We start from the raw sequence: 72,089 nt of genomic DNA on the forward strand, positions 1-72,089 counted from the left end.
CAGAAATATTTATATATATGTTTTTAGTTTATTTAGTTTTTTTTTTTTTTTTGTTAAATTAAATTTTGAATTTTGTGGGGGATTGTTAGAAATTTATTTTAAAACTCAAAATTTAAATAATATTTATTTTAATATTAATGGTTTTTAACTTTATGAATTATGGAGCTATTTGTGAATTAGTTGTATGATTCAATTTTCATACGAAAGCTCTCTATTCCATTGCCACAGAAAATCAAATCATATAAATATGGTAGAGAGCAAGCTGTGGATGCAATTTCTAAATCTTAGCATTTACCCATAATCAATTGAATTAATTGAGAATAACTTGCACCAGAGCTTGCGCAGGAAATAAAATCCATTTGAGTTTCTGTATGTGCATGATTACCATTTATTCAATGAGACCGTTTCATTTCCATTCATATTTTCATATTCAATTTCTTTTAATAACGAATGAAACGGTAATATATTGAATATAATTTTTAATAGTCATGAATGCACAAATTGATTGATATCTATGGTTTTGCCTATAAATAACACATACCATTTGGAGAGCAATCATCTAATAATGGACATACTCTCTTCTTCCTGTTAGCTCCATATTTCATAAATTCAATTTCTATTCTCCCACAAACACATATTTTCTTTATAGAAAACATATTATTCTGCTATCATTGTTGAAAGAAGCTACATCAACCTCTACCACGGTTGCGCCCGAAGGTAGAGGAATACCGGCGTAACTTGGGGCAAGCTTAATCGATTATTCCTGCGCTTAGGACGGGAAGTTGCCTTAGGTCCGCATTTTGCAGCTCCGGGTAATAAAGTTTTAATTATATTCTTTATTATATTTTTAATATAATTGTTATTTATTTTATTGATCAAAATTCAGATTTAAAATTAGTTGGTTAGTTCATATTTTTCCAACAATAGGAATGCAACACAGGGACTTCCCAGGAGGTCACCCATCCTAGTACTACTCCTGCCCAACAATTCTATGGGTTGCCTGAGTTTTTTTCTGCCCTTCTAAGTTCTAACGAGGTCAGAAGATGGTTCATATAAGAAAAATGCTTCTTTGAAATTAGGGCCGACTTTTATAAGCTGGTATGTTACTGGTAGACGGAATGTAGTGTAACTGGCTTCTTTTATCTTCAAAATATTTCAACTTCTTTTCTGACATTCACATCTAAACAAATAACAAATTTAAATAACATTTACATCTAATCAAATAACAATTTTATATAATATTGCACAGTGAAGTAAAAAAATACAGAGATCATTCAATCCTATTTGATAAAAAACAACATCAATTAACATTCATGCCTACACAATTAACACCACTCAACAAAAACCATATCGGTCTATGGTACACAAAACCACAAAAGATATTGACTTCCCAAAGAACCATCTTCTAACATCCTGTAAAATTTTAGACTTCGTAATCTTCGTAATCTTCATATCTGTCTGTATCTAGCTCACCTACACAATATGTTTCAAGAATTCATCTCTTGATGTGATTTCATTTCACGTGTTAGAACCGGAGAAAAGTACCAATTGTGTTGATTTATTGTCTAAACAAAAAGGCCAAAAATTCAAGTATGAATCAATATACTAATGAGACATTCACCTCTAAAGTCATGATGACTTCTATATAAAAATTTAGAGTTAATTTCAACAATTAATTATAAAACTAAATTGGTCAGACAATACTAGATAAGAACTAACAATAATGATATGCAAAACTAGTTGAGACATTACTACAAACACCTTAGCTACATGATGTGAATTCTTTTCATAATTACTAAAAATTGAAGAATTTACTTCGTGGATGGAGAATGGTGATTTTATTTCCATGTTAGAGTCGAAGAAAAGTGCCAACTGTATTTTTTTTTTTTAAGGTTGTCAATTGTAGTTTCTTAGGGTATGTTTGGTTGCAAAACAAAAATAGCTAGAATAGTCAAATTAAGAATAATTGTCGTTTGTCTTATTATAATAGTTAAATCTCAAAAACCCTTAGAAATAGTCTTATTCTAATAAGACAAAATATTTGGATTCTCTATTTTAGCTATTCTAATAACCACACCGAATAGCCTAATTCCAATAATAGTATATTCTCAACCTAACGAAACATGAGCAATGTTAATATCATCTGTTTGAGAGGAGGATCTCTTTGTGAGATTGACGAACAAGAAAAGACAAAAAATTAGAGAAATGAAGATGAAATCGACAATACAAAGGAGGAGAAATTTCCTCCATCACTACTCCATGCGCTGGTAATTTGATGTCAAATTAGAATAGAGAGAAAGAAGAGAGAAATGTCATTTTTTTTTTTTTTGTTTACTGGAGGAAGGCTAACGTCAAATAAACTTCTGTTACCATTAATTTAATCAATTTTGATGAAATTTGATCGTGCAGTTTAGAAATTCTTTGGAGAAGACTCTTGAAACAGGGGCGGAACTAAAAAATCTTGATAAAGGAGCTAAAACTTAAAATGCACAAATTCTAGTTAGTGGAAATTGAGCCCAAGTTCTCCACTAATACAAAATAAGCTCTAACTATTAAACTACAAGTAGATATGTGATATTTATGAGGGGAAGCTAGCTTTATATAAAATATTCTAAAAAAATAAAATCCAATTAAATCTTAGTACATATAACTAAAATTTTAAAATTATAGTGATAGCTTAGCCACTTTTGAAATGGCTTTAGATCCGCCCCTGTGCCCAAAGAACATCGGATAGGCTCTGAACCCGTATTTTAACGAACAATGATAATGACAATGGTACTGAGCCGTTATAAGATATCAAATGCAATTATGACCTAGCAACAATGTAAACACAACAAATCTAGTAATTTACATTTACTCAATTGTGGCCGAGTTTTCTGTTTGTGGATGTAGCCTGTAGTATCTCAGCGTGCGTTTCTGAGCAGGCAGGGTTAAAATTGTTCTAGCTCTTGGTTCTCTGTATATGGTAGTGTTAAATTGTTGAAAACTTTCAAATTTGCTAAAAGTGTTTTGTTCACACAAAAGCGTATGCACAAAGTTTCAGTATAATAAGATATACCTTTTAAACCTTGGTTACACCTTTCGAGTCAGATTGTAAGTGCACAATCCTATCGAGCAGTATATTCAGGTATCGATCCAAGGAACGGTTCAATTAATAACCAGATTCTACTCAAGTTAATTAAAGACTAGAAGTGAGAAAAAATTGGTTTGGATATTTATGTTTCATAAACAGTTCAACAACAGTAATTAAATGCAAGGAAGAAAATAAACTTGGTTTAAATCAATAATAAAAGGTGTTTCCAGGGTTTCAGACGCATCTCAGTTCTGTCTCTCAGTCCCTGATACGGACCGTGTAGTTTCTTACACGGGTCGTGTTAGGTTACATGGCCCGAGTACTTTCGTATACGGTCCGTGTGGACTTCGAGTTAATGCACCAGTTACTGTTCCTTTGTGTAGGGTTCTACTGACCAGACCTAATGTTCCTGAATCTCAACTCTCGTATATTGGTTCATAAAACTTGGTATAGAGTTGCAATATTTACCCTCGTCGGATTCTAGACCTCAACTTTCGTATTAGTCCGAATTACCTAGTTGCTTGTTTGGTATTCTAAAGGTAACCTCTTATCTATCGATAAAATGAAATGTTTATCTTTCGGCTACTATTTGGTTTCACCCTTCGGATCACTAAACCTACCTCGTGTACTTAGTTTTGATTGAAAGATTATAAAGAGTAAAATGCACTTTAGATGTGATCATGCATCTAGTGACAAACCAATAAAATCAAACAACTTAATCTAAGCAATTAAAATCAAACACAATCATGCTTGATATGCTTTATTAGATTTAATAGTTTTAAACACATGTTTTGGTACGACCGATTTAATAGTTTTAAACGCATGTTTTGATACGAAATATAGGTCGAAATATAGATAAGTTTGCGAGATATCATGCTTGATATGCTTTATTAGATAATTTCCGTGTTATAATTGATATGCGTCTCTATTCTATGAGATAACTTTGTGGTCCTTTTCGGAAGTTTTTAATAATCAATTGAGGTTTATTATGATGAGGGTAATACAGAGGTCAGGAACCAAGCGAAGGACGAGAGTAGACGATCGGGGACTAACAAAAGGATACTTTTTTTTTCTGCAAATTTTGATAATATGTATTGGTATATAGTTAATATGTCTTATTATTTTATGTTCTAATTATATTTTATGTTCTTATTTTTGTTTTTAAAATTCAAACAGTCGATTCAAACCGCTCAATGAGCTCCATATTAAATTGTGTTTGGAGACTAAATTTATATTTTTAAAAATATTTTTAATATATTTTTAGATACATTTTATTATTTTTTTTAGAAGATTCTAGATCACTCAAAAAAAGTAATTTTCTACCTAAATAAATAAAAAAAAATTCACAAAAATATAAAATTTGATTTCTAAGTACATTTTAATAGTAACATTTTAGACTTTACAATAAAAAAATTAAAAATGCGAGACATATTGCTTGTGACATGAAACATAAGTATAGATTAATGTACAAGCAACACAGAACTAATTTGTTTTACTCTCTTAATATATTTTCGGTGATAGTAGTTTTCTGAACTCTTGTTTTATTTAATTAGGCCATGGATTTATTTTCATTTTCTAAATACTATGGCCTCTCTTTATGTACGTCTCATCTAAATTAATTTGGTCTTTCTAGCAATACACTAGAAATATTGCTAATAACTTTATAATAAATAAAATATTATTTTTCGAGATAAGAATTTACCTGGGGTATAGCTGATGACTATGATAGATATTGATTCATGAGTTTAATTGTTCGTCCAAGAGGTAGCATAAGAATGTACATAATTAGGATGCAATTTTTTTTTTAGGAAATTATGATGTAAATAATTTGGTTTCAGAAATGAAAATGATGGCGTAAGCCATTAAGTCACTTATCTTATTTATTTATTTATTTTAAAAATAAGTGGCAACAAATCTAATGACATGACATTAATTAGGTTGGACTAGAATTATAGGTCTATTAGGTGGAAACAATTCAAGTCCAGAAGGCCTAGTACGATCACCCGTAATCAAGAAAAATAACTATCATCATATCTCTCTTCTTATTCAGCACGTAGATGTTATAATCTGTAAACGACTGTGATTAAAAAATTAAATTTAAAATTGAATATTAGATCTTCAATTAAATAGTATGTCTCTCTTTTTATTTTATACATTCTTTTTTATTTATATTTAAATGTAAAAATCAAAATTTATTTAGACATGTACTCTTCGTTTCTTTTCCATTTTTTTTTACTTTTCTAAACTCTCGTATTTAATTGTGAGACTCAATTTTCTAATGGTCCTGATTACTTTCATTGTTTAAATATAATTTAAAAAACTTTTAAATTGATTGATAATTAATTGGTCATATACCTTTATTTCTTTCCAATCTATTTTAATATCATTTTATAGATATTGTTGAAAATTTATTCTTTTCGTTGATTTATTTTTTTTAATTTATATTATTTTGTATGAGAATTTCTTTTTGTTCTCTTATAGTATATATGTTCCGTCACAACGCACAGATACGGTACTAGTAATATTTATGTACCTAAAATTAGTCATTTAACAGTTAATACTTCTCTTGTGGTCATGGCACCAATTCGATTAAACTACATAGGACGGAACCAGACTTTCAAATTATAAGGATCAATCTTATAATTTTTTTTTTTTGAAAAATAGAGGTCAATTTTATAATAATATAATATTTTACATCAAATATTATAAAAAATTATACATCAATATATAAAAAAAAAAAATCAATTGACCCATGCCTATTACTTTCCTCCGTCTCTGAAACTAAGCACTAACACCTCTCTTAATTAATCGCCTACTTTTATACCCATTTGATAATAGAGGAGGGTTCAAATGCACCCAAATGCACTCTATATTTCAAATCCTTTTTCTCCGTTTTCAAAGTCCAAATAGTCAATCCGAACCGTTAGGTGCGATCTATATATTAAGATGTGCTTGGAGACCAAATTTTACATTTTTTTGAATTTTTTTACTATTTATTAAGCCCCTTTGAAAATCGCTGATCCAATGGTCCAGAAAATATAAAATCAGCGATTTTCAAAGTGGCTTAATAAATAGTAAAAAAATTCAAAAAAATGTAAAATTTGGTCTCCAAGCACATCTTAATATATAGATCGCATCTAACGGTTCGGATTGACTATTCGGACTTTGAAAATGGAGAAAAAAGATTTGAAATATAGGGTGTATTTGGGTGCACAAAAATTTGGGTGCATTTGAACCCTCCTCTTGATAATATTAAATTTGCAGATATTGTGCTATTAATTGCACTGAATAATTGCATCACATGAGCGGCGCGGCCCAGTGTTTCCTGCCCACCACATCCGTTCATGTTCTCTCGCAATTCAAGGTGCATCAGCCATTCAGCCCGCTTGATTGCCATCTCATCTGTCTGCTCTCAATCTTACAATTTGTAAACATGTTCCAGCAATGGTACGCAACTGAAGGTAGCGGTCTGGTGGGTACAAATTAACATGTCAATTCTCTGGTGTCAGTGAGACACCACACATTGGGCAAGGTTGTTACAGCTGTAGACAACCCAATCATTTTGAGTGAGTTGTTTGATTCCAATACTTCCACGTGGATAATCTTATGGAACTTAGCATGTGAATTTTGCGCCTGTGGATCTGGGATTTGGATCGCTCTCGCCATAAATACTTTACCATTGATTTGATTAGGAGGAGAGTTGAAATGCACCCAAATTTTTGTGCACCTGAATGTACTCTATTTTTTAAATCTTTTTTCTCTGTTTTTAAAGTCCGAATAGTCAATCCGAACCATTAGATGCGATCTATAAATTAAGATGTGCTTGGAGACCAAATTTTACATTTTTTGAAATTTTTTTACTATTTATTAAGCCACTTTGAAAATCGCTGATTTTACATTTTCTGGACCATTGGATCAGCGATTTTCAAAGTGGCTTAATAAATAGTAAAAAAAATCCAAAAAATGTAAAATTTGGTCTCCAAACACATCTTAATATATAGATCGCATCTAACGGTTCGGATTGACTATTCGGACTTTGAAAATGGAGAAAAAGGATAAGGTGCATTTGGGTGCACAAAAATTTGGGTGCATTTGAACCCTACTCTTTGAGTAGATAGTTGCATGAAATTAGCCAAACCAGCGCTTGAGGTTGAGAAAAGGTTCTTCTACTAGCTACTACCCATAAGAGATTGGGACAATTGATTTCGAGCTTTTTACTTTTTAAAATTGTATTTATTATATTAGAGAGTAGGATCTGTAAATAAACATCTTTTATTATTAAAACATCTGTTGGCTAAATTAGCCAACCTTAAAAAAAAAAATGTGTTGTATTCAAAAGTATTTTAGTAAAAAATTTTTTTATGAGAATGTTACATTTGACTTCCATTATTTTCTAAAAAAAAAAACAGTTGATGCAGTGCAACAAATTTTTCATTGAATAATTTATATTGAGTGAGGCTATGGTACTATGCATAGCGCGGATCGATCCATGCTATAGATCAATTTCTTCAAATTTCTTCATTTTCAAACTCTTAATAATCGATCTGAACTGCTCAATATAATCTCTATATAAAAATATATTTGTAGATCAAATTTTATATTTTCGTAGAATTTCTTTATTATATTTTAGATACATCAAATCCACTACTTACGAATGGTCCAAAAATTTTAGACTGAGTGATTTTCTATCTATTTAAAAAAAATAGCAAAAATATTCAGAAAATGAAAAATTTGGTCTACGACTATATTTTAATATGAATTTTATGTTAAACGGTTTAGATTGACTATTTTAACTTTAAATATAGAGAAATTTATCGGTAGCACGGGTCGATCCACGCTATACATAGTAATAGTACCATATTAACCTTCCTAAATTGAATCCACGCCTCTGTTTCCTGCTCAGATTTTTTTTCATTAACCTTCGTAATTTAAAATTACGCCCCTGTTTGTGCTCCCATTTTTCTTATGAAGTAGGTAAACCCTTCTCAGATTTATGCAAAAAAAAAAAAAAAATTCTATACTTGGGTCAGAATCCAAGCTGCTATAGTAGTGACGGTGCATTTGCTCTCATAAGTCATAATACGTGGTCCTCTCAATCAAGATCAGATTGTCTATAGACATCTTAATTTTTAGATTTTCTTTATCAACCGTACGATTTAATTACAGATCAGCGACGAATACAAATGATCTGTATGGAGGTCCCATTTTCTTTTTCAAACACCTTTAATTATGCATAGTATGTTCTATTCCTCTGTATGAAGATCCCATTTATTCAAAAACCTTTAATTATGCATTGTATCTTCTATTCATCTATACAATTTTTTGAAAAAGAAATTCAAAATGAGTCCGTATTTTTGACAAAAAAAATTAAAAACATTAAATTCAGTGACAGTTACCACGTATAATATATTTGTAAATGGGGGGAATTGTGGCTGTGGGATTCAATATCGATTATTTACGTCACATGCATTTTCTAGTACATTTTAATAAATTAATGAAACAAATAATAGGAAACTGATGCAGAAAAAAATTTTCATTTTTATGTTTCTAACAGAAAAAAATTGCTTCTCATACACTGACAAAACTACCTACAGATGGAAAAAAAAAATGATGCAGGTCAAGCTTTGGTTCGTTTTTAGAAGTTTATATATCAAACTAGTTGAAATAGATGTTCAAAATTTAAGTTTATTTTTTTGAATATTTAAGAACTAAAATCTGAAATTTTCCTTTATTATATTAATCAGTTGATTAATTAGCCAGTAGCCAACATGTGAAAGTTGCCTATATTATTAATACGTTTTAACTTCGGAGAGATTAAGTCGCAATGTCTAAGCACGTTCTATTAGTTCGTGCGGGTTAGGTGTATATTTATTACGTATCCGGATGAAACTAAGTGCAGATCTGGTAAGTACGTAACTCTATCTTTTATGTACCGTGTATTGTTGAATTGTGGTCTCCGAATTCAGTGAACTTTGAGGTATTTATAGCCTATAGGTCGGTTATGATCTCGTACGGTCGTCCCGCATGGGCTTGCCCCGCAGGCCGGTAGGTCGGTTTGGGTGTCGTACAGACTTGTCTCATATGCCAGTAAGTCGGTTCAAATCCCGTACAGATGACTCGAACGGATTTGTGAACAGACTTGTCTCATGTGCCAATAAGGCGATTTGAGTCTCATACAGTCGTTCCAAACGAATTTGCTATTTGAGCTTGTCATTTGAACTTAGTACTCGACTCATAATAATTTTATGGGACTTTTATTACATAGTCCTATCAATTACAGATTCAGCTAAGAACTAGCCTTTGGTCTAGTGGCAAAGGCACATAGTCTCTATGTGATAGGTCATGGGTTCGAAACCCAAGTGGGGAAAATCCTTTGTTGTATTATAATGATATTAAATAGTTGGATGACTTGACTTCCAACCTTTACTCAAAAAAAAAATTACAGATTCAGCTACCTGCCGAGACGAATCAGAGTTCAAACCGATTTATTGTATAAGTGATGTGTTTGCATGCAAATTTTTTATCGAGTTATTTTAGTACAAAGTCAAGTGGTCAAAAATGTTAAAAAATTAATGTAATAAAATTAATTTAAAAACTCTTATATTTGACCGCTTGACCTGACACTAAATAAGTTCGAAAAATTATAAATTTTGCATGTAAATACACAACTAATGAAGTAAATCGGTTTGAATTTGTCGTTTGAAATTAATTCGATAGATTTTAAAGTTGATGTTATAAAAACTAAAATAATACTGATATTATTTGGTCAGACTCTTTTATAAAATAATAGTTACAGTAATTCATAGAAATCAATCTTCAAATTGAGATTGTGAAAATATACATTCATAGAAGCGGGAGATAGATATTGTAATTTGATCTTTGATTTTCTAATTGGAAGTCGCTAATATAATTTTAATAGATGACGGTTCAAATGTGTTTATTTTTTGTGTCTGTACTATACTTTTATTTTTAAAAACGTTAATAAATTAAAATTAAAATTATAAACGTCAAAATAAAACTGTTAAGTGTGATCTATGTTATTTCCTCTATGTGCTTATAAAAGAAATATTACATTTCAATTTTGTTTTCATGTGAATCAATCATTTGAAAAATTAACGTCTATAAATTATCAACATAACTACGTTTTTACAAGCTCTTAATAATAACTAAAATAAAGTTGAAATGTCATAATTATTTACATGTGCATATATAAAAATAACATAGATCACATCTAACGGTTTTATTTTGACATTTATGATTTAAATTTTTATTTATTAACATTTTTAAAAATAAAGATACGATGATGGAGACACAAACAATTAAAGGCATTTGAACCCTCTATTCGACTATAATAATTAAGTAAGATTATTATAGCGAATGCCAAAGCGCGTTTGGATCCGAATCGAGTAGTAGGACTAAGTCTACAATCTATCAATTTATATATTTTAGTATTTAGCATCATTTCCGGTCCGGATTTTAGAAATATTAAATTAGTAACATGATATATCCCGGTAACCATGACCTATCTGTTTTTAATTAGGTCCTAACTAAGTCGAGATACAGTTGGAAATTAGGTAATTACACAAAATTAGTAATCCCTACCAGCAATGTGCGATAGTTTGCATATGACCCATTCAATCAAATTTGCAAAGTGTAAATCAACATAAGATATCTCCCTCAAAAAATTAATAACAATCTTAGAGCATCTCTATTCCAGCAATTGAAATTAATTGTTAAACAACAATTATGAAAATTTTAGAAATTAAACAATCCATTCCTACATTGATACAATCAACCAAACACTTGACCAATAAGAATTAAACACTAGACCAACTCATCTTTAAAAAAGAATTAAACACTAGACCGACTCTCAATCATCTTTAGACCTTTTGATTTTGCATAGGACCACAGCGGCCATCACCTTTTATGGAAGCCGATGTGAAAAATCAATATCCGAATTTCTAATGAATTTATATTTATTGTTATTTACAACTTAGATAGGTTTTAATTCCGATAATCTCGTCTTGAAAAATACCATTCTTATTTTCAATGCGTGAATAAAGGAAACGAACGGAAATCCTGATTAAATTGTTGCTTTACTACACTACACATGTTTACTAAAACAAGGGTCAGAATTTAATGCGTTGTCCTTCGTGGAAAAGTGCTTCTGATTTCATGCCATCGACATCGAGCCGTTCGTTACAAATTGTAGTTATCTTGATCGCTTGATGATCGCAATCTCAGCCGTTCCATTTCAATCCAACTGCCACAAGACAAAAGATAATTTTTCATTTATATTTTTGGTCTTAAATGAAGTGGACCGGTCAGTCAGATAACGACACCTCTCTCCTTAAATGCTCGCCATCTCCATTACTTACAAACTCACGTGCTCCCTCACTCTTTTGTTTAAATTCGTATTTCCTGCTCTACCCCTACAATTAAATCCCTTGGAAAGTTGGAAACTTGGAATGCTCCTTCCGGGGACAAAACCGTCAGAATCTAGCAGTTGAACCCTTGTTAAAGCTCACTTATAAGGCCAACGTACCTCTCCACAAGTTAAGAAACAAACAAGAAGCAGAGGGAAGCTAGCTAAGATTACACTTCAATGGCTACCTTCTTCATACCTCTCGGACCGGTTCTCTTTCTTTCTCTCCTCTCCATTGCTATCTCATGCTCAGATTCAGATCGTACCGCTCTACTCGACTTCAAGGCTGGTCTCTCAGAGCCGTATCTAGGCATCTTCTCCTCGTGGACTGGTACAAACTGTTGCTCCAACTGGTACGGTGTCAATTGTGATCCAACCAATGGCCGAGTGGCCGACATTACACTGCGTGGTGAGTCTGAAGATCCGATCTTTGTTCGATCAGGAAGAAATTCTGGTCTTATGTCTGGCAAGCTCTCCTCCTCTATTTGTAAACTCGACCGTCTGACAAATCTGGTAGTAGCTGATTGGAAACAGATCACTGGCCCAATACCGGAGTGCATCACTACATCGCTGCCAGCACTTAGAATTTTAGATCTACCAGGTAATCGTCTCACTGGCCCGATACCATCTTCCATTGGTAAACTCTCTCACCTTACTGTGTTCAATCTAGCTGACAATCAACTCACCGGTAAGATCCCGGCTTCTTTAACCTCTATGTCGGATTTAAAGCACCTTGATCTGACGAACAATCAGATTTCTGGTTTAATCCCCTCTGACTTTGGAAACTTGAAGATGTTGAGTCGCGCCTTGATGGCAAGAAACCAGATTTCAGGTTCAATTCCTTCTTCTATTGGGAACATGAACCGCCTTGCAGATCTAGACCTGGCTGGAAATCAACTCTGTGGTTCAATCCCATCCAATCTCGGGTCAGTACCAGTACTGTCCTCCTTATATCTCGATGATAATAAGCTTACTGGCAACATACCACCAAAGATTCTTCAAAGCAAGGGCCTTGGTATGTTAAACCTGAGCAAGAATGCATTGGAAGGTGAGATCCCGGATGTGTTCGATTCAAAATCATACTTCATGGTACTTGATTTGTCATACAACAAGCTTAGCGGTAAGGTGCCGCATTCGCTCGCTTCAGCTGCTTATGTGGGTCACCTTGATCTGAGTCACAACCATTTGTGCGGCACGATCCCGACGGGACCGCCTTACGATCAATTTGAGGCGACTTCATTTATCAGTAATGCATGTTTATGCGGATTCCCTCTCACCAAGTGTGAGACGTGATCTTGGCAGTCCAAGTATAGATACAATGGTTTGTGTAATTTCTCAATGTGTAGTGTTGGTGCGTGTTATATAATTAATCCGTAATTAAGGTTACATGCACGTGAGTGTGCCTGATAAGGAATTATTATATGATTTAGGATATGGTATATAGATTAATTTATTTTAAGATCATGTCCAGTCTTGATAATTGTGTTAGATGGGAAAAAGAAAAGGATGTCTGTAAGACTGTAACTGTAAGATTCCTAAGCTGCTTTGTTTTAAGTTTTACATGGACAAATAGCAAGTTTTTGAGCTCCTATAAAATTGTTATAAAACAAGTAATGGTGATATTTTGTTACTGATGATAGTATGGATTTCATTAATTTTCAAATCCAATAGTTGACTCCAGTCAACTATTTTAATGCTTATTGAAACAGCACCACAGTTTTAAGTCTTGGTTCCTTGTTTAATTTTTCTAAGAAAGCTCTGGGACTGTCACTATATACCGAGTATTATATTATTGCATTTATGACTTGTCAATGTGCAACATAAAATGGCAAACATTGAAGCAAGTACAGAAAAATGTTGATTGCTTAACTCGTTGGTAATTAAATGATCTCAAGTAATGAATTTTCTTCGGTAGTAGATAAGATGTACTTTTTTTTAATCAGACAAAATGTACGTTTTACCCCACACAGAATACATGTTAATAAAAAAAATTACGGAACTGTTTCAAACAGAGATAAAGAGCGTTTGATCTCTGGTACAGCAATTTGAAAAAAATAAAATAAAATAATAATAATCAGAGCAAAATGCAATGCTCGGTAAAATTATATCGCAGCTAATATACATTTTATCGTTATTTAATAGCTGGTACAGGAAACCACGTTTTATTTTATTTTATTTGTTACTGGTTCATATTAATCTACCACCGAAAGCAATAAATATTCATAGGTCAATAAGAAGACCTTTTGGGACCTAACGTTAGTTTTTTTTTAAACTGCGTATATCACGACGAAAGGATGAACTTTCTCAACTCATTTATTGATCGAACTTAATAGCAGAGGAGCAGTTTTTTTTTTTTTAAATATGTAAATTTCTGAATTATACTTGCAGGAAAATATAAAAAAAAAAAATTCGAAGTTTTGAACGGCAGGAATTTAAAATTTTGCCCAATATAATTTTTTTAGTAGCGTTGAATGCACCACTGGTGTTGTGCCTCCAACCGTATTCTACATTTCTATCTCTATTTCCAAAGTTCAAATTGTCAAAACCGCTCAATATGATATCCATATTAAAATGTGCTTAAAGACTAAATTTTATATTTTTTTTTAATTTTTTACTATTTGATTAGATAAGTACAATATCATTGTTTCCGAATGATCAAGAAGTAGTGATTTTGTACCTATCTAAAAATATAGTAATAGAATTCCAAAAAAATATAAAAATTTGGTCCCCTAAACAAATTTTAATATGTATATCATGTTGAGCGGTTCGAATCGACTGTTTGAACTTTGAGAACATAGATAAAAATGTAAAATATGATTGGAGCATAAGACCGATGGTGCATTTTAACTCTCCTCTAAATTTTTAGTCAAAAGGAAGTTTTTTACAAAGAAAATAGTCTATATTTTAAATAAGGGTTCAATGGATGACATTTGAAAATACAGTCCATTTAGAACTGCTATTATAAATTTCGGCACTTCTTAGAACCGGATAATTAAAAAACGATCTTATTAGAAGTTTAATTGTTTGCTCGTAAATGTCATAAATTATGTAATTAGAGTCAGAATTTAAATCCCGAAATTTTTTATTAATACTCAAAATTATTATAAAATTACGCAATCTACCTACTTTTTTGGCGGATTTCGAAAATTCCGGTGATTAAATCACTCGACCAATTTTCTTGGTCCGGTTATTTAGTAACCATAAAGCATGTTTTGACCTTCAATAAATTCATCCGGTTTTGTTGTTTTGTCTTTTTTTTTTACAAAACAGAAATTTTTATTTTTTTATTTTTTGTATTGAAATATTAGAAATGTTGAATATATTTCTTTGAAAATAGATGAAATATAATATAATTTGATCTATTAGAAAGACTGTAACAAATAACCCAAATCAACATTTTTCAGACCGGATTTTTCGCCGTGAAAAAAATATGGAGAAATTAAATGTTGATCCGAATCGTTCATCTTGTGAAAAATCTGGTCTAAAAAATATTGATTAGGGTTATTTGTTGCAATCTTTCTAATAAATCAAATTATATTGTATTCCATCTATTTTCAAAGAAACATATTCAGTATTTCTAATATTTCAATACAAAAAATAAAAAATTTAAAAATTTCTGTTTTGTAAAAAAAAAAAAAAGACAAAACAACAAAACCGGTTACTAAATAATCAGATGAATTTATTAAAGGCCAAAACATGCTTTCCGGTTACTAAATAACCGGACCAAGGCATGTTTTCCGGTTATTTAGTCACCGGAACAAGAAAATTGGTTTGGTGATTTAATCACCGGAAAGCATGCCTTAGTTCGATTGTTTAGTAACCGGAACTGGCAATTTTTGAAATCCCCGAAAAAGTGGGTAGATTGCATAATTTTATAATAATTTCGGATTTAAATCCCTACTGTCCTAAACTTCAAAATTAATTTAATATATTTCTTAATGTGAAATTTGTAAAGAGGAGGGTTCAAATGCCTCCATGTTTTTGTGCCTCCATCATGCCTCCATCATGCCTCCATCTCTCTCCATCGTTTTCAAAGTTCAAACAGTCGATCCGAACCGTTCAACCTAACCTCCATACTAAAATATGTTTGGAGACCAAATTTTATATTTTTAGGAATTTTTTTACTATTTTTTTAGATAGGTACAAAATCAGTAAATCTGAACCATCTAAAAACAGTATTTTTGTACATATCTAAAAAAATAGTAAAAAAAGTCCTAAAAATATAAAATTTGGTCTCCAAACATATTTTAGTATGGAGGTTAGATTGAGCGGTTCAGATCGACTGTTTGAATTTTGAAAATGATGAAAAGAGATGGAGGCACAAAAACAGGAGGCATTTGAACCCTCCTCATTTGTAAATCACATAAATGGGACCGAGGAGAATTGATTGAGCAAACTGATTTGGCAAAGAAAAGTGGAAGGAAAGACTAAGAACAAGGACAGAGAGGCAGGGAGTGTGGGACCAGATCTGAAATCCTTCACGTGGGCCGACTTCTGATGGGCCCCCTCGACATGTTCAGGCCCTGGATCATGCACTCCATTATTGCCTCTGACATACATCTCCGATTCTCACGTGACGCCTTTAAGCTGGAGATTGGAGCCTATCAACTCGTGCAAAAGTGTCCTCTAAGGTACTGTGAAAGATTCTCCTTACTTTACGGTTTCAGATTGATTCTAAACCGATTTGAGATTCGGGGTAGCCTGGGAGGCAGTATTATTGGGCTTTGAGATTCGTGTCATATTAAAAAGAAAGGTTCAGATTAACTAATTGTAAAAGATTCCCTATTACAGTACCGGGGAGGATGTGAATTCTCTACTTGTGGCGTAAAGACGAGCGGAGCTCTGCTTTGATAATTGAACATTTGATATTATGATTGAAACATTTCATTAGTAATTAGTAATTACAGATGTGTATTAAGTGTCGTGAAAGATATTAAATGTTATAAGCATTTTTTCCGAGTATTTAGTGTGCATTGATCTCTCTTCCAGCAAATTAAGGGTCATATCTTATTTAGCATCACTATTATTTTTCACCTGCAATTCAAAATGCTTCAACATCGATCTCTTTATTGTTCGAGCACTATTCCGTTAATCTAACATCTCTCAGAACAGTGACTTGAAAAAAAAATCAGTACTTTTCTTATACTATTCTAGCACACTAATCTTAATTAATAGTGCTATTGTTGATGTTGTGTCTGGAAAAAATAAAATGAAATCAAGTTAGTATTTGAAAATCGAAGAAAAAAAAATATCGATCTCAAGACATTGGATTTTGAAAATACGACCTTGAAAACCTTCAAAGGTTGGGCCTAACTTTCAAATCCGCCCATATATTTTTTTTAATCGTATACTCGTTTAAAATGATATTTTTATTTTTTTACATTTTTAACTTTCATATGCTAATTTTGATTTTAAGCTTTGAGGATGAATTGTTTTTCTACCTTTGACTATCCAAATTTACTTGTAGAAATTACTAGTATTGTATGATCATGAGTTGCAACAGAAACATATTATGAGACAACAACAAAAAATATATACCCTTTTGACAGGACACAATTTAACTATTTAATAAAACTTATGTATAATTTTGTAGCAAGTTAATTAAATCAGAAAAAAAAGACTTGCTACAATATGATTGTACTTGACAAAGAATGAGATAAGTCCATATGAATTCGTATCACCTATAAGGGTTTAAAAAACAGTAGCAGCGGATATGTGCCTTAGCGCTGGATCCTCAAAGTATAATATTGTGGTCAAATTTTTTTTTATTCTATTTTCTTAGAAAATTTGTAATAATATATATACTTTATTTATTAGGTAGGATTATATATATTGAAGGAATGATCAGAAAAAGATTGTATTGATATACATTGTAGTTAAATATTTTTTTATGCTCTTTTCTTATAAAGTCTATAGTAATATATATATATTACATTCTTGATTTGGTGGAATTATATGTGATACGGGTTATGTGAGGTTAGTGGGCCGTATGTTATAATTGGGCTGAACTGGGCTCGTCCTTCTAGAAGTCGCAGGCCGAGTAATGATTGTGCTCGGGAGATCTGTGGACGATCTCTGATCTCGGAAGTCGCAGGGGGACTTCGGAGACTGAGGATTGTCTCGAATCTCGGAGGTCAGGAGCTGATCTCAGAAACTGAGGGGTGATCTCGGAGATATCTGACTCTAACATGTACGATATCTCTCCGAGGTAGTGTGCTCAGCCTCTAAAGAATTAGAGGCTAAGGTGGAGGATGACCTCGGGTCCCCAAAGCAAGATGAAAGCTTGAGAGACTGAGGGAGATCTCGGAAGTATTTTGACTCTAACCTGTCTTATTCCCGAGATGAGAGTGTGTGTGCAAGCGTGAGTAGCTTGTGGTTCGCCCTTTCCTTGTGGAGGGAAAGGCCTTATATAGCTACGTACTGCCTTACCCCTGCCAGGGTAAGGCAGAACGTGGGTTAGTTATAAGGTTATGTGATCGTGTGATCGTGGCTGTATGGGCAGCGGCGAGGTCGGTAGCCGACGTGGCTGCCAGTTATAAGTGGTTATTGACTCAGGGGCGACTTTGGGCTTTATGTCCCGAGGTGTAGGCTGTCTTGGCCGTAGCTGGGCCGGCTTATTATGGGCCTCAATCGTGGATTTTGCATTGTATTCCGGGTTGGCCTCGCAGAATAAGGTCCTAATCCCGGCCTTGTTCATGACCCAGATTGAGACTAAAAGGGCCTTGGGAACATGATCCTATCAATATGCATTGAAGGAAGGATCAGGAAAATAAAAGGAAAAATTGCAGGAGAATAATAAAAGTAAAATATCAATAATTTTTTCATTACAGCACTGCTCATTTAAGTCTATTGAATTTTAATTCTAATCATATTGTGTGCAGTACATGTAACATGTGGTAAGTAAGTGTTTAGATTTCTATATATAAGGAACAAAAAAAAAAGAATATATTGAATTGAAAGAAGACATACTATTTGATTGAATAGTTAATATTCAATCGAAATTTTATCTTTTAATCATAGTTCTCGTGGAATCATGACATATACGTGTTTAATATAAAAGTAAAGATATGTAACATAAATCAACAAATTAGAGCGTGATTGGGAGATGAAAAGGGTGAGATGAACATTTACTTCTTCTTTTTTACTGCATCGGATAAGACATTGTTTATGTTATTGCTTAGTTGGGCAGAGCAGCGCATTAAATTAAACAGGTACTGAGGTACATTATTCACAGCCGTATATCAATATTCATTTGATGGCTGCCGATTTGTGGTATTTCGTGGCGCCGACATTTTTGTTTTTAGTCAATTTTTAAAATAGTTTAATAAAAATAATTAGGATCTGATCAAAATTTAAAAAATGTCCAAAACGTGGAAAAAAATCCACGGTCTCAAATTTTAATTCGTAACCGCAAAAAAAATCCACGGCCCTGAATAAAAATTCGGAACCGTGGAAAAAATCTACGGCCCGGTGATTTTTTTTTTATAATATATGTATAATATATGTATATGTATATGTATATGTATATGTATATGTATATGTATATGTATATGTATATGTATATGTATATGTATATGTATATGTATATGTATATGTATATGTATATGTATATGTATATGTATATGTAGATGTATATGTATATGTATATGTATATGTAGATGTAGATGTAGATGTAGATGTAGATGTAGATGTAGATGTAGGGTGTTCTTAAGCTTACCAAAGTGTTTGGGGAACTTAACTCCAAAACCTATTAAATCGGTTTCAAATGACGAATCCAAACCGTTGGAACCCGCCTACCTTACGAGTGATGAGTCTACATGTGAAAATTTTAAACATTCGAATTAATTTAGTATAAAGTCAATCGGTCAAAATTAGAAGGTTAATAAATTAATTTTAGTGCATTCATTTTTTGAACTTTTTTTTACCGCTTGACTTTATACTAAATTAATTCGAATGTTTAAAATTTTCGCATGTAGACGCATCACTCGTAAGGTAGGCGGATTTCAACGGTTCGGATTCGTCATTTGAAACCGATTTGATGGGTTTTGGAGTTAAGCTCACCAAACACATTGGTGAGCTTAAGAACACCCTAGTTCTACTCATATATATATATATATAATATATGTATATGTATATATAATATAATATATGTATGCATATGTATATATAATATAATATATGTATACATATGTATATATAATATAATATATGTATACATATGTATATATAATATATGGAGAGTGACTAATGTGCATTCGAATGTATATGGGCCAAAATACATACGGTTCAAATTCGACTTTTCAAAATCCAAACGGTCGATTCGAACTGTTCATCTTGTTCTCCATATTAATATGTGCAGACCAAATTTTACATTTTTCTGAATTTTTTTACTATTTATTAAGTATTTTACAAAATTGTTGATCCAACGATGGCTTAACAAAACAGTAAAATCAGCAGCCACCGTTGGATCAACAAATTTCTAAAATACTTAATAAATAGTAAAAAAATTCAGAAAAATGTTAAATTTGGTCTCCAAGCACATATTAATATGGAGAACAAGATGAACGGTTCGGATCGACCATTTGGATTTTGAAAAGTCAAATTTGGACCATATGTATTTCGGCCCATATACATTCGAATGCACATTAGTCACTCTCATAATATATGTATATGTATATGTGTATGTGTATGTGTATGTGTATGTGTATGTGTATGTGTATGTGTATGTGTATGTGTATGTGTAAATATATAATATATGTATAATAGAGGAGGGATCAAGTTACAACAAGTATTTTCTATATTTTCAAAGTCCAAATTGTCGATCCAAACCGTTAGATGTGATCTCTACAATAAATTGTGTTTCGAGACCAAATTTTACATTTTTTGAAATTTTTTTACTATTTATTAAGATGGGTACAAAATTGAATGGTCTGAATTTGACTAGTTATTGTGCCCATCTAAATTTGACTATGTCTTCTTTTGAAAATGTAGAAAATACTTGTTGTAACTTGTTGTAACTCAAAAATTGTTGTAACTTGATCCCTCCTTATGTATAATATATGCATAATATATGTGTGTATATATATATCAAATTTGACCTCCGCTGGTAAATTAGCAAGTCTGGACTGATACAGGGACCAAACTGCAAAAGTGATTACACTAGCATATAGAGCATTCAAAAATACACAAAATTGACACAAATTTCAATTTATTTGGATTTTTCTACCGTTAGTTATGAATTTCCAAAGTTCAGTTATCGAAAAATATTTAGAGAATCATAACTTTTGTTAGGAAAGTCGGATTTGTGCGTATTACCACTTTTTGAAAGGGGGGGGGGGACGAGACGGGTCCGAATATAGCCCAGGAGAAGCCCTGGGCATCTGAAGTATCAGAATTTCAAAAAAACGTCGTTTAGTGCCTAAAAAATTTAGTTTAAGTTTTCGTTCAACGGTGGATATACAACGATCGGTATTTTGTTTACTATAATTTAGATTTTTGTATAATTATATTATATATACATATATATGCATATATTATATATACATATATATACATATATTGTAACATATATACATATACATATATGAGTAAGGCTACGCTACTTCGCGAATTAAACATGATGTTTTAATTCGCACTCATATCTCTAGGTTCGAAGTCTAAATAGTCGATCCAAATCGTTAGATGTTTAATCTATATTAAAATGTACTTGGAGACCCAATTTTACATTTTTTGAATTTTTTTTACTATTTATTAAGATGGTTTGAAAATCGTTGTTTTTATTAAAAAAATGAGTTTATAAAAAAAAAACCGGGCCGTGAAAAAATTCCGCGGTTCCGAATTTTTATTCGGGGCCGTGAATTTTTTTCACGTTTTGGACATTTTTAAAATTTTGATTAGATCCTGATTATTTTTATTAAAATATTTTAAAAATTGAATAAAAATAAAAATGTCGGTTCGTGGCGTGTCCGCATCTGCTGTAATTCCAAGGAGAATTACAGACCTGTAATTCTGAATTTCCACAGTTGATTAAAATTGAATGGTCAGAATTGAAAATAAAAGAAATAGACTAATTTATTATGTCTTTCTCTCTCCCAGCGCTGCCCCCATTCTTGCCCGTCTATCATTTCCCAACTCTTTACTAAATAAAATCTAAACACATTGCATAATCCGAATAAGAATCAAAATAAAGAAAATTAACAAAAAAGAAAAGAGAATCAAGCTAAATTGGAGTTTTAATAAGAATCAACAAGACTCAATTATGGTTTAGGCATAACAAAATATTTTGACAACTCAAACCTTTACTAACCACAATCTAAACATATCAAATAGCATGTAAATTGCATAATCCGAGCAAGAATCAAAATAAAAAAATAAAAAAAAACTATCAAAAAAGAAAGAAAATCAAGCTAATTGGAGTTTCAAATACACCATCATCGTTTCATTTTGCAGTGCTGCACCTGGAGCAAATTAAACTCAAATTTTACAAGCTAGTACCAGTGAAGAAATAAAATAAACTATAAATATATTTACAAGGGTTAAGAGGTAAAATAAAACAACAATAACTGAAAAGAAAAAAGAAAAATGAAAAAAGAGAACAAATTTAACTATCTTGGACTCCATAAGCCGGTATCAGTGGTGTTTAAAGTCCATTAATTGATTATATGGTACCAGCACCATGTGTACCCCGGGATATATATTTCGACCCGTTAACCCCAGTAATTGGATTCGACCCAGTTGCAGAGAAGAAGATTTTGGAAGTGAAGAGAGAAGAAGAGAAAGGGAAAGAAAAATAGTGGGAAATCAAAATTATCTTTATAACTCCCGCCAAAATGAAAGAGAAATAGGAGAATACGGAGCAGGAAAGACGGAGCACACAATTGAAATACGGGCAACAGAGGGCCAGTGCAGGGAGAAAGAAAGGAGTACTATAAATTGAGTAGAACTAGGGTGCTCTTAAGCTCACCAAAGTTTTGGTGAGTTTAACTCTAAAACTCATCAAATTGATTTCAAACGATGAATCCGAACCGTTGAAATCCGCCTACCTTACGTGTGATGCATCTACATGTGAAATTTTTAAACATTCGAATTAATTTAATATAAAGTCAAGCGGTCAAAATTAGAAGGTTAATAAATTAATTTTAGTGCATTCATTTTTTGAATGTTTTTGACCGCTTGACTTTATACTAAATTAATTCGAATGTTTAAAAATTTCACATGTAGATGCATCACACGTAAGGTAGGTGGGTTTCAACGATTCAGATTCGTCATTTGAAATCGATTTGATGAGTTTTAGAGTTAAGCTCACCAAAACTTTGGTAAGCTTAAGAGCACCCTAGTTCTACTCCTATAAATTAGTCTATTTCCTTTTTTTTAATCTCAACCATCCAATTCTAATAAACGGTGGATATTAAGGATTACAGGGTCTTGTAATTCTCTTTGAAATTTCAGCAGATGTGGTTCCATTTCGTGGCAACTAGAAATTGTGGCATTGGAACTCCATCTTCTTATTTGATCAATTCCTAAATACAAGGGATTGCATATAAAGCTATAGGGTTTCAGATAGGTTATATATGTAACAATTCGATTCAATTTAAAATTTGTTCACTATCTGAAAACCAGAATTTATGTATAAAACTAATTCCAAGATTAATATAGAGTTTACCACTAGACACGCAGCGGAAACTTCAAACCATAGCAGTAACTTTCTTCACTTTGTATACCTCGTGTCGGATCCACGCAACAACAATTGCAACCACGTCTTTACCAGTATCTACACGAACATGTTAACACACAACTGCGAGTTGGAGTACTAGCGCCAACTGACAATCCCATCTTGTCTTTCTACTTTTCTCTCTTTGTTTCTGGAGTGGAGCGAATTCAGACATATCAAATTTTATGTTTAATCCAATAAAACTGTAAATACTATTTTTCTGTCTATATTTCTCTTTCTGTGTAATTTCAGATAAAATGAATGATTAATAAAAAAAAATTGAACTACTGCATATGTATTTATAACCAAACACATGTGTTCAATTGTACCAGTTCATTCACACCTATTCAGTATCACTTATCCATAAGTGATCTGATCAAAGAGATTCAAAGAAATTTCAGCCCATATTGTGTTCAGCCCAAAATAGCCTAATTCATATTACAATTAACTATTAATTATGACCCATAATATTCTCGCATGTTAGTACATTTCTTAACAAAGCAACCTCGAAATGTATCAAAAGAACACTAAATCGGAGTAAGCCCAATACTTTAGATGCGATGAACTTCAAGATTGTTCAATCTGCTTAAAGATCCATTTGTATCTGCTTCAATTTTGTGTGCACAAATCTTAAAGCAGATCAGACGGTCTTGAAGTCCATCAAACTCAAAAGTAGATATGATGATTATCGGACCTACTCTGCTCTAAGTTGTGTTTTATAGAGTTAGCAGGGTTAGTGATATTAATAAAAAAATAGTTTTCATTTCTCTCAATAAGAGTTAGTTTAAATATTAAATTAGTATTAGAAAAATATTTCATTAGTATTAAAAAATATAATAATATATTAGATTAGTATTAAATAAATATTATTTAAATAATAAATGTAATATAATAATAATTTAAATAATATATTAGTATTAAATAAATATTATATCTAATTAAATTAGTACTAAATAAAATATTAAATTAAATGTAATAAAATATTAATTTAAATATTATATTTGTATTACATATAATATTAATATTAGATTAGATTAGTATTAAATATAATATTAGTGTAGATATTAAATGTAATATAATCTTAATTTAATATTATATTAGTATTAAATAAATGTAATATCAAATTAGATTAATATTAAATAAACTGTTGGATTAAATGTAATATAATATTAATTTTAATTTTAATATAGTATAATATTAGTATAAATGTTAAGTGTTGAATGTAATATAATATTAATTTAAATATTACATTAGTATTAAATAAATATAATATCAGATTAGATTAGTATTAAATATAATATTACTTTAAATATTAGATTAGCATTAAATATAATATTTGATCAAATATAATATAATATTAGTTTAAATATTAAAAATAATGTAATATGAATTTAAATATTAAATGTAACATAATATTGCTTTAATATTTAATTAGTATTAAATAAAATATTAGTTTAAATATTAAACATAATATTATATTAATTTAAATGTTATATTAGTATTAAATTAAATATTAAATTAGCATAAAACATATTAGTTTAAAAATTAAATGTAATATTATATTAATTTAAATATTAGATTAATTTAATTATTATTTTATTCATCTCCTCTGTTGCTATTTCAAATATACAATTCAAACAATATTTTTACTACCGCTGCAAATTGGAATGTGGTATAAATCCACGACTTCATTCTCGCTGTTGTTCTAACTCAGGGATTTTTTTTTTTTTTGGGTACATTTTTCTACTTACACGTCTGGTTTGAAATGGGCGGAACGCATTCCTGTTAAAAATTCTATGAATGACATCAGCAAATTGATCCAATTAATATATTTCTGATGGGATAATACAAATTTAAATAAAACAGCTCTCTCATCCATCCGAATTGAAAATTTAGCTAAACGGAGGATATTTAATGCGACCACCTCACATTATTAATTTGAAAATCACCGTTTATCTACGCATAAACGATTGGACCCAAAGGCCCCAAACTATCTGACAAGTGACAAGTAATGTATTTGGTTGGCAATATAACACTTGGCAGCCCCTGTCCGGTTTTTTCAAAAAAAAAAAAAAGTGACAAGTAATGTGACCCCCTTACTAGAGCAGACTGCTAAATTAGGAGGTCTATGTAGAAACGGACTCGTCTGGATCTCTTCAGCTGTAACCTAAGAGGTCTCAATTTTGGTGCACGTCTCAATTAAAGCCCCACAATAAGCCCATAGGGATGGATCTTTAACTAATGAGTGATTAATGATTATCAACCAGTTTTGATCCCAATTTGCTCAGGAAATAAACCCGCACGCTTATGATATACTCTTTCAGTGACTAAACGAATAATTTTAGGTATAAATTAATAGTGAATTATGTATTCAGGGTTTTTTCATGTATATTACAATAAAATTTCAATTTTTTTAAACCTATAACAACTGATTTATCCTTCTAAAATATAAAGCTCTCGTATTAATCCTTCTAAACTTTCAAATAACGTGTTTTTCCCTCTAAAATTAAAAGTGAATTATGCCGCTCTTTCACTCACCTTGTTGCTCCTCTGTCTCGCTTCAGGTTGTGCTGTTCGGGTAGCTTCCATGTTGTAAATTAGCTATTATGTTTGTAGTTTGTTCTTTGTGTGATGAATAATGGTACATGTTTTTATGGTTGTTGCTGACGACGCTGATGTCAAATTGCTCTCCTTTCTCCTCTCATTCTTTTAGTAGTGACTGTCCTGGACCGGTTGATTCAGTTCCCGATCCAGTTTTATTCAATGTCTCTCAGTTGCCTGGTGACTGTCCTGATCCGATTGATTCGTTTTTCAGTCTGGTTTTGATTCAGTGTCTTTTCGACTACCATATGCGCACAACGAAACAATCTCTAGGTTGCTGATACCAAATTTGAGTCCACATGTGCACAGTGTTAGTTTGTTTACAGTTATATGTTTTCATAGACACTTGTCTTATGTAACATCTCGCTTCTAATGCAATCCTCTGCGGTCTTTCAACCAAAAACGAAAAAAAGAAAAAATAGACTTCTTTTAAAGTCAAAACCCCTTATCAACTTACTAAAGATTTGGTTGACAAACAAACTTCACGGAAATAAACATACACAGTTACGTGGCACGGCTAAGGGGAATGGTTGGTACAATATCCACGTGCGGTAAACATTTTACAAAAATGGAAGTAGAAGAACCAATCAGCATATCGTGAAAAAAAAGGCGAAAACGATAATGAAACTGAATATCTAGTATCTACCTCTCTGAGCTTGACAAGTCATGGAGCCTATCCCTCTGACTCTGATCTCTCTTCTCTTCATCTCTCTCACCACTTCCCAATGCCTCGATACTCGCTGTGAATCCGGTATCAGCGCCGGCCTAGATACCTTCTCAGTCACCGAATACGGAGCGATCGGCGACGGGAAGCACTACGACACGGCAGCGATCCAGGCGGCGATCGACGTCTGCCACCAGTCCGGCGGAGGTCGGGTACTCCTCCCTTCCGGTGGAGACTACCTGACTGCCACAGTCTTTCTGAAATCGGGCGTCACACTGGTGGTCCAAGAGGGGGCAAGGCTGTTAGGCGGGACGAAGGAGGAGGATTACCCGAACGACTCGGACAGATGGTATGTTGTGCTGGCGGAGAACGCTACCGGAGCGGGGATAACTGGAGGAGGTGAGATAAATGGACAGGGAGGGGAGTTTGTGGTACTGGAGAACGAGAGGAAGAACGTGATGGTGAGCTGGAATGCGACTGGGAAGTGTTCAGGGGATGAGTGCAGGCCCAGGTTACTGGGCTTTTTGGACTCGAAGGATGTCAAGGTTTGGGATATCACGCTTAATCAGCCCGCTTACTGGTGGTATAATTCTACATTTCTACTTCTTTTTATTTATAATTAAAATTACATTAGGTGAGATCAACGAGGTAAAACTACAGTGGTTTGCTAACGGGTTACCCGTGACCCGTTCCGGGTAACCCGTTAGGGGTAACGGGTAGGGCGGGTAGACGGGTAGGACGGGTACGGGTACAACCCGCAACGGGTAGACGGGTAGTTTTCCCAAAACCACTACCCTACCCGTTTATTACCCGTACCCGTTGCGGGTTGACGGGTATGGGCGGGTTTTTTTTTTTTTTTTTTTTTTTTTCTTTTCTGGTTTTTTCTGAATTTTTATGCTTTGAGATTCGTGCCAAGTTAAAGGACATCCTGGATGGAGTTTAGATATAGGGGTCCGTTTTGAGATTCATGCCAAATTAAAATTGATGACTCAGATCTCATTCTACTCAGTCAGGTATTGCACTGGATCTGAATTCTATAGGGTGCCGCCAAAAAAATTTTGAAATTTAAATTTTGTAACGGGTCAGGTACGGGTACGGGTAGACGGGTACGGGTAGACGGGTACGGGTAGACGGGTACGGGTAGGCGGGTACGGGTTGGCGGGTAGACGGGTACGGGTACAACGGGTTTTTTTCAAAATTATGTTGTCCGGTCCGTTTATTACCTGTACCCGTCTACCCGTTTGTACCCGGGCAACGGGTACAGGTACCACGGGTAACGGGTACGGGCCGGGCAAAACGGGTTCAACCCCTAACGGATTTAGCAAACCACGTAAAAGGTAGGATGTCCATTTTTGTAGCCCGATGGTGTTCATTATGAGCGGGCTAAGAATTTCAAAAAATAAAAAGAATGGATTGTGTCTTGTGTACATGCAGTGTAGGGGTGTCAATGTTACCCTTTTACCCGTCCAGCCGGCCAGTACCAAATTCGATAAGAAGGATAAAGATTATTCTTTATCCGTTATCTTATACGGTATTAATTAAAAATAAAAATTATAAAATTATTTATATATATATAGAGAGATGGGTAACTTGCTTTGAGAATTAAAGAGGGTGTTTTACTTTTCGTTCATATCTTTATTTTTAAAGTTCAAATAGTCGATTTGAACCTTCCAACATGATCTTCATATTAAAAAGTGCTTGAAGACCAAATTTTACATTTTGTGGAAATTTTTTATTGTTTTTTTAGAATTTTTTTTACTATTTATTAACTAAATTACATTTTTTGGAAATCTCTTTGGAGTTTGGATTGATGCATTTCCTAAGTTCTATGCAATTTAGCTATAATATCTAATTTTGATTTTCAATTCTCCTTGAACAAATCACCAACCTTTATCGCATTTGTTAAAATCTCCAAACTAGTAAGGATGTTGGTATATCCAACATTCATGTAAGTAGAAAAAACACACAATGTCGGTATAGCACAACAATACAATGTTTTTGAGTTTGATTATTTGAAAAATACTGTTGGATGCTATTTGTAGTCTGCATCTAGTGAGGTGTCAAAAGTCATGGATACACAACATTTCCATATTTGGAGATTTTAATTCGCCAAACAATGATGGCATAGACATAACGGATTCAAACAACACAAGAATCAGCAAGTGCCACATCGATACTGGGGATGATGCTATCTGCCCCAAATCATCCACTGGACCAGTTGTTAAACTGACTGTCACTGACTGCTGGATCCGAACAAAGTCAAGTGCAATCAAATTGGGAAGCGCTAGCTCTTTTGATTTTAGACAATTCTTGTTTGATAACATTACCATTGTAGAGTCGCACCGAGGGATTGGAGTGCAGATACGTGATGGAGGTATTGTACTTTCTATGCATATTAAATGTGAAAACCTTATAGTTTATGCTTAAACCCTCTCATAATTTGGCCATGAAGGTAAAAAAATAAATAAACATGTGCACTGTGAAGTGTGAACTAAGTTTTTCTGGTACAAACTTGATTTTGCTCTTAATCTAACTGAAACCCCTAGGAGAAAATTGTATCATCAGAATCTCAGTTGTCTAAAGCAGCCATCGAACTTGATTGCGCTTACAAGATGATTTGTTTGCTCTTTTTGGTTAAAAGATAACTTGTTTTAATGCACTAAATCACATATTTCATAAATGGTTCAATTTGTGAATGCATTCTGGTTTAAAATGCTACATCTTAGTAGCAAACAACAATGCTTGTTTGTCCTTTCATTTCTATTTCTTTTATGTATAAGCTTGACAACAAATATCTAAATAACTCCTTTTGTCACACTTTTTTACATTTTTGTGTAGGAAATGCTCAGGACCTAGTCTTTTCTAACATCAAAATAAGCACGAGATACTATGACCCATTATGGTGGGGCCGAGCAGAGCCCATCTATATCACAAGCTGCCCACGATTCTCAACCTCCAAGTCCGGGTCCATTTCTAACCTCCGATTTGAGAACATTTCAGCTGTTTCCGAAAATGGGGTTTTCTTATCGGGTACAAATCATGGCCTACTCCACAACATAACATTCAAAAATGTGAAGCTAACATACAAGAGATGGACAGAATATCCAGGCGGGTTGTTTGATTACCGACCAGATTGCCAGGGCTTGGTCAAGCACAATACCGCTGGTATGATGGTAGAGCATGTGTCAGGATTGGATTTACAAAATGTGAAGATGAGTTGGTCTAAAAGTAGTCTTATAAACGGGTGGGGTACTCCTTTGTACTTCCGGCCTAATACAGTTGACAAGATTTCATTCCATGAATGGCAATCTGAGAAATCATTAGACATTTGAGGTTATTTATTTCTCCTTTTTTTGTGAATTCCATTTTTTTTATACTTTGTATTAATTATTCAAGGAGAGGAGAAAGTTGTAGAAGATCATAAATCAAACACGTACTAAAGATGCACTCATTTTGAGAAATAAAGTCTGCATTTAGAAACTGTGAACATGAGGTGGTCTTAAATGAGTTAACAGATTAGGAATTCCAGATAATCTAAGATGTTAATGTAATAAGAACTGGGAGTGCTATTCATCAGAAATTAGCTATGGTCTTTAGATGGCACCACCTAACTTCTCTACTTTGTCTATAATTTCAATTTTTGTTGCCCTGTTTATTGTTGTAGCAAAGATTGCTTTTATTAATGCTATCAACTAGTTAGATTCAGTTTTTGATGGCAATTTTGGCAACATTAAGGTACGTATGTCACAAGTATGAATTTTGTAGTCCAGTAAAGCGCTTACAATTAACATTCGGAACGGGACAGATTTTAATATTTAGATGATCTGCTGAAAATTTAGTCAGTGCTACCTTAAGTGGTCTTGAAAAGTGATGGAAATATGCAGTACCATTGCAACGAATGCCATTCAACATCAATTTTACCCCACCTCAGCTAATTCCATCAGTTTATTATTCAACTGTTTCAATTCATTAACAGTTTGGGTGCTAGGCTTGGTCTATGTTCTGGTAATTTACATGCGATACCAAGCTCAATGCAGAAATAAATGGATGGTGAGGTTAAGGTGACTAAACATTTCCCAAAGTCCTGCTTCCCAATTGGTTGATAAACTCTCAAAGATAAAATTTGTTCTTCGAGAAGCAAGTTTCTTTTGAAGGTATTGCCATTACTTTAATGAATTAATGAGGACAGCCCGGCTCCTCAATAAAGGAAACAAATACATTTTTCTTTAATTATTGGTAGGTGCTAAATTAAGGATCTCTTCAATATTTTTCAAACACATTATCTGGATGTCATCTCAATGAATGGGAACATAACTGACTTTGTTTATTTCTGGTTGTCATCTCTTTGGTGTAACTATATCATATGATGTTTTTGGAATAGTTTTTTCGGAACTGCTTTGTTTGTTATAAATATCTTTGTTCTTCACTAACAGTTTGTGCCACCAAATTCCACATCATGAAAGCTTAAAAGATTATAAGTTTTATTGAGGAAATCAAAAGTACCTGGCAGTTTTGTATCATTATCATAAACTGTCAACCCCTTGCTGGTACTTCCAGACTAACTGGAATTACTATATGTCACAGAGGATACGACAGTTATTATTTGGGGACTAAACATTGGGTTATGGCTAAATGGCAAGTTCTGATTGTAACTACTGTTTAAAAAGATAAAAGAATATCTGGTCTCGAGTTCGATTTATCAGTAAAGGCCATGACATGAACAATGAAACAATAGAGGTGCTTCTAAGTCATTTAGAGTTATCCCTACTTCTCCTGCAAGTTCCAACTTCTACCACAGGTTCTGCTGTTCTCTCTATAGTTTGAAGTTTACTTTTTTAAACTTCAGCATATGTTGCAGAATTGACTTCCAATCATGGAAATTCAATTGAAAATGTCCATAGAATTTTGGTCGGTCTATTCAAATTCACTCATGGGTTACTTTGAAAATTTATGATAGAATGGTGAGATTTTGTTTTTTCAAGAAAACAAAATGGTTATTTATTGTTGTAGGCTGTTGCCTGTGCTAGTCCCTTCTTGTGATATAAGAATCATTTCCTCAAGCTGTAAATAACTAATCCAAAAACAGGCTATATATGGCCCAAGCCCATTACACTGATGTGGAGCAAAACCAGTATGCTGTTACTAGATTTAATCTAAGAAAATAAATTAGTCTTATTTGACTTAAATAATTTATTCAAGCTATTCATCGTTTAAACCAGCGAAATGCTACGATCACATAAATAAAGAGATTAATTCAATACTTGATTTCAATCCATGCACATGATTACAAATATCTTCAACTTAAAAATTAAACTGCATAAAAGAATACAAAAATAACATAAAATCCACCATTTTTAATGATCTCTTTTCCTCCGAAGCAACAAGATTAGTGCAAGTAGTAGGTCAAGAGGGAAAGAACCGAGGCCCCGAGGGCAGCACCAACAGCAGGCACGACTGCATAGGAGGCGCTGGATTGAGCAGGAGCGGGTGCGGGCGCATCAGTGGCAAGTGCCACGCTGGCAGATGCTGCAACAACAAGGATGGCATATGCGATGTTCTTCATCTCCATTGGTGATGATTGTGGTCGAAACAGAAACTTTAAATGTGTTAGGAGATGAGAAGACCTTGATGTGGCTTCTCCTTATTTGATTGATTGCTGTTGTTGTTGGAGGAGAACAGAGATATTGAGATGTATATATAGTGGTGCTGTTATCATGCCTGTTTTTAGCGAGAGGCTTGAGTTCTTTGTTGGTTAGTTTTTATTGCTAAAATTAGGGATGCATGATTGGTGCAGGTATATTTTGGTTGAGAATTGCATGTGATTTGATGCTTTTATGAAGAGTTTAGAATGTTATCTTTAGCTGTCATCACCAAATATATCGTGCAAAGGCACAAATTAGGTACTCAATGAAGGTAACTTGGTAGCACAATACAATCAAAGTTCGAAGCGTTAGATAGCTTATTTGCGCACTTCCTCTTTTCTTTTTCAAGAATTTAGTTCTATATACCTTCTTTTGAGGGGTGGTGGAACGAGTAAATTGGTAATTAATAAACAAGGAAAATCAGGCGGAAAAATTAATTAAGGTCAAGTTTCGTAACCTCGTTTAATTTATTAAAAAAAAACATAACTTAATGCATATTTTTTTGCAGTGATTTAGTACCATGGAATTGTATTAGGTTGATCTGGCTCCAAGCTTAGTTTTACTTGGTTCTCCAAACCAGTGGCGGAGCCACTCTCAAGCAATGAGGTCAATTGACCCCATTTATTTTCAATTTTTTTTTATATTTATATCCTATTTTCTATATAGTTAAGAGCAAAATACTATGAACAATGTACATTCGATCCTCATTCGCAGCAAATTTTTTTTATACATTTGACTGCCATAATCTGAAAGTTTGACTCCGCCACTGCTCCAAACACATGAGTGTCATTATATATGTTTTACTTGGTTCTCCATAATTCGAATTATGGAGGTCAAACACATGAGTGTCATTATATAAATTTTATGAGAGTTAATTTTACAATATTATGATATTTTACTTTATGTTATATAGAAAGTTATACATATATACAAATTAAAAAAAAATAGGGTCAATTGACTCCATTACTATCTCTTTTGGATTTATGCATACTCTTACTATTTAGTTTATCCCATGTTTAAGAAGATATGAAAGGTCAAGTTCAACTTAAAGATGTGTGATGTTTGTTTGTTAGTCAATTTATCGGTAGAAAATTAGACCCCATGGGCACTAACAGTATAATCTATTTTTCTTACCTTCAAAGATTTTCTAACTTTTGCAATGTTATAGCGAAAGTAACTACACACTACAGGATTCGGTTATTTTTGGTACTCTTGCATAATAAGTTTTGCTGTTGTACCGTCCAGTTTATAAGCTACATACATATATGTAATGATGAATGAAACTAATTTCTTGAAGGAATAAAACACCATGCCAACCAATTAATGCCATTATATATGTGCTAGAGCTGCTAAGATTAAATTTAAATGGTTGTTTGGACTATGGTTTGAGTAAATAATTATCTTTTATTGTTGTCTGGAATAGTTTCTCTGTTTCTTCCCTATTGCAATTGCAGTTTTCCTAATTAAATAACAAGATTTGTGCTTTGCCAAGCTGCTCTTTGTCTTTAATAGTTTAGTTCATAATAATAATAGAAATTTAGGAAAGATAGTTCAAAGAAATTAGTGGGACATTACATAAAGGAACCCAGAACCTTCCTTTTATGACATTTTTATTAAAAAAAATAATAAAAAGGTAATATTTGAAAAAAAAAAAATTGAGAAAGAGAAAGGAATGACATCTTTAAATCGAATTAGTAGATGCGTTGATGTCCCTCTTTTCCCTGACAGGCTGACACCTGTTGCTAAAGCTGAATATGGTACCAGATGCGTGCACCATTAGGACTTTTCTGAATTGGGACAAAATTAAATGCATATAAAAAAAAATGAAAAACAAGAGGAAACAATCATGAGAAATTCAAATATTCTATCCAAAAGTAGTGGATGTACATTAATTTTCAATGTTAATTGCTGTATACTATAATGCAAGTTTTCGATGTTATCTCTTGGGTTATATATTTTTGCGGTGGGCAAAATGTATAAGCTGAACGCTGAAATCTAGTTCTACGTTAATCAAGGAGTACAGTGTAGGTCCGATGAGTATGGACATATTTTTGGCGGCCATTTTTATTAATATTCTTAAAAAAAAATTAAATTTAAAAAATAACCCTACATTTAATTTTTTATTAAAAATGTCCCAACCGCCAGGCTCACGGACGGCCCAAAACACAAGCGGAGCGCCCCATGGCCCTTTTTTTATTTTTTATTTTAGAGAGATCTTAGTATTTTGATTTGAATAATTTTGTGAAAAAAAAGTTTTATTATTTAGAGTGTATGCCAAAAAATAAAATATTTGATATATTTACTAAGTGATGTCGTAAATTTTTAAAACTTTGATTTTTTTTTTTTTTGGTGAACTTTGATTTTATTTGTCAGTCGGATATCACAAGTCTAAATATAACACTAATAAGGACTTGACCTTTATTATGATTTTTATAATATATGTATAATATACACACATACACATACACATACACATACACATACACATATACTAATAAGGACTTGGCCTTTATTATGGTTTTTATAATATATGTATAATATACACATACACAAATACACACATACACACATACACACATATACACATATACATATACTAGTATTTTGATTTAAATAATTTTGTGAAGAAAAAGTTTTATTGTTTAGAGTGTATGCCAAAAAATAAAACATTTGGATATATTTATGAAGTAATGTCGTAAATTCATATAATATGCAATAATTTTTTTTTACGAAATTGATTTTCAGTGGTTCGTATAAAAGTTATACAGATTCAATTAATTTTATGTATAGATATTTTCTTATAATTTTGAACGAAAATTTTAACTGAGAATTTTTATTTTTTATTATGTATGCACATATATGTTGATGAATGTCATTTGAAGATGCAATATGTTAGAGATCTTTAACCAAGAGACATCATGTCATGGATCACATGCATACTATTTTTTTGATATGTTGGATCTAATACGCCTTAGTGTGTATGTGTATATTATACATATATTATAAAAACCATAATAAAAGCCAAGTCCTTATTAGTGTTATATTTAGACTTGTGATATCCAACTGACAAATAAAATCAAAGTTCACCAAAAAAATAAAAATAAAAAAAATCAAAGTTATAAAAATTTACGATATCACTTCGTAAATATATCAAATATTTTATTTTTTGGCATACACTCTAAATAAGAAAACTTTTTTTCACAAAATTATTCAAATCAAAATACTAAGATCTCTAAAAAAAAAAAAGGGCCATGGGGAGCTCCGCTTGTGTTTTGGGCCGCCCGTGGGCCTGGCGGTTGGGGTATTTTTAATAAAAAATTAAATGTAGGGTTATTTTTAAAATTTAGTTTTTTTAAGGATATTAATAAAAATGGCCGTATTTTTGGGTATGATGGATATCTGATGTATTTTTGGATTCAGTAAGCATCGGAATCGTTCAATGTTATTTAAAATTCATGTATATAAATTTCAGAACGAAAATACACGAATCTTAAAGCGTATCAGATGGCTCTGGTGTTTATCAAACTAAAAAAACAGTGCTAATCAGACTTTTATAATTAGGAGACAAATGCTCTTTCATGTCGCAATCGCATCTGATTTCTTGTCAATTTTTTCAGCTGACATCGCTAACCGTCCGATTCAATTCTACTCAGTCAGGTAACCTGAGGGGATACAAATTTGCTAATTCGAGGGGTATAACAAAAACAAGCAAGTGTGAATGATTTCTAACCATGAAAATATATGACTACTTGAGTTATCTCGGATTTCATTCCGAAAAATATAATACCTATCAAAATAATTTTAATTTTATAACCATAATATTAATAAAACAAATACGGGCAAGTACATTTTAGAAATAAATTATATTTTTGAATCTCTAAAATTTATATAATAAAAGTAACATGATTATAATTTAAAAAAAAATACTTATATTTGTTCTCTTTTAAATGAGCATAAAATATGATAAATATGAGTACTTATGGAGAAAATAAAAAAGATGAAATGCTGATGTTGTGACATAAGTAAAACTCAATTATTTGTATGAAGTATAAATTAGGCGTGTATAATTAATCTCACCGACGCATAGCCTTACCAGATAGAAATTTGTATGCTTCAGAACGTTGGAAGAATAAACAACGAGGAAATACACCTTTTCTTTTCGCCTAGCTATATTCCGCATATGAAAATCAGCTCTCAAATGCCAACAACCGCTTCAATATAAAATATATACAGGAGATCACGAACGAGCAATTGCCAATTTTGCCCTTTGGTGGCATCCTTTGTTGGCTCCACTAAAATCTCAAAATGTTGATATGTTGTAGCTTGTAGGTTTAGTCTATTATATGAAAAATAGCCGAAGCTCGGTTCATCTAGAGTGCGTATCCTCTTAGATATCTCAACTTTTACGTGACCGACGTGTCCGGTGCCTATTCGGGGGCAATGTAGGGGTCAGTATTATGTGTGCTTTGAGATTCGTGAAGTATGTATTTAAACGGTTGGGATTTTCCATAAAGTCAAGCAAAGTTTGAGATATCTCAGAGGATGCGAATTCGTTCATCTATGGCCCCAGCTATAGGAAGCGTATTCTTTGCGGAGTTTTTCTGTGCGAAGCTGTGCGGAGCTTTTAATCTGGTCCGTTTCATTTCGGATTAGACGGACCCGATTAAAAGTTCCGCAAATTTTGAGAAATTTTTTTTTTCAATTTGGACAAGATCTGATCTGGTCTGTCCGATTCGAAACGAACGAACCAAATTAAAAGCTCCGCACGGAAAAAATCCGCAGAGGATACGCTTCCCCCAGCTATATATATATATATTTTTTGACATCGACATCTCAGAGCTTGTGTATTAAATTATAAACTAATTATAAATGATGACACAGTGACTAAACTATAAATTAGAATAAATAGAACAGTTACTAATCTAATAAACTATTTATATTAGCAATTAAATTGAAATAGCAGCATCATCTTGTGCAATTAATTTGCAATTATTAATTGCATGGATTTAGTATCTAATATATTTTATTTGTAATAATTATTGTGAGCTTTTGAAAAAATATTTCAATATCAAAACTTAGAAGATAAGAATCATGTATGTAATTACAAGTTATTTATACTTTAGTCTATTCATTTATTATCATCCTATTTTGGATACAAGTTGGAGTTACAGTGTGATGCACTGGCAAACGCACCATCTAGCCGTTGAATTCAGATCCAGTGAAGTAACTCAAAAATCGGAACCGTCCGATTTGAATCCGTGATAATCTATCCGAAGTGGAGCGCACACATTCCGAGAGATGAATTCGAATTGCGAAGCAATCTCAAGCGACTGCTTTGATCGGATGGTTCCGATCCAAAACCCAAATATTGAGTTACTTTAGGGGATCCGGACCCATCTTTTCTTTACAATATATTTATAAAACCATGATACTTTCTGAACATCAGGTTCATCAGAAATTGTCGCCATGAAATTATAAAAACTGATCAGGTCCAATCCTATTGTCCATTTCATTTCATGTCCTTTTTACAAATGGCATGGACGTTATTTTGTTGAACAAAGGGTGAGAACTGGAAAGATACTTGAGTTTGAAAACAAATTATTTTAAATATTAAATTGAAGAAAATCGAAAGCAAGAAAGCACAAAAAATCTGACCTTTATTTTCGGTTCGTCATAATTTTTCCGGAAAAAGCACACAAATCCGGTCCAAAAGTAGAACCGGACTTTCAAGTTTTGGTTCTTTCATTTTAAAAGGTTGTAATTTCATTTAGCATTTTTTTTTAACTTAATTTATATTTTACTTCTGTTTTCAAACACAAAATTTTCTGAAAACTGAGAAACTCTCTAGTCTAGTGGCTAAACAACTCGAATTTTTTGTATTTAGGATTAAAAAAAAATTACAAACTTAACATACATTTTTTGAAAAAAATTCAATGTTAGATATCAAACGTAGCACCATGTATTATATGCGCACTAAATAATTTGATAATAGTTGCGTACTACAAAATACTCAGATAATAAATCAATTTTTTTCAATTCCATATCAACTTTGTATTTTTTTAAAATGCTAGCAAAAAATAAGACGCAATGTTGGTAAATAACGGTATGCGGTTATCGGATGGAAATGATACCGCCAAGCGATTAATCGGAAATAATCAGCCGATTAATTGAGAAAATCCGTAACAGTTTGGTTACCGCTAATGACTAATCAGCCGATTAATCAGTCTAAACGGACTTTTTTTAAACACTAATTGGACGGACAGAAGAAAAAGACTATCAGGGACATAATGGTCATTTGAGACCACCGACACTCACGCATTAAGCAGTCCTTTTATCTTTTTCTCAAGAAATGACAAAACGGCCATACTATTTAAATTATCGTCATCTCCCAGTGGCCACAAGAGAAAATAAGTATTTTTTAACCAAAAAAGAGAGAAAATAAGTATTTCAATGCATATATGTCCGCGATAAGTTTCATATTTGGAAAACTCGTCCAAATTTTAATTGGAACGTTAATACATGCATCTTGAACAATCTCAAAATTTAATTTGCACAATTTATTTGTATGGCTTATTTTTTCTTTTCTATTATTAAAGTAATTAAAGCCGCTTCCTATATATGTTCTGGGCATAGTCTCTAGCGAAAAAGAATCAAATTAAGATGATTGAAGCATGAAGTACAAAGAGTTAGAAATTGTATAGAAAAAAAATTCAAAATTCTAAAAGTTTAATATATTGAATTGCATGAATGGCTCGAAACGTTTCCATTTAATCGGATTGTTCGTGTAGTACTACTCTCTCAAACGAAGTTCGGATGTAACGTATACATTTATGAATATAGCATTGATATTGTCAAATATTCTGTGTTACATAGTTAATTCTCAAGAGAGACGTTGGAGGCTTGGATGAGTTCTAAATATGTATTGTGCTATGTTGTGATTAAATTCTAAATAATGAACATGATACATTAGTTACAGTGACACCGCAAGTACACGTGACATGTCATGTTTAACTATTTTTTCTTCTTAAATATAGGTAAATTTATTAAAAAATCACCATTCGATTAAGATATAACATTCCTAATTACATGTCACTTGCGTGACATGCCAAAATCAGATCTTTTGTGTGATGTTCTGGTGCTAAATTTAAAAAAAATAGTCACGTCACGCGAATAGTCATGACACTGGACACGTAAGTCATGACACGTGACCGACATACGTATCATACCATGACGTGATAGAACTGTATTGTGTCATGATGTATATGATCATGACGTAATTTTTTAGATCTCTACTTAGAGCTATGGCTTCTATATATATTCATTATTGTAATCAGAATATTTATTAGAAGTAAGAAGTATGAAAAGAAATTGTTATTAATTTTGTCATTTCATTTTATTATTATTATTATTATTATTGAGTTGGGTTAAAATGAGCGTGTTGGTGAGCCATGACTCATTTTAGCTATTTTGAAAATTCAAACAACCGATCCGAACCGTTCATCTTGTTCTCAATATTGAAATGTGCTTGGAGACCAAATTTTACATTTTTTTGAAATTTTTTTACTATTTATTAAGCAATTTTGAAAATCGCTGATCTGATGGTCCAGAAAATTTTACTGTTTTTACTGTTCACAGCAAAACAGCCATTTTCAAAATTGCTTAATAAATAGTAAAAAAATTCCAAAAAATGTAAAATTTGGTCTCCAAGCACATTTCAATATGGAGATCACATCTAACGGTTCGAATCAGTGGTTTGAACTTTCAAAATGAAAATACGGCGTGGAGTACAAACGCTTGGTGAGCCATGGCTCACCCAAGTCATCCTCATTATTATTATTATTATTATTATTATTATTATTATTATTATTATTATTATTTTATTATTAAAATTAAAATTGTCAACACACATTTTCTTTAAAATGGAAATCTCTTTTATTTCCAAATAATTCTGTAAAAATTCAAGTTAAAATAACTTTCATACTAATTAACATGACTGCGTCAAACTAAATTAAAAATAATTGAGACATGATACAAGATATTAACAAAACCAAAAATTATAAGGATAAACTAATTTTACCAATATTACAAGTATTTTAAGCATTTAGCTCAAAATTAGATGCAAGTACTAAATCGTTTTGAGCTAAATGCTTAAAATACTTGTAATATTGGTAATAATAATTTTAAGCATTTGGCTAAGGCTCTACCCTGAATTTCATTTGTCGAGAGGTGAAAGTTGTATACGGTTTTAGAATTGAGAGCGAGGATTACGACTTACGAGCTATGACTTATGACTGAGCGGCCTTATGTTTTAACTTTGAAGTTATCAGCGAACATAAGTCATCAGCAGAAATCAACGGTTCACGTTACTTTGAGATTCGAACAATAATAGTTTGCGAACCTATTTCGAACGAACCAGGTCCAGTTTGAATTTGGTTTGAATTAAATTCGAACTATTTCGAATTGAATTTTTTATGAACTAATTTTTCGAATCAAACTCGAATCGAATTACGAACTACAAATTTTTTGTGCAGCCCTAGTTAACATCTACCAATTAATGCCTTAATTCAAAATTGAGTATTTTCAGGGGTTTACTGAATTAATCATCACCGGTACAGTAATTTCATTTAATTAGTCAAAGTCTTAATTATTCACTGTTGTATCTATCCAAGTGCCAGTCAGGCGCGACATAGCTTTCATGTGCTATCATTACTCTCGTATTCCATCATTAAAAATTCAAATTAAGACAACATAAGCAAAAAAAATTAGCATGTACCACCACGCTCTTTCTCTTGTCAGTGTCGCTGTCGCATTCTCCTTCTGACCTTACGACCAGAGCTTCTCACCAGCACGAGAGAGAGAGATGGGAAATATAGAAATACTAATATACTAAGCTTCTTTCTTTTCTGAGATCCATTTCTGGTAAAATTAGTTGCATTCAACTTCGCTTAGAAGCTTCGTCAGTGAATGCTACATATTATTTGTTCCGAGAGAGAGAAGAGGGACAGAGAGCTTGAGGAAGATAGAGATAAGGGAAGGGGAGAAAACTTCCAAGGTAATTCTTACACAAATAATGAAATCATCATATATAACGCTTCTTATATGATTTGGTTTAAGGGTTGATTATACGGGACTTCCAACTTGTGTATTGCTGTTTCAAAGCTGCATCTGTAAGATTCTAAGATTCGTCTATTGATTGGATTGGATTGTGTTTATGAGATTTGTCTATTGTTTGGATGTGATTGTGTTTATGGTGTTTGCCATTACTGTTTCATTCTCTCTTTCTTGCTTTCTGTGAAAACAACTTTTGTTTTCCAGTACAGTTTTGACCTCAATGCTGTTTTCTACTATTCAATTTGAATAAAGAGCGTATCTTTAAGTTGGTAAATAAATACTTCACGTCACCTTTTTCACGGAGGATTTTCATTTGACTAAGAACAGGAAAAAGTAAAGTTAGATTAACTTTTTTTTATATATATATATTTTTCTATAAATATGCGATTAGACCTTTTAACTAAGCTAATTAGACTTTGATTATTTGATCTTTGTGGTTGTTACTATGTCAAATATCATTGACGTTACCCCCTTCTATTCCTTTCCTGAAAAATTCTAATTTATTCTTAAGGCACTAATTAACATTAAAATCCATGTCAAGTTGGATTGTTGGATTGTCTTAATCAATAATTTTATTGTTGTGTTTATTTAAATAACAATTGGGTTGGCACTTCTCATTCCATGTGACGGTGCTTATTTAGTGGACACTCTGTTGGTTAGTTATTTATTTCTGTATTTTTTTTTTCTCTATCTAGCATCTCTCAGATTGTAATAATTTATTTTCATATTTATTTACATAATCGTATGCTTTTATAACCATTTGATATAGTACGTTAAGAAAGAATTCCAATTTCCATTCTTTTTTGTCAGAAGTCAACTGGATATTAAATGGCCATTACAATTTCCATTTGAACTTCCACGAGTAGTATTATAGAATAATGTTTTTGATGTTTAAGCGAAGTTTGAATCTTATACACAGTTCTTAACATCTAATTTTGTTCTTAGTTTAATTCAAGATCTTCTGATATGGGTGCGAAAGATAATGGCAATGAAATAGAAGATTATTCTGCCGAACAAGGGAAGGAAGCCGAATTGGATATTGAACCTGCAAGAGACTCATTCTCTTCTCAGCATGAAACCCATCTGATCGAAGAAAACAACAAGGCAAAACGGGTTACGCGAGTTCCCAAGAAAATTACGAAGAAAGAAACAATCGATTCTAATCGTAGCAGTCGAATATCAAGACTCAGCACCCCAAAGCTTCAATATAACAAAACGTCTAGCAATAACAATAAAAGTACACCAAAAAATTCACCAAAGCAATTGAATGTTTCTAATAACAATCATGTTACAAGGAACTCAAATGGCAAAAAAACAGAAACAGAAACAAAGGAAGTGTTAGACGAAGCAGTTCAATTTGTAACAATGGATGAGGGAAAGGAGGTAGTAGATGTGCTAGATGAGGCACCAAATTGTGACCAGAGTAACAGCACAGATACAGAGACACCTGACAGAGAAGAAGAGCCCTTAGTTGCTCCCGAAGAAAAGATTAATGACATTATCTACCGAAAGATGGAGGAGTTGGAGGTGAAAGTGGAGAAGTTTGAAGACGAGTTGCGGGAAGTGGCAGCAATTGAGTTTTCAATTTATTCAGTTGTAGCAGAGCATGCTAGCTCAGGTTATGAAGTGCATACCCCAGCAAGGAGATTGTCAAAGGTTTTTATTCATGCATTTGAGAACTTTCCACAAGATAAGAAGGCTAACATGGCTAGAAGCATTGTATCAGGTCTTGTGAATGTTGCAAAATCATGTGGCAATGATATATCAAGGTACCTCTTTTACTTTTTGCATTACAACTTTTGATATTGGTTGGTGTGTTATTTATTTCGTATGTTATGTATAAAATTGCATTTGGTTATTTTTCTTAACATTATTAATTAGTGTAGTTTAATTTATGCAATTGAGAAGTTAGTATAATTTGTCATTGTAAGTTAGATAGAATTAGCACAACTTATACATGACCTGAAAATTAACTGATATTTCTCAAAAAAAAAAGGGTTCTATTTGTCTAAAGGATTTTCTTTTGATTATTAGGATTTATCTAAATTTGTCAATATTTTTCATATGCAATACCATGAAGTACTTGGACCTCTGTCCTCTTTAGTTGAAGCAAAATAGCCTCTTTGTTCACTGGTCATGTCCTGGAGATAAGTTTTGCTTTCTGAAGTTTCTCAGTCTATTCATTTTTCTAATTGAAGGTTGACCTTCTGGCTCTCAAACACTATCGTCCTAAGAGAAATTATCACCCAAAATTTGGCAAAATCATCACAAAGAAGTCGGGTCATTAAGGAGATAGCAGCAGATGCAAAAGTGCCTTCATTTCAATGGAGAAATGGTTCAATCAGCAGGCCAGACAGAACGAGAACTAGCATACAGCCAACCTATGTCTGGCATGAGACAAGTACAATTATGACTGCATTGAAGAAAATTGAGTCGTGGATCTTTAATCGAATTGTCGAATCTGTCTGGTGGCAGGTAATTTTGCTGCAAACAAACTAAATCACCTATATGAATAACAAATTTTGCGTAAACTAAACATGTTAAACTTCTACAAATTTTGCGTAACCTATATATTGTTCATTATTATGAAGGATTTAATGAGTTTTATGTCCAGGCATTGACTCCGTATATGCAATCACCCATTCAAAATACACATCTGCCAATTTCATTGGTGAGATTGTTGGAGCAATATTCCGGAGACAGAAAGCAAGGAAACATTTCAGTTAATCTATGGACAATGGCATTTCATGATGCCTTTACCAAGCTCTGCCCTCTCCGTGCTGGGGGAAGCAAGTGTGGATGCTTACCAGCACTCACAAAGCTGGTACATTTCTTTTGCAATATAAAAATTTAATCATGCTATTCATTGATATAATCCTGGGTCAGACCTTTATAAAGAATTCTGCAAATGCTCCATGTACAAAGTTTTAAATGCCTACATTCCATGATTTACAAATTGACAGTAAATTCTGGTACATACCTGATCTAGATACCAGAATACCTGCTGAAAAGGGAAAAATATCAAGCAATCCAAATTAAGTCGCCGTAAATACCTACCTTGTCTGTATTAGCCAAATTAGGCCAATTATGCAATACCAAAAGGACATTTTGCAGCTGACACCTGCATTACTGGAAGATGCATGTCAGTACAAGACCTGACTAACATGTCAGATTACTTTGCAAGTTTTTAGTTCCTAACTAAAATTCTCTTCTGACAAATTTTTTTTTTCTCTTTTTAGGTCATGGAACACTGCATAGCACGATTGGATGTTGCAATGTTCAATGCAATTTTGCGTGAACCAGCTAGCGATATACCAACAGATCCAATATCTGATCCAATTGCTGAACCAAAAGTTCTTCCAATTTCTCCAAGAGATCTGAGCTTCGGGACTGGTGCACAACTGAGGAATGCTGTATGTGTTTCCAATTTCATTTTTGAAAATATTTAATTCATTGATAAGTTGTTATGCAGTTCAATTACAGATGTTGATTTAAATGTTAAATATATTAACTAATTAATCAATTTCAACCTATTCAAGCAATTTAACTTTGATCAACTGACCAAAGTAGCTTTGGTTATCACCTCCTACATTTGAACTGAGAATTTTTTAACTTTCCCTCTAGATTGGAAATTGGTCAATCTTACTAACCGAGAAGTTCGGCATGGATGCGGAAGAGTCCAGAAAAGGTGTTCAAGATGGATTAGAGGATGATGATGACAGGAACAACACTAATGAGATAATGTGGTTTGGTCTGCTTCGTGAGCTGAGTGAACTACTGATGCTTCCCAAAGATATGCTTCTCGAGACACCTATTCGTCAAGAGGTTATAAAATGTTTTGATTTGAGTTTCTTTCCTTAGGTGTTACCATAAGGTTCAATTACTTCTTTCCAGAATATAATTGCTCAGATTTAGGGACACTAAATAGCCGAAGTTTTACAAATTAGGAACTGTGTATAAGTGCAAAAAATTTCTGCATTATTGATTTCTAAAGAAAAGACACTTCATTCCCAATATGTAGGCAACAATTACATTGCCAAGGCTTATAATTAATTAATGCTTACAGGTTTGCCCTTCATTCGGTCTACCACTTATAACAAGAATACTTGGCAATTTCACACCTGACGAGTTATGTCCTGATCCCGTTCCCAGCTTTGTTCTAGATGAGCTGAACTCTGAGGTACTCCTCTCTCTCTTTCCCCACACATACTTACATGGATATTGACATAGAGTCATTAGCAGCCTCAAATACATCATTTTTCTTTTTCATATACGTAGAGTTTACTTGATGAAGAATCAGACAAGGAAAAGGTGATCAGCATCCCATGTGCTGCCCCTGCAATGGCATACAATTTTTCTACACCAGCCAACGTGACAGTCAAGCTGGCTATTGCAGAAGAGGCAACCTCCAAGCTTGACAAAAAGGTTTTGAGTGTTCAAAGGAGAGGCTACACGAGCCAAGATGATTTGAGAGAACTTGATTTACCCCTCTTGTCCTTGGATGATAAAAGTGTCACCGAGATGTCACAAACAAATGAAAGATACAAACTCCAGGAAATATGGTACGAGTGAGACCTCTGTTTTGGGTCCCTCGTAAAGCATTCTTAGCGTGCTTCTATAGAAAATAGAGATATTAAGAGATAAATAGTTGCATGAGATGGCTATCGCATCTTTGGGAAATGAATACCCATATATTTTGTAAAATTTTCTCCAAAACGATCTGTTTAGAGATTGGCTCAGTCAATAGAGAATACTAATTTGTATATTTTCCTGTGGGATGTAGCCGAGATTCCTCATGTATCAGATTGAACTCAAATGCCATAAGAAAACCTGTTATAACATTACAGTATAATAACCTGGCTTCTTATGTCGCATTATCCCATTGCAGAGCAGTACTTTAATAAACACCCAATCATGTTTATCAGCTCTTTTTCATGTGAAAGTGAAAAAAGGATGCGAACGTGCTAGAGAGAGAGAACTTCCTAGACAGTATCTTCAATCATCTAACGACAAGATATCAACCAAAGCTGTCAACCCAAATTCAATACCTAGTCCTCTCGCTACACACACTACACTGAAGTTGTCAACCCAAATTCAATTGGGGCCAGCATTTAACAGATCAATGATATAGACCAAAACTGCATAACTGATCAAGAATACTTTGATTCATAGGGTTTCCAGAAAGCCTTACTACAATCTCTGCAAAACACTATAAAAGACTCAGGAAAGAAACAGATAATATTACTTTGGTTAACACAAAAAACACTAGAAAACTCCAGCACAAAACTAAATTCAAAACCACCCAAACTAATCAGCTTCATCAACCACCAAGGTTCCCAATCCCTTCAATCCCTCAGCCGGGACCTCAGCAACAGTGACCAGAGAGTAAAGCTCCTCCTTAGCATCCTCTTCATCATTCCTCTTGCGAGAGATGCGCACACGTACACGCCTAGGGACACTACGGATGCCACTGCTCCAGATTTGCTTGTTCAGCTTCACGTCAACTCTCACGTCATTGGTCCCCATAGCCTTCTGAGCAAACTTCCTGATCTCCTTAATGGCATTTGGCGCCTTCTTCTTGAAGGTGCTGGTTTATAGACAACAATTATGAACTAATATTAAAACAACCTCACATGACAACTATGGTTTATAGCAAGATTCTATGAAATTATGGTTACTTGTTGTAGGATGAAAAAAATAATAAGAGGGTGTGGACCTGACAACACCAATAATTTATATTTCTGTGTTCAAAATAAATTTGGGTCCAAAGCCCTCACAATCAGTCTAAAAATTCATTCAAATATTAATGTTAATGTGCAATAAAATAAACTCCAAGGCAGAATCATCAGTTATGTAGACGAACTTTTCCACAAAACTTACAAGCAGTAAAAGTAATGCTTGTCTTGATAATATAGAACCTCTAGTACTCTTAACTATGTTAATTAATCTAATTTGCAGGCTGCAAGTGCAAAATTCCATCTGATAGTACAGAAGCACAAAGGTTCATATGAGAACAAAAGATATTTTTACTATTTCCCTAAATAATTAAATAATCAAATGGAACACCAGATAAACTTTTATCAGGTCATTGATCATGTCAGAGCAGTACTGAGCGTAATAAGAGATCAGCTCGTTGGAAAGCAAGTAGAACTAGCTTCTTAAAAGAAGATAAAGAATCTAGCTACGGATCAATGTCATTGGTCTATATCAAAAGCTACAAAATCAGCTCATAGAGCTAGCTCTAGCAAAAATCAACTCAACACACTGGTCTTAAGCCTAAGTTACATTTAATTCAAGTAAATTAAGAAAAGAAGAGGAGAGAATGGAGAAGAAGAGACGAACCAGCCATGGAGCCGCTTGTGTAGGTTGATCGTGTACTCCCTGGTCACGACATCGTTCTTTCTCGCTCCTTTGCTCCCCTTGTCAGCCATTTGCGCAGCCGCCGCCTTCACCAACCTTCTCTTCTTATCAAGCTCTCTTATTAGAGCTAAACCCTAGACCGATATAGGAGATGCGGCTGACCCCCTTCGAGGCCCATTTATTTGTTTTTTTTCAACATGGCCCGTTTATAAGTTAATTATATTTTTGAGTTATTAGTCCGGGCCGGACGGCATCGGACTATCGTGCAAGTTTCAGTGGCCCGGTTATCTCAAAATTTTATGGGCTACTTTTAGTTATGTTTTAATTAAATAATGGGAGTCGACAAATATTTATTTTTGCAAAATTTTGAAAGTTTAAAGGAAATATAGAACTCGATATTTGGCATCATTTACCATGAGGGATAAATTTACAAATTATATTCTAAGAAATAAATTGATACTAAAGCAAAAAAACGATGCAGTTGGAGCTGCATCATTGCACAAGTAAAAAACGTTATATTTTCTCTATATATAGTTTTATTTTGTGGAAGAGGAGACGGATACCATTATTCCTTGCTGGAACTTTTGGTACTTGATTTACAGATCTAGGATTCATTTTTATTCTTAGCTATGCTTATGTATTAAATAATAAACATCGCCTAGACAATTTTCATTATAGAGTATAGACTGTCTATCAGGTTCTCTGTTACGGTTTCACATGCGAAATGAATATGTAATCGATGCTTATGCTTTGCTGTCAATCAAGAGTACGATTCTTGGTGGTATTAATTTAACTTCGACGTCATTTGTTATATATTTGTTTATCGATATTATAAATGCTGATGGACCTTTATTATGCTAGTTTTTGATAGCAACCGACATCTAATTTTTCCAAGGGGAGTGCTATTTTGAGAGCATCAATTCTACTTTTGAGTGTTGAGAGAATTTTTTTACTTTTAATACAATTTTGCCCCTTATTAAGTACTTTCTTATTATGGTTCAAATTAATGCCTACGTAGGGTATGAAGCTATTTTTTGTTCAAATAATTCATGTTATTAATTCTTACCTAATAGAGTGGAATAAGAAACAACATTATACATGTACAAATCGATATTGATTCAAATTTAGAACAACCCCAAAAAACTTTCTAAGTAATTAATTGATGAGGTGATTCATTGAGATTAGTCAAAAAAAATTGTAAACAAATTCTTCTCTATTTGATCCAAGGCAAATTATTTGAATAAAAAAAATATGGTCGAATTTGATTAGTTCCAATATGTACAATTAAAATAATGAAAAAAATATATAACATGTTACATTTTGGAAACTTTTTAATTGAAGAGTCATTGACTAATCTTTAAAAGTTCATAATCATTATATAATTCTCTAAGTATTCTATTTGTTAATTACAATAGATAATTTTATTTTGTGGATATAATTTATTGTACATGTGCAAATGGATTCGATGCGGATTGGATAGTGATAAAAATTATATTTCCACATGTTTTTATTTTTCAGATACAGATTGGATACTAAATAGATACAAATACAAATTGAATATTAAACAAACATGAATACATATCGGATATTAAACGGACAAAATAATATTTTCTTCAATGTTAAACTTGTTATCTTATTATAAGATATGACAAAATAGCCAACATAAGTAAAATTTTAATCAATAGATACTTACAAAAATAAATATTTTTCTCTAACATGTACGATTCTAAAACAAAAGGATAAAAAATACACATCATCATTTGTATCCGTAATGAATATGCACAAATAGATATTTGAAAATTTAAAATAAAAATATAGATATAGATAATTATTATCAGTATTTGCTTCTGAAACCAAAACCGTATTCATATATGTATCTTCATAACTCATATCTACACCTGTATCTGTATCTTATATACAAATTATACTTATAGTTTGCAAAAAAAAAAAAATTATACTTATCCAAATATCTGAATCCACAAAAGTTCGAATACATATCTAGATACAGACGGATATTAACCAATTTGTCTGCAATTTTGCACCCCTAATTTATTGTATTTTAATGCTAATATTAATCTTGAAGATAAACTTAATTAGTTTATAATATAATCACGGTCATGTGGGTAAAATAAAAATAATTACATTACTTATGAATTCCATAAATATACAAGACTGTCATGTGTATTGTGAAGCCTATATTTCCTTTATTAATAGTTACTTAATTTAAAATAAAGATTGAAAGAAGAATTTATTAAGAGAAAATTTGGTCTAACTGCGAAAAAAAACCTCTCAGCTCTCAATAATAGAATTTTTGCGCTTAGAATAGCGCTCCCCCTTTTCCAAGGAGATGACAGGATGGTAGCTTCGAATTTTCCTTAAATTTATGGAGCAGCGCAAAACATTGACGTTACTTTCATTAAAAACAACAATATCAAGTTATCTAGCTATAATAAATAACAAACAAGTAAGTCTGCTACTAAATTGCAACATGCACATAAAACCATAACGTTACAGAATATTATATTATCTCAGCTAGATAACAACTCCAATTTATAATCTTGTTTTGTCTTTTGTAGGACGACATTAATAAATAACGTATTTTTCTAGTGATGAAGCTACTAACTCATCCAAACAATACAAAACAAAGGGTGATGAATATGGTGTGAACAAATGTTTTGGAATGTTTTTGAACAGTTATGGTTGTGAACAAATGTTTTTGAATGTTGCTGTTTCTCGAGAACAAATGTTGTTGTTTGTGAGTAGTAACAGTTTATGGTTGTGAATAGTTAATCTGGTTGTTGAACAATGTGGTTGTCAATAGTCAATTGCTAACGGGTTACCCGTGACCCGTTCCGGGTTACCCGTTACGGGTAACGGGTAGGACGGGTAAAGGGGTAGGTCGGGTACGGGTAAAACCCGTAACGGGTAGACGGGTAATTGGGCCAAAACCTATATCCGGTCCGTTTATTACCCGTACCCGTTGCGGGTTGACGGGTACGGGTCCGGGTATCCGGGTACGGGTCCGGTCCGCCTGTTTTTTTTTTTTTTTTCTGTTTTTTTCAAAAAAATTCAATTTTTTTTGAAGTGAAACGGGTCGGGTACGGGTAACGGGTACGGGTATGCGGGTAGATGGGTACGGGTAACGGGTACGGGTATGCGGGTAGATGGGTACGGGTAGGCGGGTACGGGTTGGCGGGTAGACGGGTACGGGTACAACGGGTTATTTTTTAAATCATGTTATCCGGTCCGTTTATTACCCGTACCCGTCTACCCGTTTGTACTCGGGCAACGGGTACGGGTACCACGGGTAACGGGTACGGGCCGGACAAAACGGGTTCTACCCGTTCCGGGTTTAGCAAATGTCTAGTTGTCAATGGTTTATATAGTGATGTTTTATAATTTGCATATGATAGCTTTACTGTTTACATCTTTTTGCAGTGTTTCCACGTCTATTTTACTGGTTACATATTCTAATTTTGCAGTATTGAATTTTGCGGTGCACATATGTATATTTTACTGTTTACATCTTCTAAATTTGTAGTATTAAAATTTGCAGCGCATATATAAATATTAAAAATTGAAGAAAAATTATGAAATAAAAAAAATTTAATTTAAAAAAAAATCAGTTTTGATCCAATTTTTTTTTTTATAATAATTTTCATGATTATTTTGAAAAAAATGCAAGTTGTAGAAGTTGTCTGGTTTTGAAATGTTGTAGAAGTTTTTGAAAACTGTAATTAACCGTTAGAAAGAAAAGTACAACTAGTTTGCCAAGTGGTCCAGCAAGAAGTACAATTAGTTTGTCAAGTTATGCAAATTGCAAACTGTTAATGACAGTTTCTAGTTGTTTGAAAATTTTAATTACGTTTTCTATAAGATTTGTTACATAAGTTTACAAGATTGAATATGGAATTTTATAGAATTCGCACAAGTTAAATGATAGTTTTTCTATGAACAAACTGTGGACAACTAATTGTGGATAATAAGACGCTTCCTAATTTAATAACAAAGCGAGGCACAAGTGAATCTAAAATGTCAACTACAAAACTCTTAAATATTTATATGTTGACTTATTAAAATAAATAGTACATTAAATGTTATACACAACAATAATTAAATACTAATTTGAATGACATTTATTTTTATTCTTAATCTGATATGTTAACAAAATTGTCATCTCTACATCCTTATTGATGTTATATGTTTTTTGACATTGCTCTTTGGAGTCGCAACTTCAAAAGCTCATAAATAAAGATGTCGGTCTCATAAATTAACAAAACAGAGCCGAAACCCACCCATGATTTTAATGAACTTTAGAGAAACAAAATTAAATTCTTTAATACAAAAAGGTTCAATACGTCATGTTTTTCATACTTCATCATGTTTCATATTTAATATTTTAATTTTTAAAGTCCAAACTATTAATCCAAACTGCTCAACAAGATATTCAAATTAAAATATTCTCAAAGACCAATTTTTTATAATTTTTGAAAATATTTTGCTATTTTTTTGTAATATACAAAATCACTATATTTTAACGGTACAAAAACTGTGATTTTGTATCTATCTTAAAAAATAGTAAAATTTTCAAAAATTATAAAATTTCATTTCCAAGCATATTTTAATATGGATATCATGTTTAGTGGTTCGGATTGAAAGTTTGGATTTGAAAATAAAGATATTTAAATATGAGATACGATGAGATATAAAAGGCATCAGGTTTTGGAACCCTCATCGAAGATGAAATACAACTAGTAAAATATTAAAGACAACTAGTACAAGAAGAAATACAATTAGAAGAAGATGAAAAACAAATAGTAGAAGATGAAAAACAATTAAAAAAAAGATTAGAAGAAGATGAAAAAATAATTATGAAATAATGAAAGACAACCAGTACAAGATGAAAGACAATGTGAAGAAGATGAAAGATAACAAGTAGGACATGGAAGACAATCAGTACAAGATGAAATACAACTAGAAAAAAATAAAATACAACCAGTAGTAAATGAAAAATAACTAGTAGAACATGAAAAACAATCAATACAAGATGAAAAACAAGCATTACAAGAGAAAACAATCATACCATGCATCGACTCATTTGTATCTACTATTTTATTATGAGCGAAAAGACAACCAAAAAAAGTTGAAAGGCAACTAGAAGATGATGAAAGACAACTAGAAGAACATGAAAGACAACCAGTACAAGATAAAACATAAATAGAAGAAGATAAAATACAACTACAAGAACATGTATTACAACCAGTAGTTGATGTAAGACAACCAAAAGAATATGAAAGACAACCAGTGCAACATAAAAGACAACCAATACAGGATGAAAGACAACGAGAAGAAGATGAAAAATAACTAGAAGAATATGAAAGACAATCAGTAGAACATAAAATACAATCATAACAAAATGAAATACAAATACAAGAAGATAAAATTCTGCCAAGCACAAAAGATTGCTTATAACAACAAGAATAAGATGAAATACAACCGGTAGTAGATGAAGTACAACCAGGACAAGATAAAAAATAATTAGTAGAAGAATCAAGGCAACCCGAAGAAGATGAAAGTTAACCAAGAATAATATGAAAGACAACCAGTAGTTTTTGAAATATAACTAGAAGACAACCAGACGAAGATGAAACACATCCAAAAGAAGATAAGAGACAACTCGAAGAAAATGAAAGACAACTAGTAAAATGTGAAAGACAATTAGCACAAGATGAAAGACGACTTTAACAAGATAAAATCTAACTAGAAGAAGATTAAATACAACTAGTAGTAGATGAAATACAACCAGAAAAACATGAAATATAACTATCACAATATGAAGACAACTACTATAAGACAAAAAAATAATTTGTAGAATATGAAAGACAACCAGTAGTAGATAAAAACAACAATTAGAGCATGAAAGATAACAAGTAGAACACGAAAGACAACTATTACAAGATAAAATACAACCAGTACAAGATGAAAAACAATTAGTAGAAGATGAAAGATAACCAATAGAACATGAAAGACATCAGTACAAAATGAAAGAAAATTAGTACATGATAAAAGACAACTAGAAAAAGATAAAATACAACCAGTAGTACATGACATATGTCACACCCCGAGACAACCCGCCATGTATTGACACGTAAGGCGTGTGCACATCACATACATTATCAATAATAAATACTCATGCAACATTTAAAAGTCAAACAAGTCTTCCAACACCATAATTAATTTGAGTACATAATACACATTCAACATGAGATCAAGACTGACATGGCAAACAAACCGATAATTTCCATGTCAGTCAATGTATCCACTTTTCAAAGAGAGAATTAAAGTTTAACTAAAAAGAAAATAAAAAGATATTTGAGCCATCTGCTCGTTGGCCTCTTGATCCACATCCCTCCTATTCGTGCTCCATGTCGGCCTCATGATTTCCTGGAACCCACATAAAAGTGGAACAGGTGAGAGATCGAACAGTCTCTCAGTATAGGATTTAGTTCCAGTCCCGGAATTTGTCAAATTCACTTATTAACACAAACAGGATATTAACTTTTGACTCGTAATTTGCAGAAAATGAAGAAAAATGAAGAAAACCGAAGAAAAATGAAGAAAACCGAAGAACAATGCTCAGTGCGGACGCACGGTTTGCGATATGGCTGCACTAAGTACTTAGATGGATTTTTGGACGCGTGCCAATTTAAAAATGTATAATAAGCTATGCATCAAAATCCGTGCGGACACACGGATTTCAATGTGGCTGAAATCTGGTCGCGCAGGAAAAGTCCAAACCCAGTGCGGACGTACTGTAGCACCAGTGCGGGTGGTCTGGACGCAATGTAGCAGCCAGTGCGGGTGGCCCGGTCGCACTGTAGCAGTCGGCCAAAAATGGAGCCTGAACTTAAAACGACCATAACTTTTGACTCGTAACTCCGTTTTGGGCATATGACCACTTTTCGGAAAGCTAGCGAGAAGATCTACAACATGAGAAACAAAAAAAAGAAATTTGGTATCCAGTGCGGACACACTCAGTACTTAGACGAATTTTCAACATCTCAGCACTTCACAGAAAAAAAGTCTGAGCCTAGTGCGGACGCACTCACCTCCAGTGCGGCCCGGGGCATCCGCAGATAGCCAGAAATACGCATTTTTTACAGTTTTTCTATTTATGGTGCACCAAGGATGCGTTTTTACAGCTAAGCTTGGACAAGACAACCTGGGAAATAATCCAAATATAGCACCCATTAACTCCACTTCCTAGCCTCTTAATTGGGCATAGCCCTTGGATATAAAAGAGGATGTTCATTCCCATTCAAAGACACAACTCTCATCTCTCTCTCACCCTTGGTGCATGTCCATTTCCAAGGAAACACACACTTAGCGTAAAATTCAGCAGCCAAGGAAAGCTTTTCTAGGAGGGAGAAGAAGGAGATTCGAGCAAAAAGTCGGTAAGATTGAGGGTTTTGATCCAAGAAAGGGTGTAATCATTTCTTTATTTCATTTCTTCTTATTTTTGCCAATTTTTGTAATGGATCTCTCCAAGAGAGAGTAGATCTCTTTCTAGGGGTCTAGATCAATGCATGAACTTGTTTAATTCTATTTTATTTGGATATTTATTTTTGTGATGATTATTTTTATGGGATTTGATTGTTAATTGCTGTGATTTATCATTTGTATTAATTACATAATTAGTGCTTGAATTGTAGTTATCTCGTTTTGGATTCGAAAGAACTAAAATTGACTAGGATCAATAGGATAGTACCAAATTATGAATGCAAATACCCTAGGTTTGGATTAGGATCTAACCAATTTGTAATCTAAGCCGGAACTACAGAAATTAAGGTTAGGGACTTGGTGAAGGACCTAACTGTGAAGTCAAACTCTAATTAGGACATCTCAAATCGAATCGGATATTGGTATGATGGACTTTATTGTGAAATATCAATATTTGAGGAGATGAGAGACTAACAAGAGCTTATGGTCTAGATAGCTAGGGTGAAGGACCTAATCGTGAAGTCCGAATTACTTAGACACGTTATTAATTCACGAAAGTGACCCTTAATGACATATTAGGTTAGAAACCTCATCAAATCATACATGAAGTTAAACAAATACCAAATAAATGGAATTACTAAGGGATTGTAGACCGAATACCCCTAGATCTCCTCAACTAGAAAGCAAATCAACCTTTATTTTATTTGTTTTTATTGTTTTAAATTCCTTTCTTCGGATATTGAACACAACTTTAGGATTGTTAGAACAAAACCCCCCAATTTACTTTATTTACACTTTACTTTCCTTTTATTTTCTGAAATTAATTGTTAAAGTTGAAGCCTAGTATCTAAACGTACTCCTTGTGGTTCGACACCCTAAGTACTACATAGATAGGTTGTGCGCTTGCAACAAACATTTCTTTGGGTATTGAAGGTAATAAATTTAAAGGCATAAAAGAGTATAATCAAAGCATAATTCCATAGCCCCAAAATACTCATCAGCTTTTAATGGAATTTGTTTCTTATAAGAAATAACAATATATTATTGATAACTTTATAAAATATAGTTCTTTGAAATAAAAATAGTTTTAGGGTTATTGGTGAATAAATCTTTAGGGTTATCGGTGAAATATTACCATCTAATAAAATAACAGATGCAAATCAAAATTCTCAATTCACTTCAATGTAAGTCTAAAAACAATTTAACTTATGAGATTTAATTATCATTTAAAATACATCCGACAATTGTGATTATCAACACAATATATTGTTTAAAGAGTAATTATCATTCAAGAACAAATTGAAACTCTATCCTTCATAAAATTTGAGGAACTACTGACTCTTAAAACAATTACGAATTTCCACTGGTTAACAAGAGAAGAAAATCAAATAGAGAATATCTTATCATCAAATAAGTGAATATAAGAGAAAACGGTAATTGATTATAAGATTAATTATTTTACCTTATCAGTTTTGAACTTTCGACAGGAATTACGAAAGGAAGAAAATGATCAAAAGTAGAAATCTAACCTTCTTCTTTTTATTTCTTTCTTAGCCTTCTGTAAAGGATTATTAGCGGAGAGAGATAGACATACAAACGAGGATTTAATCATGGATATATCTATATATATAGATAGATAGAAACAATTTTTAAATTGATAACTTACGGATTGATCAGAGAGGCGGCAATTATTTTGGAGGTTATCAATTTAATTTAGATATTTTCTTATATCGTAACTTTTGACGGTATACAACTTTTGGCTGATGAACCAATTAGATTGCATTTGGCTTTCAATGTTTGCAACGATCCATTATAAGTGCTACATAAATTCAGATCATCAGAACTTATTTGTTTCTAGTGCTACATAAATTCAGATCATCAGAACTTATTTGTTTCTAGTGCTACATAAATTCAGATCATCAAAACTTATTTGTTTCTTTTCACATAGGTTAATTTGAATAATTTGTTAAATTAAATAATTGAAAGAAGAAAAATAACATAGAAAGATAAATAACTATATACAATATTTATGTTGTACCTTAATTTAATATTTTGATTTACGTGGCGTTACAACATATAACCTGTAGAACATGACAATTAGTAGAACAAAAAAGATAACAAATAAAACATGAAAGACTACTATAAGAAAATGATATTCAATCGGTCATAGATGAAAGGACAACTAGTAAAACATGAAAGACAACTAGTCGAACATGAAATACAACTACAAGAAAATGAAGACAACCAGTACAAAATAAAAAACTAGTAGATGATAAAAACAACCAGAAGAAGCTGAAAGACAACTAGTAGTAGATGAAAGACAATCAGAAGAAGATGAAATACAACTCAAAGAAAAAAATAAAAGACAACAAGTAGAACATGAAAGACAACAAATATAAGATAAAAGACAATCAATATAGGATGAAAGACAATTATAAAAAGATGAAATACAACTAGAAGAAGATCAATACAACCATTAGAACATGAAAGATAACCAATACATGATGAAAAACAACTTGTAGAAGATGAAAGACAACTAGTAGTAGATTCAAGACAACTATTAGAACATGAAGACAAATAATAGAAACTAATACAATATGAAATACAACCAGTACAAGATGAAAAATAACTAGTTGAAGATGAAAGACAACCTGAAAAAGATGAAAGACAACTAGAACAAGATGAAAAATAATAGTAGAACATGGAATATTACTTATACAAGATCAAACACAACAAGTACAAGTTGGAAGACAACTAAAAGAAGATGAAACACAACCAGAAGAAGATGAAATACAACCACTAGAACATAAAAGACAACCAATAATATTTGAAAGATATTATAAGATGAAAAACAATTAGAAGAAGATAAAAGAAAAACTAGTAGAACATTAAGACAACCAATACAAGATGAAATACAAATAGATGAAGATTGTCACACCCCAAATCCCGGGGTCTGACAGCCTGCCGCGTATATTTACCAAGTGTCACATATACACGCAAGGCAGTGGATCTTTTTATATGCATTGCCAATATCCTCATTTGCTGTATCCGTGTAATAAACCTGAAAATTACCCAAAGGGAGGGTGAGAATGAAATTCTCAGTGCGAAATTTGCCACAGTTTAGATTATTGGACTTGCAATCAAACTCCATATTCAAAAATGAAACCCAAACAATAACAGTTCAAACAGATATATATAATCATAAATAACAGTATGCCAATGCTCGACAACAATTAATCAACCTGAAACACAGTTCACGGAATTTCCAAGATGAATTTCAAACACAACATATATTTGGCTTAACTCGATTCATTAGGGCTTGTAGCAACTACAGATGTTCTTTCGAGTTGGACCTTTATCAAACCCACATCTGTAGGGTTACAGACGCCTACAGATGGCCAACCAAGCTGGACCCTTTATCTGACACCCATCTGTAGCTGTTTGGCTTAACCATTTCCTAAGGTCTGGTTAAAAGTCACCTATACAGGTCAACTTTGACAAAAAATGCAATCACACAGAATCAAAGTCAGCTATACCGCTCAACTTTGCAAATTTCAAGCAAATATATCAAAGCCACTCATACGGGTCAGCCTTGCAAATTCATTAAACAGGTCAACGGATAGGTCACCGTCACCTAATCCAGCCACCTAAACAGGTCGGTCTGGCAAATTCATCACAGGTCAACGCATAAGTCAGCAGCGTCACCTCATCCAGCCACCTAAACAGGTCGGTTTGGAAAATTCATAACAGGTCAACGCATAAGTCAGCAGCGTCACCTTATCCAGCCACCTAAACAGGTCGGTCTGGCAAATTCATAAACACAGGTCAACGGATAGGTCACCGACACCTTATCCAGCCACCTAAATAGGTCGGCCTGGCAGATTCATTCACATCAAGAACAATTAATAGAACTAATCAAATAATAACCATACCAACATGCCAAATAACCTTAACCGAACAATTCAAATCATTCTCATTTATGCAAGAATCAATATACAACATGAATTCCAAAATATGCAACAATTAAGCATTCAACATGACAAACGAATAAACAGTTTAATTCCTGAAAATAAAGTATCAAACAAGTCCAAAAATCCCGCACCTGATTACGACGAGCGTACCGCTTAATTTAAGGATCGGGCGTCTCGAATTACCTCGCGATATCTTGCTCGACCGAGCCTACACCTATATTATACGTATACTTGGTTTAATTCGGTTACATCATCAAAACTTAAATTTCAAAAGCCGTCTTTTAATAAGTCAATTCTTTTATACCTTTTGACTCATTTATAATCATTTTAATTCAAGTCCAATTCCAAAATTACATATATGGTCGGCCCTTATATAAACTTTCACCTTATCACACTTTGGCCCATTTGACGTATCAATTATTTTATTTCAATTCAATTTAATTAAAGGCCCATAATTTAGCAAAGGTTTAAGCCTCTAATTAACAATTCACAATTTACTCCAAGTCCATTTATAACATTTCTAATGCATAGGTCGGCCATTAATTCAAAACCTCACATTTTCACATCTAGGCTCTTAATTTATACTACTCTACATAAGGCCTTATATTTTACAATTCAGACCCCTAAATATAATTAATTTGCAATGTGGTCCCTGCCAGTTCAAAGGCTGGTATACACACAAAAATTCAGCACAGTACCAGTGGTATCACTGGGCCAGTACCGACTGGTACCAGTAGCACATACACAACAACAAGCACCACAAGTACTACAAGTACCACAAGTACCACATTCTCAACACAAACCAGCAAAATAGAACAAACCAGGCCAAGCAACAACAGAATCAGCAAAACAGAACAAACCAGGCCAAGCAACAACAGAATCAGCAAAACAAAACAAGCCATAGGTCAGATCAGAACAGGCACACCAGAACTCAATCAACACGGCTCAAGCCTCAAGTCAGCACCATTTACCGGGAAAATCAACAACCCGAGCAAAGGTGAAATTAACTACAATTGCCTTTACAAAATCCAACCAATTGATCAAGAGGCTCGATAATTTACCCAATTAGAGATAGCCCGGTATGGAGAGAGTAAAGGGGAAAGGGAAGTCGACACCGGAGAAACAACAACCGGAAATTAGCACGGCTCAGCACCAACCAAGCATCAGAACAGCACCAATCAAGCACCGAGACAGCACCAATCAAGCACCGAGGCAGCACCAAGCCAACACCAGTACGACACCAAGCAAACACCGAGGCAGCACCATGCCAACACCAGCACGGCACCAAGCCAACACCGAGGCAGCACCACGCCAATACCAGCACGACACCAAGCCAACCCCTCAACCCTAATTTCTAGGGTTTCATGAGAGGGGATGGGAGGCAGAAAAGAGAGAGAGAGGGTGGGTGGTTCTGGCGGGTCGGACCGAGAAGAAAAGGAGAGAGAGATGGGGCGGGTTCAGCGGGTTCGCCGGGGACGGAAGAGGGAAGAGGGGGCGGAGCCCCTCTGTTTTTGGCGTAGAAAGAGGAAAGGGGACGGGGGGGGCTGGGTCTGTCACGGGTAGAGAAGGAGAAGAGAGAAATAGAGAGGGATTTATTAAATTGGGTTGCTTTAAGATTCGTGCTGGATGAGATGAGTGGTTGATATAATTCCAAACTTTAAATTACAACATTTAAGATCCGTGTTAGATTTAATCGGATGGTCCCAATAATTCAGCATTTCATTATGGTCTCATTTTAATTGGTTTAAATTCCGTTTCTTTCATAAATTCAAATCGAAAGTTCATAAAATTTTGTAACTATATTTGTACATATAATTTGTGTATTTATCTCTCAATTTAAGATTCGAATAATTCGTTCTCCTTTTATATAATTATATATATTCAATTAGTTCTCTAAAAATTCTAAATGAACGAGTTTTATAATTTATATAATTTATTTGTACGAATAATTTCGTATAATTATACTCTTATTTGGAATTCAATTACTTATTTATTCACACGAATCTAATTAAATCAATTTCTTCTTTCCTAAAAATTCAAAGGAATTGTAACGGATTTTCTAAGTTTCTAATTTACCGAATAATTATAATTTTATTCCTAGTGCTATATTTTATCTTATTTCTAAATCTCTAAATTTTATTATACATAATTTCATACATTATTTATATTACGAAATTTTTGTTTCATTTTAGTCGGTCAGAAAATTTCTGAACGATCGTTAAGTTAATTAAACTTTTTATTTAAGCCAAATGATCGATTTAACAATTTAATCATGTTTTAAAATTTCGGAATGTAACAAAGATGACGAGCATTTGTATTAATATCCCTAAAACAAATCAAAATTTTAAAAATGCCCCTGTCTCCCATTTTTTTTTAAATATGCCCTGACCGCCAGAATTACGGGCGGCCCATTCCTCTAGTGAGGCGCCACCCCCTGGGGCGCCCCACTAGGCCTGTGAGGCGCCACTCCCTGGGGCGCCCCATGCTATTTTTTTTTTTTTTTTTTTAAGATTTTAGTATTTTGATTTGAATAATTTTGTGAAAAAAAGTTTTCTTATTTAGAGTGTATGCCAAAAAATAAAATATTTGATATATTTACGAAGTGATGTCGTAATTCTTTATAACTATGATTTTTTATTTTTTATTTTTTCAGTGAAGTTTGATTTTATTTTTTATTTTTTCAGTGAATTTTGATTTTATTTGTCAGTTTGATATCACAAGTCTAAATATAACATTAATTAAGGTTTTTATAATATATGTATAATATACACATATACATACACACACACACAAACACACACACACACACATATACATACACATACACATACACATACACATACACATACACATACACATACACATACACATACACATACACATACACATACACATACACATACACATACACATACACATACACATACACATACACATACACATACACATACACATACACATATATATACCCTAGTGGAGAACTTGGAATTAGTGTCGGCTGTTTATGGGTATTAGTGTCGGACATTAGGTGACACTAATCGGGCTGATACTAATACTTTGTAAATAGCCGACACTAAAAGTAAGGCATTAGTGTCGGTTATTTATTAAATAGCCGACACTAACACTAACTTTTAGTGTCGGCTATTTATTAAAAAGCCGACACTAATTTACAAATAACACTCACTAAATAAAATATCATCCAAATTGCTCATTTATTGTTATTCTTATAAATGGTTTGTGCAAACCCTAAAACAGAAAATACATAAAAGACATGACGTCTGTTTAAATACAAACCCTAAAACAGAAAATACATAAAAGATACATAAAAGATACATAAAAGACCCTAAAAACTCACAAATTATAAAGAAAGGTCCAAAAGTCCATGAAGGAAGACTCGGATCGCGAATCTGAGCCCGCAAATGGCGAAACAAATCATAGATTTGTTTTGCATCCGGTTTTGGGCTGTGGAGTTCCTGTCAAAATTTCAGCCCGATCCGACGGACGGATCAAAAGTTACGCCCCTTTTCGTGAAGCATGCGCAAGACCATATTGCATCACATCTTCTAGAATTCGCCTAGAAGAAGCGGCTAGGTTTGAGAAGATCAGATCGGAGAGAAGCGTGAAGTGAAGTGAAGGAGATGTTTTAAACCCCAGGCGTGCGTTTGAAAGAGGTGCGTGGGACTTAAAATGAAATTGGAATAGCTTTAGTGTCGGCTGTTTCATACAAACTAAGGCGTATTAGATCCAACATATCAAAAAAAGAGTATGTATGTGATCCATGACATGATGTCTCTTGGTTAAAGATCTCCAACATATTGCATCTCCAAATGACATTCATCAACATATACATGCATACATAATAAAAAATAAAAATTCTCAGTTAAAATTTTCGTTCAAAATTATAAGAAAATATTTATATATAAAATTAATTGAATTTGTATAACTTTTATACGAACCACTGAAAATCAATTTCGTAAAAAAAATTATTGCATATTATATGAATTTACGACATCACTTCATAAATATATCCAAATGTTTTATTTTTTGGCATACACTCTAATCTTGTTTAGATCAAAATTATTTAAATCAAAATACTAGTATATGTATATGTGTATATGTGTGTGTGTGTGTGTGTGTGTGTGTGTGTGTATTATACATATATTATAAAAACCATAATAAATCCCAAGTCCTTAATTAGTGTTATATTTAGACTTGTAATATCCAACTGACAAATAAAATCAAAGTTCACCAAAAAAATTCAAAGTTATAAATATTTACGACATCACTTCATAAATATATCAAATATTTTATTTTTTGGCATACACTCTAAATAAGAAAACTTTTTTTTCACAAAATTATTCAAATCAAAATACTAAAATCTTAATAAAATAAAAAAAAAAAAAAAAATAGCATGGGGCGCCCCAGGGAGTGGCGCCTCACAGGCCTAGTGGGGCGCCCCAGGGGGTGGCGCCTCACTAGAGGAATGGGCCGCCCGTAATTCTGGCGGTCAGGGCATATTTAAAAAAAAATGGGAGACAGGGGCATTTTTAAAATTTTGATTTGTTTTAGGGATATTAATAAAAATGGCCGCAAAGATGAATACAACTAGAAGAAGATGAAATACAACAAGTTGAATATGAAAAACAACAAATAGAAGATGAAAGATGATGAAGCCAAAACATATAGCGAAAATCACTATATTTTCTTTCAGAGAATGGCGAAAAACGAATGCAAAGTAGCAATTTTCCTGATTTATTTACCACAAATGTGTTTTTAGGTCATTTTGACAGATTTTGGAGAAAATTGCATTTTTAGGGCAAAAACTGAGCAAAAATGTCATATTTAGGCAATTTCTAAATAAGGCATCAAAATGAGACATTACATGGAGCATGCAATATCTCACATGAAGTGCATAACATGCGAAATGATGAAAAATTATATGGAATTACCGACATCATACGATCCGTGGACTATCCTAATTTGGGCTTTTCTGATTAGCCTTCTAGAATGGGTGGACCCCATATCCCATATGATCTCCACTACCTCCACTACTTCCACCACTTTACTACTCACTCAGGAAGACTATAGATACTCCTTTTGTAATAGGATTTAGTGTGCTTGTTTAATTATGTCAAGTCCAGAAATTATAGACTAGCAATTCTCATGTTAGGTTAGGTTAGAGAGTTACTCAGGGAGAGAAGCATAGCCATTGAAGTCAAGCAAGAAAGTGTCATCTAAGGAGGCACATGTTCTTCCGTCTCTAAGAGGGTTGTACTTTATGTTCTCTTTATTTTATTTTGCAATGGCTTTGAAAAACTAAACTTCTCATCTCTAGGGTGAGGGTTGTACTTGAATTCTTAATGATGTTTGAGTATATGTTTATGTTATGGTTTGAGTTTTCTTTTGCACTTTGAATTCCTTTTTATTATATCCTTGCATATAGTTCTGTCTACTATGTGTCAATTTCCTCCACATACCAATAGGTGTTTAGTCAGACATCCTTGTGTGAGAAGGATAATGCATGTAAATATTAACACGTTGGCTAACGAGACTTGGCAGCGGTTCAAAGACTAGTGTTAGAACCTAGAGGCTCCTTTGACATGATATTGCAAATCGTACTTTAAATAACATTAGGAAGCACTTAGTTTAAGTAGGGTCTTTGGGATATTTCAACTACGGAGTAGTATAGGGAAAGAATATAATTGCATACCTAAAATACTTTAGTCTTGATAGCCCAAAAGCTGATTGAATGATTGGAAACCTTTCAAATCACATAAACAAACACCCAGCATGCCCTGCGGGTAGTGACAGTGCTCTGTACGTGGTAGGTTGTGGGGGTAATCTATGCCGTATATGATAGTGACAGTGCCGTATGCGACATAGAGAAACGTCAAATCTTATATTTTGCATGATTAGAAATATAGGAAACATGAACCCTAGAGGCTTTATATTTATTGTTTAACCTTTACTAGCTATAATACCTTGATTGCATTTATCACCACCACCTCAATTAAAAAATTCGATAGTCTAGACTAGTAAAAGTTGTTTAAAATCATTAACACTATCTCTGTGGATCGATACCCCAATCATACTACGAGGTAGGATCATGCGCTTGTGATCTGAACGTAAGTAGAAATTAGGGTTTATAAATATTTAAAAGTAGTAGTACCATGTTGGTCCATCAAAAGACTACTAAAAGAAGACGAAATACAATAAGTAATACATGAAGAACAACCAGTAGAATATGAAATACAACTAGAGAAGATGGAATACAACTAGAGAAGATGAAAGACAACCAGTAGTAGATGAATGATAACTGAAGAAAATGAAAGACAACTAGAAGAAGATGAAAGATATCCAAAAGAAATTGAAAGATAACTCAAAGAAAATAAAATACAACTAGTAAAATACGAAAAACAACCAGTACAAGATAAAAGACAAACATTACAAGATGAAAAATAACTGTAAGAAGATTATATACAACCAGTAGTAGATGAAAGACAACCAATACAAGATGAAAAACAACTTGTAAAAGATGAAAGACAACCTGTAGTACATGAAAGACAACCATTACAAGATGAAATACAACTAGTATAAGATGATAAAACAAATAGTAGAAGATAAAAAACAACCAAAAGAAGATGAAATATAATAAGTACAAGATTAAAAACAACTCGAAGAAGATGAAAGATAACTAGTAGAACATGAAAGACAACCAATATAAAATGAAATACATATAGAAGAAGATGAAAGATAACCACTAGTATTAGTGTTGTGATCTAGAAACCAATCATCAGATGATTGTTTTCTAAGTTTTTTCATGTAATTGAATGATTTTGATTATCATTTTGTTCATTGAGTATGTTATTACTTATAGATCATTCAGGTTGAGGACTTGAAATTGTGGAACTTTATAAAAGAGTTAATCAATACTCTAAAGTGTCCCTAGTCTTGGTAATTAATAAGAAATATTAATTACAAGCATAAGATTAGCATTTGGATTTGATGATGATCATGTTATGCATATCATATGACAAGGAGTTGAACATTTAATATAGATTGTGTTTGTATTATTACTGTTTTATTTGTGTCTGGATTCTAAGGTATGAGATGGTTGTTTCTCTCACATGATAACATATTCGTGGGTATTATCTACGCTATCCGTAACTAGCAGTCATACAAATTATATATGGGTATAATAATTATCAAGAATATCAATGTCCCTCATGTAAATGAGTGATGATATCATTGGGCCCCTTGATGAAATAATACAAGTTTGTGCACATATGATTAAAGAGTTAATCATAATTATTGAATTATCTCAGAATTAAGAAATGAATGGATTTTCAAGGATGACACATTCCTACCTTAGTTCATGATATCATGAGACATGGAATTGATACGAGGCAATTGTTGCTTTAGGATTTGTGATATAGCATGTACTTATCATTTATGTCTTTTGGATAATTACAATATATATTGATAGGTACCGCTTGTAATTTATGAAATCAAAAGGAGTTTCAAATTACATTGTCAAATGACATAGATCCCACAGGGTTACACCAATAAGGAACTAATTAGTTTATTTGACATGTGTGACATGGCTGATAAATTGAGTTCTCTACCTAAACATGAGATAAATAATTATGGAGACAATTATATGATGTTTTGGATTTAATTAAATAGTTTACTAAATCCAAATATCGAAAAAGATCAAAATTGAAGAAGCTTTGTAAACCACAAAAAAAAAAGTTTTGTGGGCAGCAAAGAGTTATGTAATTTTATCACGATTTCTATGAACTCATCAGCCGTAGCTCCATTTTCAGTGTTCTATGACTTTTTAGAAATCTTGCGAGAAGATCTACAGTTTAATGTAAAATAAGCTGTAAGTGGTGTTGGCTGTATGCAATCTTTAATACTTTGTTTGACTAAATTTGCAAAACATACACTAATTGGATTTAACTATTTATATGATTTAGTGAGTTTGCAGGTTTGCTTTAATTACAAGATTTATAATGAAGACCAAAGATAGGTTTAGAGCTTTAATTCCAAGATTTATAATGAAGAACCAAGGTTCATGAAGTGCTGAATTTCAAGATTCTTTTGATGAACCTAAGGAGCCAACAAGATCTTTACGAAACTATAGATTTGTGTAATAATCAAATAGTTAAGTAAAGTATATTTGAGGTTTGTTGATTTCTGGAGCATCCATCTTGAACGGAACAAATGTGGAACCAATTCAAATGATAAGTCAACATGTTCCAGTTTAGTTACGTCCAAGATGAATGTTATCCGTATGGTTAAGCTTATCAAATTTTGTGGGACAAATTATATCATTGTTCTAGATGAGCATAAACGCTTAAAATGATTAATGTCAATTTGAATTAAATTGAGGAAACCCTAACTTCAATATCCGTACAATCTAACCTGATGGGTTTTTGCCCGTTAGAATGGATCTTGATGAATCTGAATTCTCTATTATGAAAAGAGTTATTTCACTTCAGATTCTTCAAGCTAGCCGCCTCCCACATTTAAAAACGCATTAATTTACAACTCTTGAAAGCTTCCATTGTTGAGTGAGCTTAAACTTCAATATCTTCTCAACAAACTCAAATCCACTAGACTTATCTTATAGAATTTAGTGTATATGATTTAATTCTAGAGCCTTTACTTCCTAGCTAGTGTGGTTTTCTTGTAGGATGCAAATGAGTACACTAGCTCGAGCTTTTCATTTTAATACACTTAAAGCTATGTGAGGATCATCTGAGTATGACTCACTAGTTGCAGCTTCTAGGCCCAACATGTACACAAAGTTGGTCGTGACAACACACACGATTTGGGATCACGTGTCACTTGTATCCTTTCTTTTTGGATAATAGGAAAGGGGCACCGACGAGGTAGCTCTACCCTGGAGACGTAGGCAATTTACGTCGAACTCCATTATAAATTTGTGTGTCAATTATCTCTAAATCTACTTTATTTCTTTTCCTAGTACTCGATTGTTTAACTTATTAGTTTAGCCTCTTAACTGAATAGCGTGAAAAGAGTTTTTGAAACTCCCGTAAACCTCCCTCTAAGTGTCGTTAGGGACTATAGGTCTATGCCGCGTACACTATGCCCATGCCGCATACGGTATCGCAAAGAGAGCTGTTGGGCCATAATTGGCTATTTCTGGCCCATATTAATTATGAAAATCGTGAAGAATGTGGGAATCGTGTCTAAGTCTGTGGGGACTCTTCTAAATAACATGAAAGCTATTTAAAGATGTCATACTACCTAGGGTTTAAATCTAATCTTTATTCATCGTCCTTAGAGAGCCAAAACTTTGTCTCTCTCACATTTTGATCTATCATATGTTTAGAACCCACAAACCCTACAATCAAGATCTAGTTCTCTTGGAGGGTAAAAATTAAGGAGCAACCAAATTACTACTCTCTAGCCCTAGGAAAAGTCTCAACTTAGTGCAAGGCATCAACCACCATTAGCATCAACAAAGAGGTGAAGGATCTTCAACACTACATCTCAAGGACCTTCATTTCTTGTTTGGAAACAAGAAACAAAAGGTATGATGTTTATTAATCTAAAAATTTGATTTTGGTTTGATTTCAGTCGCACATAATGATCCTTATGGTACTTTTTTTGTCAATTTTTTTTTAAAATTATGATGCCTTAAGTACCATAACAAATCAACAAGTAGTCGATGAAATACCACCATTAAAACATGAAAGACTACTGGTACAAGCTCAAAATCAATTAGTTGTATATGAAATACAACAAGTATAATATGAAACATAACTAGTAGAACATGAAAGACAACAAGTACAAGATGAAAGATAATGAAAAAAAAAAATGAAACACAACTAGAAGAAGATGAAAGACAACTAGTTGAATATGTAAGACAACCAATACAAGATGAAAGATAACTAGAAGAATATGAATTTAACTAAAAGAAGATGAAATACAACCATTAGTAGATAAATGATAACATATAGAACATGAATGACAACCAATAGAACATAAAAGACAACTAGTAGAAGATGAAAGACGATTAGTATAAGATAAAAAATAACTAGTAGAATATCAAAGACAACTAAAATAAGATGAAAGACAACTAGAAGAACCAATAGAATATGAATAACAACCAGTCTACGATGAAAGGCAAGAAGAAGAAGGTGAAAAACAACAAGGAGATGATGAAAGATAACTTGTTAAACATGAAAGATAACTTGTTAAACATGAAAGACAACTAGTACAATATCAAAGACAACCAGTCCAAGATAAAATATAACTAGAAGAAGATGAAAGACAATAAAACATAAAGACAACCAGTACAAGAAGAAAGAAAACTAGAAGAAGTTGAAAGATAACTAATAGAACATGAAAGACAACCAGTAAAACATTAAAAATAACCTATACAAGATGAAAACAACTAGTAGAAGATAAAAAATAACCAGAACAAGATGAAGGATTACCAGAAGGAGATGAAATACAACTCGAAGAAAATGAAATATAACTAGAAGAAAATGAAATCAGTAGTAGATGAAAGACAACTAGTAGAACATGAAAGACAAATAGTTTAAAATAAAAGCCAAACAGTACATGATGAAAGGCAACTTGAAGAAATTGAAAGACAAACTAGTGGAACATGAAACACAACCAGTACAAGATGAAAGACAACTAGTAGAACATTAAAGACAACTTATACAAGATGAAACACAATCAATACAAGTTGAAAGACAAATATAAGAAGATGAAACACAACATGTAGAACTTAAAAGACAACTAGTACAAGATGAAAAATAAATAGAAGAAGATGAAAGAAAACTAGTAGAACGTGAAAAACGATCAATAGAACGTAAAAGACAATAAGTAGAAGATGATATACAACTAGTAGTAGTTTAAGGACAACTAGTAAAACATGAAAGATAACCAATATAACATGAAAGACATCTAGTAGAATATGAAAGACAACTAGTAGAAGATCAAAGACTACTAATACAAAATGAGAAATACCTATAAGAAGATGAAAGACAACCAGAAGAACATGAAAGACAATCAGCACAAGATAAAAGACAACGAGAAGAAGATGAAAGGCCAACAGTAGAACATTAAACACAACCAGAACAAGATGAAACACAACTAGTAGAAGATCAAAGACTACTAATACAAAATGAGAAACACCTATAAGAAGATGAAAGACAACCAACACAAGATGAAACACAACGAGAAGAAGATAAAAGGCCAATAGTAGAACATGAAACACAACCAGAAGATGAAATACAACTAGTAGAAGAAGATGAATTACAAGAAGTGGAATATGCAAAACAAGAAGAAGAAGATGAAATACAACCATTAGCCGATGAAAGACAACTCGAGTTGGCTCACAACTCGTTTATACTCGTTTGACCAATAAATTTTCTTAGTAATAGTTATATAATAGTAAGAGTTTATCTAAACACAAACAATTAAAATTATTTCATAAGGGTTTATCTAAACACAAATAATTCAAACATAAATAATAATACAACTAACAAAATAAAAAAATCCAAGCAACAACTTAGGATTGATTCACAAGGGCATGAGATTTATTGTGATGAATTTTGTGTAACTCGAGTTGTTAATGAGCGAGTTGGGGTATGCTTAAACTCATCTCAATTATTCAACGAGTCAGCCAACTCGAGTTGTAAATGAGCGAGTTAAAGCGAGCAGTTAGAGAGGAATTAAGCGATTTTGTACAGCCCTAGTATTGATATGACAAGAGAAGATGGTAGTAGAAATCATAATGCAACTGCCCAATTGAAGGTTTTCGCAGCACTCTACTAGTGTCTCCAAATGGCAATGAAAGATGGTAGTTGCAACCCAATACAAGACTCAAATTGAAGGTCATTGCAACACTTTAGAAGCTTCTGCAAATGAAAAGGGAAGAGGGTAGTAGCAACCCTAATACAAGACTAGAATGAAAGGTCTTTACAACACACTAGTGGTGTCTCAATATGGCAAGAGAAGATGGTGCTTGCAACCCTATTACAACATTCTTATTGATGGAGTTTGCAACACTCTAGTAGTACCTCCAAATGGTAAGAGAAGAGGGTGCTTGCAAACCAAATACAACACTCCAATTGAAGGACTTTGTAGCACACTAATAGCATCTCTAGATGGCAATAGAAGATGATAGTTGCAACCCTATAACAACACTACAATTGAAGGTTTTTACCGCAATCTAGTAGTGTCTCGATATGGCAAGATAATATGGCGATTACAACCCTGATACAATACTCCAATTGAAAGTGTTTGGAGCACTCTAGTAGTGTCTCCAGATTGTAAGATAATAGGGCATTTACAACCCTAATACAACACTCCAACTAAAGGTGTTCGGAGCACTCTAGTAGTATCTCCAGATGGCAAAATAACAGGGCATTTACAACCCTAATACAACACTCCAATTGAAGGTATTTCGAGCACTCTAGTAGTGTCCCTATATGACAAGATAGTAGGGTATTTACAACCCTAATACAACACTTCCAATTGAAGGTGTTTGGAGCACTCTAGTAGTGTCACTAGATGGCAAGATAATATGGCATTTACAACTCTAATACAACACTCCAATTGAAGGTGTTTGGAGCACTCTAGTACTGTTTCTGAATTGCAACATAATAGGGCATTTACAACCCTAATACAACACTCCAATTGAAGATGTTTGGAGCACTCTAGAAGTGTCTCCAGATTGCAAGATAATAGCGCATTTACAACCATAATACAACACTCCAATTAAAGGTGCTTGGAGCACTCTAATAATGTCTCCAGATTGCAAAATAATAGGGCATTTACAACCTTAATACAACACTCAAATTGAAGGTATTTGTAGCACTCTTGTAGCGTCTCTATATGGCAAGATAATAGGGCATTTACAACCCTAATACAACACTCCAATTGAAGGTGTTCGAAGCACTCTAGTAGTACCTCCAGATGGCAAAATAACAGGGCATCTACAACCCTAATACAACACTCCAATTGAAGGTATTTGGAGTACTC

The 72,089-nt window shown here is 33.0% G+C and overlaps 4 protein-coding genes across 9 annotated transcripts; 3 read left to right on the plus strand and 1 right to left on the minus strand.

The window, feature by feature from the left end:
• The first annotated feature begins 11,614 nt into the window (after positions 1–11,614).
• Positions 11,615–13,138, plus strand: LOC144558076 (uncharacterized). The gene has a single exon (XM_078306785.1). It carries the CDS (start codon positions 11,679–11,681, stop codon positions 12,789–12,791), a length of 1,113 nt encoding a protein of 370 aa, XP_078162911.1. The 5' UTR covers positions 11,615–11,678; the 3' UTR covers positions 12,792–13,138.
• A 13,255-nt stretch (positions 13,139–26,393) lies between these two features.
• Positions 26,394–32,140, plus strand: LOC144558005 (Pectin lyase-like superfamily protein). 5 transcript variants are annotated; one of them, XR_013512831.1, is made up of 5 exons: positions 26,394–27,056; positions 28,516–28,847; positions 29,312–29,806; positions 30,450–30,627; positions 31,058–32,140. XR_013512831.1 is itself a non-coding variant. In XM_078306694.1 (4 exons), the coding sequence occupies exons 1-3, from the start codon at positions 26,476–26,478 to the stop codon at positions 29,803–29,805; spliced, it is 1,407 nt and encodes a 468-aa protein (XP_078162820.1). In that variant the 5' UTR covers positions 26,394–26,475; the 3' UTR covers position 29,806; positions 30,450–30,860. The 5 variants fall into 5 exon arrangements, 3 of the variants coding, with proteins under 3 accessions (XP_078162820.1, XP_078162822.1, XP_078162823.1); XR_013512832.1 differs by lacking the exon at positions 31,058–32,140 and adding an exon at positions 30,752–30,860 and having other exon boundaries at positions 30,511–30,627; XM_078306694.1 differs by lacking the exon at positions 31,058–32,140 and having other exon boundaries at positions 30,450–30,860.
• Positions 32,141–40,939: 8,799 nt separating this feature from the next.
• LOC144558502 (uncharacterized) lies at positions 40,940–46,036 on the plus strand. Of its 2 annotated transcripts, none has more exons than XM_078307338.1 (8): positions 40,940–41,167; positions 42,172–42,995; positions 43,425–43,701; positions 43,841–44,050; positions 44,466–44,639; positions 44,851–45,051; positions 45,293–45,406; positions 45,505–46,036. In XM_078307338.1, exons 2-8 carry the CDS (start codon positions 42,193–42,195, stop codon positions 45,796–45,798), a joined length of 2,073 nt encoding a protein of 690 aa, XP_078163464.1. In that variant the 5' UTR covers positions 40,940–41,167; positions 42,172–42,192; the 3' UTR covers positions 45,799–46,036. The 2 variants fall into 2 exon arrangements, with proteins under 2 accessions (XP_078163464.1, XP_078163465.1); XM_078307339.1 differs by lacking the exon at positions 40,940–41,167 and adding an exon at positions 41,779–41,881.
• Positions 46,037–46,354: 318 nt separating this feature from the next.
• Positions 46,355–47,763, minus strand: LOC144558503 (large ribosomal subunit protein eL31-like). The gene is made up of 2 exons (XM_078307341.1): positions 47,569–47,763; positions 46,355–46,813 (listed from the first exon to the last, which is right to left on the minus strand). Exons 1-2 carry the CDS (start codon positions 47,655–47,657, stop codon positions 46,534–46,536), a joined length of 369 nt encoding a protein of 122 aa, XP_078163467.1. The 5' UTR covers positions 47,658–47,763; the 3' UTR covers positions 46,355–46,533.
• Positions 47,764–72,089: the final 24,326 nt, after the last annotated feature.

This window comes from Carex rostrata, chromosome 8 (assembly GCF_964058835.1).
Source record: "Carex rostrata chromosome 8, lpCarRost1.2, whole genome shotgun sequence".
NCBI lineage: Eukaryota > Viridiplantae > Streptophyta > Magnoliopsida > Poales > Cyperaceae > Carex > Carex rostrata.

Bases quoted from the DNA above. Each gene is read 5' to 3' on its own strand.
- LOC144558076 (XM_078306785.1), top strand. From the start codon at position 11,679: ATGGCTACCTTCTTCATACCTCTCGGACCGGTTCTCTTTCTTTCTCTC.
- LOC144558502 (XM_078307338.1), top strand. From the start codon at position 42,193: ATGGGTGCGAAAGATAATGGCAATGAAATAGAAGATTATTCTGCCGAA. The intron at 43,702-43,840 runs GTAATTTTGCTG...TTTTATGTCCAG, and splicing joins TCGAATCTGTCTGGTGGCAG to GCATTGACTCCGTATATGCA. The intron at 44,640-44,850 runs GTATGTGTTTCC...CTTTCCCTCTAG, and splicing joins GTGCACAACTGAGGAATGCT to ATTGGAAATTGGTCAATCTT.
- LOC144558503 (XM_078307341.1), bottom strand. From the start codon at position 47,657: ATGGCTGACAAGGGGAGCAAAGGAGCGAGAAAGAACGATGTCGTGACC. The intron at 46,814-47,568 runs GTTCGTCTCTTC...TCTATAAACCAG, and splicing joins CACAAGCGGCTCCATGGCTG to CACCTTCAAGAAGAAGGCGC.
- LOC144558005 (XM_078306694.1), top strand. From the start codon at position 26,476: ATGGAGCCTATCCCTCTGACTCTGATCTCTCTTCTCTTCATCTCTCTC. The intron at 27,057-28,515 runs GTATAATTCTAC...TGCTATTTGTAG, and splicing joins AATCAGCCCGCTTACTGGTG to TCTGCATCTAGTGAGGTGTC. The intron at 28,848-29,311 runs GTATTGTACTTT...ATTTTTGTGTAG, and splicing joins AGTGCAGATACGTGATGGAG to GAAATGCTCAGGACCTAGTC.